Below are 51,676 nucleotides of genomic sequence, written 5' to 3' on the forward strand. Positions count from 1 at the left end.
TTCAGGGGAATACATTTCCCTATGGCCATGCGGAGATGAAAATCTCACGAAGACATAAGTACAGATGTATCCCGAAAGTGATCCACTATCCCATGCGGAGGTGGAAACCTCACGAAGGCATAGTTTCTCACTCCCACTTAAGAGGGTGTGACCAACAGTCATGCAAATGCAATGTGTAAAAATGTAAAATATCAGACATGATAAAAGCTGAAACTCAACAACAGATGAAATATAATGAAAGGATCATATATTAAAAATCAAAATTTCAATTTTTGACAAAAAAGATAAAAATTAATCAATTTAAGGCTTGACTCTTTTATGCGTCCCCAACGGAGTCGCCAAGCTGTTGACACCATTTTTTGTTAAAACGGGGTCGACTTGGATTTTGAAAATAAAAACGAAAACGGGAGTTGCCACCAATCTTTTTTTTGACGAGGTGTGATCGGGTCACCTCATCATTTTAATAAAATTTAAATTTACTAAAACGATAATTTTTCGTCTACAAAATCCAGAAAATAAGTTCGGGAGTCGGTTACGCACGAGGAAGGATTAGCACCCTCGATATGCCCAAAATTGGTACCTAGTTGATTAATTAGTGTCTTAATGTCGAAGATTGAAAACTTTAAAGAGTTTTAAAAATACGATCCTTAAAAGAAACTCTGAAAACATGAATTGAAATATAAAATCCTCTTGTTCCAAAGGAATATCACATCCAGCACGTTAGGACACGATACTTTAAACCATCGAAACCAAGATCACCTTATAGCTTAACGAAACCATACTTTGAAGTTTTAAGAGAATATTTGGCTATTTAGTCGAACGAGAAATCGAAACCCAGCACGTTAGGGCACGTTTTCTCTAATTTCCAAACGCGAAATATTACCTCATTTAGAAAATCTTTTCTTTTGATGTATGGTAAAATATGTATAGCAAAACAATAATGAATATGATGGCGTAAAAATAATACGAGTAATAGCAATGAAAATAAGATAATAAAAGGGACCAATCAATAACATACAAAGTGACAAGTACATAGGCAAATAAAAGTTGAATTCTTCTTTCTAAATAATAATGAAAGTGTAAATAAATAAATAAATAACGAATAAATGTAAAAAAACGTATATACATGAATGTACACAAAATTATGAAAATATGAAAAATCTATGTACGTATACATATTGTGAGATTATTAAATATAAAAATATATGTAAGTATGTATATACATGTATAGGTATATGAATTAAAATATGTAAATATATAAGTATATATATGCGTGTAGAAAACATGAAATATAAAAAATATATATTTAAAATAAATAAAGAATATGTACATATATATAAAAATTATAAGATATAGTAAGAAATGTATATGAGTATGTATATATATAAATTATAGAAAAAATATGTACGTGTATGTGTATTTAAAAAAACATGTATGTATATATAATGACTTAAATCAAGTAATACAAATAATAAGAAAAATATTAGGTAAATAAAATATACATATATATATACATATATATAACTTAAAATAAATATTAAAGGAACTCCCCTTTTACTTTTTTTTAAAAAAAATAAATTAAATGAACTAAAGGATGAAAATAAAATCAAACCAAAATCTGGGGTCCCAAACTGTAAATAAATAAAAAGATCGCCAGGGACCAAAATAGGATGCGTTGGGAAGAAAGAAGGACTGACTGCGCAATATCCCCGTCCCTTATGCGCTTCGTTTTGACATGGGCCAGAACGAAATAAGAAACAAATTATGCAGATAAATTAAAAAGGAAAGAAAGTAAGAAAAACGGACTGGATTAAAAGAACAAAAAATGAAGAGGGACTATCTACACAAATAACCCCAAAGAACCAAACATGCAAATTCCCCCCCCCAAAAACGACGTCGTTTTGCGTCTAGGGAGGGTTCCAACACACTGCCGTTTCAGCTCTCCATTTAAACCCTCCTTTTATTTTTTTTGTTCATTTATTCCCCCCTATTAAGAAAAATCTACAGAAACCTCTCAAAGCCTCCCCATGCCTTCCGACGGTTGGGTTTCACACCGCCGTTTATCCGTCCATCGTACCGCCACTATACCGGCGGCCAACGAAGCGACAAATGGGCTTTTAGAGCCTAGCCTTCGAGCGATTTGAAAAGCCGGGTCTTTGAACACCCACGAGCGCCGAGACTGAGGCTCGTAGCTCCCCCCTTTCAGATCCGGGCCAACGACGGAGAACCACACACCGACGGCGCAGTCGTGAGGTATCTCCGGTAAGCCCCCTTTCTTTACTTTGTTTTCGTTAAAAACTATGTATATATAAAATAGAGTAAAACAAAATAAAATAACAGGTCTGGAGAAGAAAAAAAACTTAGTTTTCTTTTTATTTCTAAAGTTTGTTAAATTGCCAGAAGAAGACATTACAAGGCTTTTGTTCAGCCTATATAGCAAACTTTTACAACCCCTAAACTTCTATTTTTGTCGTTTTGTGCTTTGGATCCTTGTACTGTTGCGTGTGGCTTCGTTTTGCAGGTGTCAGACGCGTGGACACGCGAAGCCAGCGATTGGCCAGTAGCGGCGGTGGGCGTGCGTAGGAGGTGGCAGCAACAACATGCGGCTGGGGTTTCTTTTTGTGTTTGAAAGTTGGTGTAGTTTTGGGCCATTCGGGCCTCTAGGGTTTTTATTAATATTGGGCATTTGGGCTTGTAGTTTTTGGGTTTAAATTGGCTGAAAATGGGCTGCTTTTGTTTTTATTATTTGGGTCTATTTTGCTGGTATGGGCCCGGGCAAAAATGGCCTATTAAAAAATATTGTTTTCTAGCAATGAGGAAATTTAAGTGTTAGAGTGGAGTTTTATTTGGAAGAGGGGGGGAGAATAGCCATTATGTTGAATTTGAGGAAGAAAGGGTAAGAAAAATCTAACCTTTCTTTTTTTATTCACTGATTAAAAATTGGTCCTAAGTTAAAAAGTCAACTACTTAAAATGTGTAATCCACATTATATTTTCACCTAATTCCAGTCCAATATTTTGAAATTGATTCTAATAATATAATATCTCACTATTTAATATTCCTAGTATAATATTCATGAGAAGTGACAAAAATATCTTCTTCTTTTCTTTTTCTTTTCTTTTTTTTGCGGAAAAAATTACATTTTATCCCCTTCTCACTTATTATCTTTCTTTAATTTCATCCTCAACACTTAGTACTTCAAACAATTTTAACCAAACATGTCATACACAATTATTATTAGCTTGTGCAAAATTGTGCATTTATGACCTTTTTCGATAAACAAGAAATTTTACAATTTAGTCTTGGTACTTTTTACTTTCATTCAATTTAGCCCAATAGGAAACTGCTTATGTAACGACCTGCTTTACGTCAGTGTCGAAAATACCTGGTTCAAGATTGAATTCTTGAAAACCGAGGAAGTAAAAATGTTAAGCTGAAAACTTAGCAAGTTGTATGTGATATTAATAAATAGAACCAAATAGTAATTAAATGGATTAAATTTATTTATAAAATAGTTTAGGGACTAAATTATAAGATGAGTAAAAGAAGAAATTTTGATTGAAACATTGTGCATGTCCTTGATGAGTAAATTGACATGTCCTTGAAAACTATAGGGGATCGACCCATATAAACAACGAGATAGTAAAAGTAGAGAAAAACGAACACAAATATTTTACGTGGAAAACCCTCAAAGAGGGAAAAATCACAGGCAAAGGAGGTATCGGTTTTTCACTAAATAAGTAAACAAACGATAGTATAAGATGGAGAAAATAACCTAAAACCCTGAATACAAAGCTCAAAATCCTAAAGAGCAAATCGGTAAATAAAACCCTAAATCTTATAAGACACTCACAAAATAGGTATAAAATACTCTCCATAATTACCTTGAAACTCTCACCAAAACTCATATGCGACTACATCTTATCGCCCTCAAAGAAAAAGCCTACGACTATATCTTGATTGGCTAAAAAAACAGGGATACAATGGCACCTTTAAATAGACTAAGATTAGAGTTCTAAGCATACTAAAATATCCCTAGAATAATCAAAGTCTAACTAGGACAAGAAGTCCTACTTGAAGTACAAAATGTGGCTACCAAATAGAACATGCCATGACATCGTTTTTGCCTCGTCGCTACATCGCCATCTGTTTCTTCGAAAATATGAGGCACACCCTACAAATCTCCACCTTGACTCATATTTATCACGCCTCCTATTTCATGCCCCATCACGGGCCAAACTCAAATCTTGCAGAATGTCGACCAAGTCTAAATCGTGCTCGGACTTGGGAAATGAAAGACTCTCAATCTTCAAATCAAAATTGTATAATGTAACAATGGCCAGTAATACCCGAACAAGAGAGAAAACATCAACTCCCTCCACCTGACTGTAACCTTCTACGACCAACCTTGCATCAAACACTCTACGAATCATTCGAGTCCTAAAGACCAAAAAGAAGATGAGATTCTTCTCTAAATCAGGTACATGCCTGACATCTAACACAACTCCACCTTCAATCAGATTATGTGGATAGCAACGAATCATCAACCTCATTCTCGGCCACATTAACTACCTTTGTAATTATTTGAAACTGTCAGAAACTGAAATTTGTGATTTGTCGAACTTCTCGATATCCAAAAAGTAGTTGTGTCATCGAATGAGTCAATCTACGGAATCCGAATTGTAGCTCTAATACAAATTTATTGGGGATCGACCCGTATAAACAACGAGATAGTAAAAGTAGAGAAAAACGAACACAAATATTTTACGTAGAAAACCCTCAAAGACAAAAAAATCACAGGCAAAGGAGGTATCGGTTTTTCACTAAATAAGTAAACAAATGATAGTATAAGATGGAGAAAATAACCTAAATGTACAACTTCTACATTACCTAAAACCCTGAATACAAAGCTCAAAATCCTAAAGAGCAAATCGGTAAATAAAACCCTAAATCTCATAAGACACTCACAAAATGGGTATAAAATACTCTCCATAATTACCTCGAAACTCTCGCCAAAACTCATATGCGACTACATCTTATCGCCTTCAAAGAAAAAGCCTACGACTATACCTTGACTGGCTAAACAAAACAGGGATACAATGGCACCTTTAAATAGACTAAGATTAGAGTTCTAAGCATACTAAAATATCCCTAGAATAATCAAAGTCTAACTGGGACAAGAAGTCCTGCTTGAAGAATAAAACGTGGCTACCAAATAGAACATGTCATGACATCGTTTTTGCCTCGTCGCGATATCGCCATCTGTTTCTTCAAAAATATGAGGCACACCCCACAAATCTCCAGCTTGACTCATATTTATCATGCCTGATTTTTCATGCCCCATCGCTGGCCAAACTCGAATCTTGCAGAATGTCGACCAAGTCTAAATCGTGTTCGGACTTCGGAAATAAAAGACTCTCAATCTTTAAATCAAAATCGTATATTTTAACAAGGGCCAGTAACACCCAAACAAGAGTGAAAACATCAACTCTCTCCACCTGACTGTAACCTTCTACGACTAACATTGCCTCAAACACTCTGCGAATCATTCGAGTCCTAAAGAAAAAAAAGAGGATGAGATTCTTCTCCAAATCAGGTACATGCCTGACATCTAACACAACTCCACATTCAATCGGATTATGTGGATAGCAACGAATCATCACCCTCGTTCTCGGCCACATTAACTACCTTTGTAATTATCTGAAACTGTCAGAAACTAAAATTTGTGATTCGTTAAACTTCTCGATATCCAAAAAATTAGTTGTGTAATCGAATGAGTCAATCAACAGAAGCTGATTTGTAGCTCTGATACCAATTTGTTGGGGATCGACCCGTATAAACAACGAGATAGTAAACATAGAGAAAAACGAACACAAATATTTTACGCGAAAACCCTCAAAGAGGGAAAAACCATGGGCAAAGAAGGTATCAGCTTGTCACTAAATAAGTAAACAAAAAAGAATACAATATGGAGAAAATAACCTAAATGTACAACTTCTACATTACCTAAAACCCTGAATACAAAGCTCAAAATCCTAAAGAGAAAATCGGTAAATAAAACCCTAAATCTCATAAGACACTCACAAAATGGGCATAAAATACTCTCGATAATTACCTCGAAACTCTCACCAAAACTCATATGCGACTACATCTTATCACCCTCAAAGAAAATCCTACGACTATATCTTGATTGCCTTAACAAATCAGGGATACAATGGCACCTTTAAATAGACTAAGATTAGAGTTCTAAACATACTAAAATATCCCTAGAATAATTAAAGTCTAACTGGGACAACAAGTCCAGCTTGAAGTATAAAACGTGGCTACCAAATAGAACATGTCATGACATCGTTTTCCCCTCGTCGTGACATCACCATCTCTTTTTTCAAAAATATAAGGCACACCCCACAAATCTCCACCTTGACTCATATTTATCAAGCCACCTTTTTCATTCCCCATCACGGGCCAAACTCTAATCTTGCTGAATGTCGACCAAGTCTAAATCGTGCTCGAACTTGGGAAATGAATGACTCTCAATCTTCAAATCAAAATTGCATAATGTAACAAAGGCCAGTATTACCTGAACAAGAGAGAAAACATCAACTCTCTCCACCTGACTGTAACCTTCTATGACTAACCTTGCCTCAAACACTCTACATATCATTCGAGTCCTAAAGACCAAAAAGAGGATGAGATTCTGCTCTAAATCAGGTACATGCCTGACATCTAACACAACTCCACCTTCAATTGGATTATGTGGATAGCAACGAATCATCACCCTCGTTCTCAACCACATTAACTACCTTTGTAATTATCTGAAATTGTCAGGAACTAAAATTTGTGATTCATCGAACTTCTTGATATCCAAAAAAGTAGTTGTGTCATCGAATGAGTCAATCTACGGAAGCTGAATTGTAGCTCTGATACAAATTTGTTGGGGATCAACCCATATAAACAACGAGATAGTTAACGTAGAGAAAAACGAACACAAATATTTTATGTGGAAAACCCTCAAAGAGGGAAAAACCATGGGCAAAGAAGGTATCAGCTTTTCACTAAATAAGTCAACAAGCAAGAGTACAATATGGAGAAAATAGCCTAAATGTACAACTTCTACATTACCTAAAACCATGAATACAGAGCTCAAAATCCTAAAGAGCAAATCGGTAAATAAAACCCTAAATCTCATAAGACACTCACAAAGGGGTATAAAATACACTCCATAATTACCTCGAAACTCTCACCAAAACTCATACGCGACTACATCTTATCGCCCTCAAAGAAAAATCCTACGACTATATCTTGATTGGCTTAACAAAACAGGGATATAATGGAACTTTTAAATAGACTAAGATTAGAGTTCGAAGCATACTAAAATATCCCTAGAATAATCAAAGTCTAACTGGGACAAGAAGTTCTGCTTGAAGTATAAAACGTCACTACCAAATAGAACATGTCATGACATCGTTTTCGCCTCGTCGCGACATCGCCATCTGTTTCTTCAAAAATATGAGGCACACCCTACAAATCTCCACCTTGACTCATATTTATCACGCCTCTTTTTTCATGCCCCATCACGGGCCAAACTCAAATCTTGCAGAATGTCAACCAAGTCTAAATTGTGCTCGAACTTGGGAAATGAAAGACTCTCAATCTTCAAATCAAAATTGTATAATGTAACAAGGGCCAGTAATACCCGAACAAGAGAGAAAACATCAACTCTCTCCACCTGACTTTTACCTTCTACGACCAACCATGCCTCAAACACTCTGCGAATCATTCGAGTCCTAAAGACCAAAAACAGGATGAGATTCTTCTCTACATCAGGTACATGCCTGACATCTAACACAACTCCACCTTCAATTGGATTATGTGGATAGCAACGAATCATCACCCTCGTTCTCGGCCACATTAACTACCTTTGTAATTATCTGAAACTGTCAGAAACTGAAATTTGTGATTCGTCGAACTTCTCGATATCCAAAAAAGTAATTGTGTCATCGAATGAGTCAATCTATGGAAACTGAATTGTAGCTCTAATACCAATTTATTGGGGATCGACCCGTATAAACAATGAGATAGTTAACGTAGAGAAAAACGACCACAAATATTTTATGTAGAAAACCCTCAAAGAGGAAAAAAACTATGGGCAAAGAAGGTATCAGCTTTTCACTAAATAAGTAAAAAAACGAGAGTATAAGATGGAGAAAATAACCTAAATGTACAACTTCTACATTACCTAAAACTCTAAATACAAAGCTCAAAATCCTAAAGAGCAAATCGGTAAATAAAACCCTAAATCTCATAAGACACTCACAAAAAGGGTATAAAATACTCTCCATAATTACCTCGAAACTCTCACCAAAACTCATATGTGACTACAGATTATCGCCCTCGAAGAAAAAGCCTACGACTATATCTTGATTGGCTTAACAAAACAGGGATACAATGGCACCTTTAAATAGACTAAGATTAGAGTTCTAAGCATACTAAAATATCCCTAGAATAATCAAAGTCTAACTGAGACAAGAAGTTCTGCTCGAAGTATAAAACGTGGCTACCAAATAGAACATGTCATGACATCGTTTTCGCCTCGTCGCGACATCGCCATCTATTTCTTCGTAAATATGAGGCACACCCCAAAAATCTCCACCTTGACTCATATTTATCACGCCACCATTTTCATTCCCCATCACGGGCCAAACTCAAATCTTGCTGAATGTCGACCAAGTCTAAATCGTGCTCGAACTTGGGAAATGAAAGACTCTCAATCTTCAAATCAAAATTGTATAATGTAACAAGGGCCAGTAAATACCCGAACAAGAGAGAAAACATCAACTCTCTCCACCTGACTGTAACCTTCTACGACCAACCTTGCATCAAACACTCTTCGAATTATTCGAGTCCTAAAGACCAAAAAGAGGATGAGATTCTTCTCTAAATCAGGTAAATGCCTGACATCTAACACAACTCCACCTTCAATCGGATTATATGGATAGCAAGGAATCATCACCCTTCGTTCTCGGCCACATTAACTACCATTGTTATTACTTGAAACTGTTAGAAACTGAAATTTGTGATTCGTCGAACTTCTCGATATCCAAAAAAGTAGTTGTGTCATCAAATTAGTCAATCTACAGAAGCTGAATTGTAGCTCTAATACCAATTTTTTAGGGATCGACCCGTATAAACAACGAGATAGTAAAAGTAGAGAAAAACGAACACAAATATTTTACATGAAAACCCTTAAAGTGGGAAAAACCATGGGTAAAGAAGGTATCAGCTTTTCACTAAGTAAGTAAACAAACAAAAGTACAATATGGAGAAAATAACCTAAATGTACAACTTCTACATTACCTAAAACCCTAAATACAAAGCTCAAAATCCTATTGAGCAAATCGGTAAATAAGACCCTAAATCTCATAAGACACTCACCAAAGGGGTATAAAATACTCTTCATAATTACCTCGAAACTCTCACCAAAATTCTTATGTGATTACATCTTATCGCCCTCCAAGAAAAAGCCTACGACTATATCTTGACTAGCTTAATAAAATAGGGATACATTGCAACCTTTAAATAAACTAAGATTAGAGTTCTAAGCATACTAAAATATCCCTAGAATAATCAAAGTCTAACTGGGACAAGAAGTCCTGCTTGAAGTACAAAACGTGGCTACCAAATAGAACATGTCATGACGTTGTTTTCACCTCGTCGCGACATCGCCATCTGTTTCTTTGAAAATATGAGGTACACCCCACAAATCTCCACCTTGACTCATATTTATCACGCCTCCTTTTTGATGCCCATCATGGGCCAAACTCAATTCTTGCATTATGTCGACCAAGTGTAAATCGTGCTCGAACTTGGGAAATAAAAGACTCTCAATCTTCAAATCAAAATTGTATAATGTAACAAGGGCCAGTAATACCTGTACAAGAGAGAAAATATCAACTCTCTCCACCTGACGGTAACCTTCTACGACCAACCTTGCCTCAAACACTCTGCGAATCATTCGAGTCCTAAAGACCAAAAAGAGGATGAGATTCTTCTCTAAATCAGGTACATGCCTGACATCTAACATAACTCCACCTTCAATCGGATTATGTGGATAGCAACGAATTATCACCCTCGTTCTCGGCCACATTAACTATCTTTGTAATTATCTGGAACTGTCAGGAATTGAAATTTGTGATTCGTTGAACTTCTCGATATCCAAAAAAGTAGTTGTGTCATCGAATGAGTCAATCTACGGAAGCTGAATTATAGCTCTGATACCAATTTGTTGGGGATCAACCCGAATAAATAACGAGATATTAAACGTAGAGAAAAACAAACACAAATATTTTACGTGAAAACCCTCAAAGAGGGAAAAACCATGGGCAAAGAAGGTATCAACTTTTCACTAAGTTTGTAAACAAACAAGAGTACAATATGGAGGAAATAACCTAAATGTACAACATGTACTTTACCTAAAACCCCGACTATGAAGCTTAAAATTCCAAAGAGAAAACCAGTAAACAAAATCATAAATCTCATAAGGCACTCACAGAACTGGTATAAAATACTATCCATAATTACCACGAAACTCTCACCAAAACTCATATATGACTACATCTTGTCGTCCTAAAAAAAGCCTATGACTACATCTTGTCGCCCTTAAAGAAAAAACCTACGACTATATCTTTATTGGCTTAACAAAACAGGGATACAATGGTTCCTTTAAATATGCTAAGATTAGAATTCTAATCATACTAAAATATCTATGGAATAATCAGAGTCTAATTGGGAGAAGAAGTCCTGCTTGAAGTCTAAAACGTTACTGCCAAATAGAACACGTCGTGACTCATTTTCACCTCGTCGCGACGTCGCAATCTATTTCTCCAAAAATACGAGGCACACCCTAACAAAACAAATATTCCTAAATTAAAATCAAGCTAGTGGCCTTGCTTGATCATGGACATAGAATTCCACTTATGTAATTATGTTATGATGAGAGCCATTAATTTTATGGTAACTTTTAATTAAAAATTTATATTAGCATGATAATATTAGTGGAAAGAAAGAGAAGAAAACTGAATACTTTTCTTCTCCATTCGTTAAAACAAAACAAAGGAAAGAAAAACATCTCCTTCAAGATCTCACCATTATCGTGACCCCATAGCTACTTAGTAAGTTTTTTTTTCAAATTTTAGTTAAAACTTTAATGAATAATGTTACATAATGAAAGCACATATAATAAATCTAAGAATTAATAAGTTTTTAAGTTGGATTTCATTGTTAAAAAGCTTTAAAACATTTTATTAAGGTAATTTGAAATTCATGCATGAATAGGTTAATTAAATTAGGAAAGATAATGTTTTAAGTATGATAGATGGTAGTGGAACAAGCTAAAATTAAGATCATTTGATCAATTATGAAATTTTAATAATCTAATTAAATAAATTAAAAGCTACTAAATTTTTTTAATAAATTGAAAGCTAGAGGTCCCTAAACTATATTTAATAAGGTGGATCTAAATTCGATTGAATAAATTGTGCAATATGGATATTTTGAATATTAGGGTTGTAAGGATTAAATTGAATTGAATGCATCATGTTTGATTTCATTGAATTTGTGTTGAATTGTGTGTCTAATGACATTTTTGTAATTGTGTTGTCGAGCGTAGTCAAAGACAATGCTGGAACATCAAAGGCAAAAGGAAAGGAAAAGACAAATGCCGTATAGCTTTTTTGGTTTGTTCTATAATTCAATTTTAATAACTTGTTCGTAGTCTAGTAAGTTGTTATAAGAGAACATAATATAAATGTCTAGGTAATCGTATCTTTCCCAAACTATAAAATGATGAATTTAATGTTGTGATTGTTGAAGTCAATCTTGAATGCTTGAATTGTGTTGTATATATGTTGTATTGAGACATTGATATTATGTCGATATGTGTTACAATTATGATTACGATGTTAATTTCCCGTTAAACGATGTTAGACGTAGTGTCGGGTATAGTTGGCATGCCATAGGGTCACCATTATCAGTGGTTTATTAGCTCCAATTCCCAAAGGATCATGGGCAGATACTAAAAGTCATCGTTGTTGGGCAACCCGAGGTGACAGAATAAAAAAATCCCAATTCACTTTATATAGATTCAAGTATTCGTCCTAATGTTTATCGTCAATTAATAAGGGTCGAAAAGAGTAAGTAACGAAAAAGACATTGAGTAATATGTTGAACCATTGAGTACGTGATGATATAGAATTATGAAATATTGAGATAACAAATGAATGACAAGTTTGGGAATGATTTGATCTAGATTTTGTGATATAGTAAAACAAAGTAGCTAATGTTATATTTATGTATTTCTTTTAATTTAGTTTTAATATATTGAATTTGAATTTGAATTATATTAGCACCACTGAGTATTCAATACTTCAATACTTAGTATACGATCATGTTTATTTCCATGCGTAGGACTCGGTCGAGGATTTTCGTAGATTAAAAGTGTTCAAGTATTTGTCTCAACAACTCAACTCAGGAATCATTTTTCTACCTATTTTGTATGTATATATGTGTTTGGGTTGAAATAGCATGTAACTAGGTTATTTTAAGCATGTTGCTTAAGTTAACATTTTGGTATATTTGATACTTAGGCTACAAGATTTATAAAGGTGAACTTCATCCCTAGAGTAGTAGATAAATATGCTTAGTTTATATGAGTTTGAATATGTAAATTAGTTGGTTAATTGATGATGAATTGATTGTTATGATTTGATGATGTTTGGTTGTGTTTACATGTGCTAAGTTGAGGGTCTTACATTAAGGTAAGGTTTAGGTGTGTTTAAGGTGCATTTTGGTATGGTTTGGATACTTGAAAATGTGCATTTAGGGTCCTTTTAGCATTGAGTCTCGAGACAACATGAACATGTCTCAAGACCATAAGAACAAAATTTATCTTATTGTTCAACCTATATGCTTAATGTCTCGAGACTTGTCAAGCTAGTCTCGAGACAATCCCATTTATGTCTTGAGACAAGTGATTTTTGTCTCGAGATAAGAAAACATCGAAGCTAAATTAGTTTTACCTTATTCCAGGTCTCAAGACAGGAATCCCTTATCTCGAGGCATTCAAACATTGAAGCTAAATTAAGAAAACAGGGGAGGTTGGTCTTGAGATATAAGGGACCTTGCCTCGAGACACAATTTTTAGTGTTTCGAGACATGTTAACATCGAAGCTAAAATTTATCAAAAATAAAATAAGTCTTATATTGAGACATGAAGTTCCCTATCTCAAGACACAACACTGAAATTGATAATCGAGTTTGGATTCAAGTCCTACCTCTAAATTTGACCATGCATAATTTCGTAAAATTATGAATTTGATTCTTAATATTATGACTATATAATTGTGATTATGATTGGTATTTAAATTGATTTGAATAATAATTATGAATTAAATTTTGTGATTATGTAATGAGATAGCTTGAGTTGTTTCAGCAACATAATATAACATCATATTCGAATCCAAAAATCGTGTCAGGTGTGGGGTGTTACAGCTTAACCCTAGTACATACTCCTTGTCATTCCCATGCCAAATAATCATTATCTCATTTTTCTTTGTTTGATCAAACTTCACTTTAGTCCCTACACTTTTTCAACTCATTCAATGTAGTCTCTTTTTTTTTTCAATATTTCAAGTTCTCACTCATACTCCATACAAAATTTGAATTAATTCAATAGGAATATTTACTTAATAACTCTTTTTTAATTTTCATTGTCTACTCTCCCAAAAAAGTACTATGAATCAAAATTTTGGGGGCATTGCATAAATGGCTTGAGGTTGTCCCACTTATTTCCTTTTGTACTCGAGACCTTCCCCCAATGGAAACGATGTGATGTGTCAGCGAGTATTAGCGTAATAATGAATGGGCCATTCAACAACTAGTATTCTGGTTGCATGAAGATGTTTTAAAACTCTTGGAGAAGTCATCCCGTCTTATACAGTCCTTATCTTGTTGAATATATTTGGGGCAAGTCATCTAATGGCGTATTCACGCTTAAATCGGGCTATGAGGTTCTTATTGACAATGATAGTACCCACTACCAACTTGCTAAGCTTATTTGGAAGCTTCCATGCCAACCTAAGATCCAATATTTTTCTTTGGTTGCCTTGAAGAGGATAGGCTCATGAAAAATGAAAACCACAAGCTTCAACAGTTAGCGAATGGTGAGAGGTGTTGCATTTGTTGTGCAACTGTGGAAAATGTTTTGCACGTCCTACGTGATTGTCATACGGCTAGGGAGGTTTGGAATATTTTGCTTGGAGATTCCTCGAATAGTGAATTTTTCTTGACCGATTGTACAGATTGGTTACTTTCTAATAATTTGCTTGTGCTTAGAAAGATGAAGCTCAGGGTATGAGATTGGTCGCCACTTTTCTCCTATGTCTACCGGCGTATTTGGAAATGGCGGAATAAGTGTCAGTTTTCTGCGAAGGTCGGACCTATTTGTGTGAAAACTGTTAGTATTTATCATGGTTTGCATGAATTGGACGAGGTTGTTAACATTCTCACATGAATAAAAAATATGAAATTCTCTTAGGGTGGGAGAAGCTGACTATTCAGGTTGTTAAACTGAACACTGATGGCATATTCAAGAGGGAATTGCCGGTGCAATAGGGGGTTCTTAAGCATACCTTCACTCATTGGCTTGGTGGTTTCCAAGTGGTGGCAAACGCTCCATTGATTTTGCTAAACTTTGGGGACTTTTTGAAGGGCTTCATATGACTTGGGTGATGGGTATAGGGATGTGATTGTTGAAACTGATTCTCTAACATCAGTTAGTATGATCAGGAATGGTGTTGGTGAGAAGCATTCCCTGTACTTGTCTCAGTTATAAGAGAATTAATGCGACGTGATTGGAGGTGTGAGATGTGTTTTGTCCCTCTGCAAAAGAACTTCGTGACTAACTAGATGGCGAGGGCGAGCTTACAAATCATGAAGAGAACACCTTTCTTTGATCATCACCCCCAAGGTGTTATGCAACTGATGAAGGCTGATACGGGAGGCATTGTTTTTCCAAGAATAGCTCACACTATCTAAATTCTAGTATTGTTGCCCTCTTTGTATTCATTTTTCCATTTCCTTCCTCTTTCTCTCACATTTCCTTGAAATAAAAAAAATCCCAAAAACACGACTTACATTCTCAAAGCTAAACTTCTACCGTGCTTTGTGTATCTTCCCTTTAATAGATATTAGAATATAGGGCAAACTGTATACAAGTTCACTAAAATATTAGTAAGTTTATGTTTTAATCACTCAACAGTTTTTTTATAAAACAGTTTTAAATATCATAAATTTGTGAACTAAAATCCAAAAATTTTCTTCTTCAATCTTCAACACTAGCCATCAGACTAATTTGGATTTAAGTTATGTTTTTCTACTCGTCGATGAGTACTAATCCACAGTTCCGATCATTGAATCGTCGCTCGAAATTCACTAGCCAAACTTAATAATAATAATAATAATAATAATAACCTTAATAGTCTAGTGACTCAAAAAATAACTTTCATATAACTCAATGACTTAAATGAAAATTTTCAAATAATTCAATGATCATTTTGTATTTTTTTGAAGTTGTGTGGCCAAAACATAAACTTATTAATAATTTAATGACCTTGAGTGTAAATTACCCTAAACTTTATGATGATTACAAATACATTTTCGTAAATTAAATCATTTTTATTTAATTATTTATACTTTTAAATATTATTATATAATTAGATTAATGTTTTTCGAATTATAAATTATAATTTTTCAGATTGTTGATCAAATTGGTATTCAACTAAAATTATATTAAATCATATTGATGTCGCACTCACGTAGTTACAAGTTTGAATTTTCTTGATCTGGAGTTTGATTGAAATAGGAAATTTTTGGAACTCAAATTTTCTTGAAATCATATTATTACTTAAATAAAGTACAACAAGATTTATAGGTGAAATCTATTTTGCCAACTATAATATGATTAATAAACTTCAAGCTGATAGTTTTGATTAATAAAATCATTGGTTATTTTCTTTTGTAACCCGTTGGGGTAATAATGTTGAAAACTGTCTTAGCCGTGTGTGGCTTAGAGTGGGAGAATAGTCTTACATTTGAGCTGAATCACTCACCTTTAATTATGGTCTTAATTAATGATACTTGAAGTTACGATTCATGACATTTTGCTCTAAAAATATACATATAATATGATTAGAAAGATTGCCAAGGATAACAAAAGAAAGACTAAAACTCAACTGCGGTAGAACTCCAACTACAGTAAACCGGCCATGATCAAAGAGAATGATCTACTATATAAACTAAACAAATAAACGATTCTGATCAATCCTCAGGCACCCCTTCTTCACCAAAGATCATTGCCAGTGCCAGAGATTCTGATTTTTCCCTTATTCTTTCTCCTTCAACACTCTTTGTCAAATATGGTCTCCTTTCCTCTATGTATTGATCCGGACTGAAAAACAAATGTGGGTAGGAAGCAGTAAGAAAAAAGATGGGACCAACCCAATCGGTGAAGATTTCTTCTTACATTTGCAAAAAAAAAAAAAAACAATTTTGATAGATATAAAAAGGCTTCTTCAAAGTGTTCTTTGTTTCAAGAAAGAACAAAATCTAATTTCAAGATATTATTACGATGAGTTTTGAACAAAAAAAATAAAAATAAATAGAAACAAATGATTGCGGTCAGTGTTTGGTCTTGCATTTTTTATCTCGAAGGACCCCAGTTGGGGGGCTGGACAGCATTATGCCACATTGACCGTGCAACCAATACGAATATTTCAAGAAACTTCCGAGATTGGATCGCGCTCGAAACATCCCCTTCACTGTAAAAATGACTCGGTTGTTCTGGATCTGCTTTTGGAGCAGCATGCTTTCTTTCATCGACAACTTAACCTGACTGCTCACCATGTGGATATTTGCAAATATGGACTGACCCCTTGTTGCCGAGAATGGTTCTATGTATTGGGTGGCAATCAGGGTATTCTCGAAGTAAAGATCCAGGTACAAGTAACTGAAATCCACGCTTACTTTCTTGTTTGGATTTGTGAAGTTAGCCAGCACTGTAAGATCAGCATTCAGCAGGTAACCCATGTCCAGGTAAGCTGCATTCCAGGTCACGCTAATCACATCAAAATGTGGGCTACGTGGTCGAAAGACGAGATAGACTATAAGCACGATTATGCCTCCTATTATAATGACTAGCCAAAATATTATACAGAAAACTGCCCCAAACCATGTTTGTGGTTTGGTTCGACGGTCTTGTGGAAGAAGACGAGAGTGGGGGCGTAGCTCTTGGGGTTGTCGATCATGGTGCAGTGGTGTCATTGTTACTGGACTAGGATGGTGTTCCGGCTGTGGTCTTACCAATGACGCTTCAGGATGTTGGTCTTGAAGCTGTGGTTGCATCCCAACTTCCTTACGTGGCCGACTTTTCTCTTTCTTTGGCGCTGGAACTTGAGTCTTTGAGGTTGGCGGAACCCACATTTCAAGCGGCTGCCGCTGTTGGCCTTGACGAGGTTGAGATTGAGGTTGAGATTGGTCCTCATGATGTACTGGTGGCACCCATACATGCAATGGCAAGTGAGGTTGGCCTTCATGAGGTGGTTGCAGCGGAGACGGACCAAGCGGCCGCGGATGTTCCTCCTGAGATTGTCTTGGCTGAGGCTGTCGGGCATGACGACCACGTGACGGCATACGGTGGGCATGATCTCGCCGCGGCAACAAAGTAGATGGTAGATACTGACGTTGCTCCTCTGTTAGTTCTTCAGGATCAACAAAATGTGGGTTAGTTTCAGGGTGATGATGAGCCATTGCAGTTGCGTATTATGAAAGATAAGACCAGGAAGTGGAAGTTGGGAGCAAAGGGAAAATACGAGTTGATGATGCGAAAGGGGATGACTTGAAGGGAAATTCATGTAGGAGAAGGATTCATGTAAAGGCAAAGAATCAAACATAAACCAAGTATCGGAGGCAAGTAATCATTCTTGATTCCTTTTTGTATTTTATTTTAACTTTTTTCTAAAATGAACTACTAAGGGTAGGGGCAGCTTAGGCTAAAACTATTCGTTTCTATTTTCACCCTTTTTGGCTTTCTTAAGTAAGGCATTTGTATTGTGGTGCAAAATGGTCCAGCAGGACCACTACTTGCCTAAATGTCAGATTGCTGTTCTTTTTACCAAGCCAAAAATTAGATTTTGGGCAATGGCAACACTTTTTATGTTGGCCATCTTTTTGATTCGTGGTTAGAAGCTCCAGTTAAACTCAACCTGCAATACCTTTTCAACTTCCAACTCGTCCCAAACAAGGGAAACAACACAGAAAAGCTTAAAAACGAGCTAACTTGCGTTTCCTTTATTTATAAGTTTTCAGTCCTTTGCTTCTGTTCTTTTCAAGGCACCTGCAGTTTTTCTTTCTTGATTTTCGATATGGAAAGCAGTATATTAATTCAAAAGTAAAGCCTTCATCTATTCATAAATTCTTAATAATTCTACATCGGACTCATTATTAAGGATGCAGAGTGTACAAATTTAGATGGTAGAAACAGATTTCTAGCAAAAAAAAAGGTTTTCCTAAGCTCACTCTTACATTGCTGTTTTTTATGATTTGGTGTCATTATCTGCAGTTGGTGCTAAAACTTGAAAGATTCTCTCAAGTGGCTGAAAACAATTGGTAAATGTTACAAGTTAACAACCTTTACGACATGTTTAGCACATTGAAGATGCAATTTTGATCTATGAATTTGACAAGATCAGAGCTTTCTTTAACTTGTCGACTGTCAAACATCACCTGACTCAAATATCTGAGTTCATTCCTTTTGGAGACCTGGACAAAGATGGTGTCAACTTTAGGTTCAACGGAAGATCCATTTTAAATTTCTCTGTTGAATTATAGTAATTCCATACTTCCACGCATTAGAAAACTATGAAAGAACAGAGAAGAATAATTAAAAAAAAGGAGAGGGGGGGGGCTTCCCATCAGTGCACTGAATGTAACAGATACCTTATCAGAATTGTCAGCTCATTTGTAGGCTCTCATTTCAATTGAAAACTGACAAATCCTTGATGTATCTGAAAACAGACCAAGGCCCAGTGGATATGCTGTAAAACAGAACTGTAAGCATCATTAATAAAAAAATTCTTCATAACTACATGTTACCAAAATAATACAGGAAAAGGAAACGTGAAAATTTACGTTCTAATAATACCTGGAACTGACAGGATGATAAAAACAATCAGGTTATATTGTCGTGTCTTGTAAAGTTTGACAATTTAGTTATCTCTTCAACTAGGGGGGAGAACATCTTAAATCCCGGACTCATTTGATCATGATCAACTCTTGATAACTCATTTTACTCAAGGTGCAGTTACAGATATAACATTTGATTTTTCCTGGATTATGACATACTGCTCTATTAGAGTTGTCAACAAGTAAAGAGAGGGAAAGAAGGCAAGATCCTTTTAATCTATATTTGACATTGAAAACATCTTTTATGTCAAACGTGAAATAGGATTATCGTATGCATTCATACGCTAAGGATATAACTACCTAATTTACAAGATATAAGATGTAATATATCATTCTTTTCAGAAAGGATGATGATTGAATAAAATTAAAGAACTTACCATAAAACATGAAGCCTACTCCACTTATCCATATCCTCGAAAGAAAACAGCAAATGGTTAATATGTAGAACCACCAGAGCAAGACATGGATTCCAACTGAAGCCAAGAGGAAAAAAAAGGCCAGGAGGAACATAGATATGTGATATAGTTATTTGACTCATGTAGAGAAAGTATTTATCAACTTCAGAGAGATGTAACATATAATTTTGAGCTAAAAGGTTTTGGAAGCATTCAGTCCAATTTCAAGGCTAGCATAACACACTTTTCAATGGCAATACACGCGCACACAGAAAGATATTGGCTGGTTAAATAAGCCCATAGAAGAGAGTATCAAACAGAAATTTGTACCAAGGCCAAAGCCTACACTCATATTGATGCTACAACATGCTCTTACACTATAAATTACTGATGATCTTTCAAATATTGGGGCCTTCCCCATTGGTAGGCTGCATACCCTATTTCCTAACAGTTATCCTTTTACATGTAAAAAATTGCCTGCTAGTACACAATTCATCTGTGTATATTCAAGAAAGCAAACAGCTCAAACCTGAGATTTATATTTGCTGAGTCTGTGGGAAGGGAAAATAGAGGCAAGAATAGGCAAACAGCAGCCTTGACCAAAAAAATCCATCCATATGGCTATTCAACACCAATACCTACTAATTCCCCTGAAAAGACAATTTTATTGTTAAATGAGGCATTATCGGTTGCTTAAGAGAAAACAAAAGAGCAATTAAAATTGCAAAATAATCAACCTTGTATTTAATACTCCGCCAACCAGATAAATAATAATTCATTATACAGATGCAAAAACCGTGAAATAACAATATACAAGCACTGGATTAGTTGGATGAACATTACATGCAACATAACAAAATGTAGCAACATGGTGGCTAATAACAATAATGCCACAATGTAACTTCCATTGTATGTGTCATACCAATGCAACAGATTTAACTTATACGTCAACTGTAAACACTACCTGCAATGCAATATCAAAAGTCCTCTTGCTACTTGATATCATGTCAATTTTTGAAGTGCCAGTAAGCTAGTTTCTAAGTTTATGGAAGTGTGGCAAACAAAACTATAGTAGAATTGGAATCAGCTTTCAGCAGAATGACATGAACGAAAGCATTGCCCAGTGCTAGTATTGTCCAAAGGATCATTCACACCATGCATTGCTCTTAGAAAAAACAACCAAGTACTGTCAAAGCAATTGAAGAAAAAATCACCCAAAAGATAAACATAGAACGAAATGATGGAATTTGAAATGCAAATTACTACCCTGTTCATGCATAGTCTATTGAATGGATAGCATTGATCAGTGCTTCAGAAACAGCTCTATCAAGAGTAAAACCCTTCTCCATCATCTGACCCCATACTTGGCAAGCCTCAGAGAGCTTCTTTTCACATATGAGCCCGCCAATTATCAATTTGAAAGTCAGTCTCATCTGGAGAGAATCCTTTACTCCGCATTTCTTCATATAGATGTATGGCTTCAGTTACTCTCTTAGACTTGCAAAATCCGTTTACGAGGGCATTGTATGAAATCACATCAGGGCCAACTCCCTGTATTATCATATCATTAAAAATACTACAAGCCGTTTCAACTTTCCCTCTTTTGCATAGGTGGTCAATAATTGTAGTATAGAAAATACAATCCGGCAACAGACCCATCCCTGACATCTGATCAAGAAGTGTTTTTGCTATACCAGAACTACCTTTGTTAAGAAAATTTTTTATAAGAGTTGTGAGTGTCACCACATCTGGTGCAATCCCCTTCCTACCCATATCCTCAAACAGCTTGTAAGCCTTTCCAATATGACCATCCTTGCAAAATGCTTCGATGACGGTATTATAAGAAAAAGCATCAACCAACCCATCCGCCTCCATCTTGTTCACCATCAACAAATATGCTTTATCTGGCTTATTAATATTACAAAGCCCCTTAATCTTCTGGTTATAACTATAGACATCAGGTCTGATTCCACTCCTCTCCATCTTTTTAAACAACTTGTCAGCCTCCTGCAACATAAGCTCATTACAAAAATAATTCAACAACACATTATATGTAACCAAATCTGGCTCACACCCATTTTTCGTCATAAACAACTTTATGGCCTGTGCCTTATCAATTCTACTAATTCTACAAAACCCACTAATCAACGCATTATAGATCAACGTACTAAACTCAACATTTCCACCCTTAATGACCTCAACAACAAGCTCATACGCCAAATCAACCTTCCCAACTTCACACAAGCCAACAACAAGCGCACAACACGCTTTATTATCGGGACTTAAACCTTTCCCTACCATTTCCTTCCAAAGCCCAACAGCACTATTAAACCTTCCGACTTTACACACCCCATCAATCATTATAGCATACGTTAGGACATCTGGGTCTCTCCCTTTCTTAACAATGCTATGGAAATCCTCTAAAGCTAAATCTATCATTTTTTTCTCTACACAAAAGATTCAAATAAATGTTAAAAGCCCAAATATCAGGAACATAATTCAATTTATCCATGTCGTCTAAAAGAAGCTGGATAAGATTAAAGTTTTTGACAGCATAAAACGGAGATAAAGCGAGAGTAAGTGAAGGGAGTGAGAGAGAAACCCTGAGGGAACATCTGGAAGTAGTAGCGTTCGGCTAAGTCGAAACGAGAACTGCGAAGAAGTACGCCAATAAAGCGGTTATAGTCGACGCCAAAAACGCGGCAGTCTGATTGCGTCATTTTGTCGAACAGTTTGATGGCTTGGTTGATGAGGCCGGCTTTAACGAGTCTAAGAGATTTGAGCACGGTATTGTAGGCGTGGCGTGCCTAGAGCGTGATACATATCACAGACAAATGCATATCAAATGATTTTTAAGGGATTGGGACCCGACCAGAATAGATGTGGGAGAAGAATTTGGAAAAAAAAAAAAAAGGAAAGGAGAGAGTGAAGGTTGGGAGGAAATGGTGGTGTTTATGGTTATTTCGGCTACGGCGGAGATTCGTAGGAGGAATGGACGTCCATCACCGGTGGCCCAAACCGTATAAGGTCACTATTAGTAGGAAGAATGGACGTCCATCACCGGTGGCCCAAACGGTATAAGGTCACTATTAGTAAATTATCAGAACTCATAAGTTAATAACATATTTGCTCCTTAATATTTGCACATTCTATCAATTTAGTACTAATTTTAACAAATTCAACAAAGTTAACCTTTTATGTTTACAAATTCTATCAATTTGATCCTCAAATACATCTTCATCATAAAATCAAAATAATAAATTAGGAGAGAAAAAGATGATGAGATTAGAACCGAGTCTTATTAATAACCTACGGATCATGGGATTGACACAATTTAAATAATTAAAGATGGATAAAAGTTAGCGAGTTATCAAAATATTTGGATTAATTTACAATTGAAATACACAAAAGAAAAAATCACAAAGTATTAGACATTAACAAAATTCTAAAAAACCAAAAAAAAAACCTCATTTATAAAACATGAAAATAAACATAAGTATCCAAAAAGGAACATAAATCCAACCTTAAAAACACAAACAAAAACTAAAATTTTACAGATTTTAATAATACAACTTTTCCAGAAAGAAACAGTGTTTTTCAGCAAAATCTTTGAGTTAAAAATAATAGATAAACTAAAATGAAAAGTCATTCTTGCAAATGTTAAAAGTACAAAAACTTCAAGCTTGCAACTTCTCTAAATAAAGACATGGACTTTAAGTAGAATTTTACTTTGCGTTGGTTGTATTGAAAATATTTTTCAAAAAATAATTTAAAAGATAAATTGATTTTTTTTAAAAATAATATTTCTTAATATTTGAATAATTTTGTATATAATATTTTATGTTGTTTGGTATTTTTTTAAAAAATCATTTTTAGTAAAACAAACATAATATAAATTATATTTATTACAGAATATTATAAAAATATTTCGTTTTGATAACCGAAATTTATTTTATATTAAGATAATATTTTATAACATTAACATCTTATATAAATTTAATAATATACAATGCCTAATTAAAATTTAATTTGAAGTTACATATATTACATATACGAGGCTGGATGGCGACATGTATGAGTAGAAAGGAATAAATAAAGCTACACATGATTTAAACAAATACTCATATTTATATTATTTAAATATCCATATTTTGTACTATAAACCATTTATTATTAAATATTAATTTATTATTTAAAATTTAAAATTATTGATATTAAAAAATTATTATTAAAATAAAATTGAAACATTTAATCATTTTATTAAAATAATAAATTATATTAATTATTTATTATATTATTAAAATATAAATATGTATGTTTAATCATATTTAAATTATAATAGTTATATCAAATTAATTTAACATTTATTACTTTTAACATTCCTTTTTATTGAAAATTATAAAATATATATTAATTAAATTTAAATAAAAATAATTTTTTTAAAGGTTATTATTTGATACATTCCTTATGGAAATTTTTAACTCCACAAATGACATTGAGAATTTATTACATATTTGTTAAGTATGACTCCTATTTTCAGTCAAATTTGAAAAATAATCTTTTAGTTAAACTCTGTTTATTAATTTCAGTCAAACACTGATTAGTTTAGATTATTTTTTATTATTTGACATATGAATTTAGCCTATAAATAGGCTCTTTTACAACCTTAGTAAATACACCCATTAGATATTAGAAATCATAACACATTTAGAGAATTTTGTGTTTACGTTTTGAGGGTTCTTTGTTTTCGGGTTTTTGGGGTTTAGTTTTATCTCCATCTTTTGTACTCTTCGTTCTTTTGCCATTATAGCAAAATTATCTTTGCCCGTGGTTTTTTATCCTCTTTGGAGGGGTTTTTCCACGTTAAATTTGTGTGTTTAATTTCTCAATTTATTCCGCTATTTTTGTTACTTGTTGCTTAATCGAGTCGATTCCTAACAAGTGGTATCAGAGCTAGTTCAATTTTCATAGATCAGCCCATTCAGATATGGCAACAACGAGGTTTGAAATTGACAAGTTCGATGGTGAGACAAATTTCAATCTGTGGCAAGTTCAGATGATGGCAATTCTAGTTCAATCTAGTTTGAAAAAGGTTGTTACCGAGAAAAAGCCTGAGAATCTAAATAAAACAGAATGGGAAGAGCTTGATGAAAACGCCTTGTCTGCAATCTAGTTGTGCCTCGTGAATACGATATTGCAAGAGGTATTGATGGAGAAGACCTCATCCGCCTTATGGAAAAGGTTAGAAACACTTTATGCGACTAAGTCTTTGGCTAACCGTTTAGTGTTGAAACAACATCTACTTACGTTTCGCATGAACGAAGGTGAGCTTCTTAGAGATCACATCAGTCAATTCATTACTCTTTTAATTGATTTAAAGAATGTTGAGGTTCATATTGATGATGAAGATCAAGCTATGCTATTATTGTGCTCTTTACCCCCTTCATACAAGTCTTTTAGGGAGACCCTGATTTATGGTAGAGACAAAATCTCGTTCGAAGATGTGAAGGGTCATTTGTTAAGTAGAGACAAACTCGACAATGAGCTTCATTTGGATAGCAAGGCAGATCGGCAAGCTTCCATTTTAGTAGCATCAAAGAAACGAGGCAAAAGGAATCGCTATTGTAAAAAGTTAGGTCACGTCAAAGCAGATTGTTATAAACTACAAAATAAAAGAGCTGCTGAGAGTAATAAGGAAGATGTAGCTAGTGCTAATTTGTCCGATGAAAGCGGTGATGATTTCTTGTTAGTGTCAACGAGCGATAACTCCAAGCTCACGTCCAAGTGGGTCCTAGATTCGGGATGTTCTTTCCACATGTGTCCCAATAGAAAATGGTTCTCTACATACAGTTCGGTTGAAGGTGGAGTTGTGCGCATGAGAAACGATTCATCTAGTAAGGTAGTTGGTATTGGAACTGTTAAAATCAGGACACACGATGGGACAATTAGGACACTCTCAGATCTCAGGTATGTACCTGATTTACGAAAGAATCTCATCTCCTTGAGTATTTTAGACTTGAAAGGATACAGAATCAACATCGAGTCGAGCGGTATTAAAGTATCTTGTGGAGCTCTCGTTTTGTTAAAAGGTAAAAGAACTGGCAGTCTTTATATTTTGGAAGGTTCTATAGTGACTGGTGAAATCGGACGTCCCTCATCCGTTACAGAGTCGAAGTCAACTCGTTTGGAGCGGAGGCAACTTGGTCATAGGAGGGAAAAATGTATGATCGTTTCGTTGAAGAGAGGTTCTCTTTTGGATGCAGGTTTTGAAAAGTTAGGGCACTGTGTTCGTGAAAATCAGACCCGAGTTAGTTTTGATTTAGCAGTGTACAAGTCGAAGGCTAGAAGTCTTCCAGTTTCTAAGCACAGATTCGACTCAGTTAATTCCCTGCATAGTTCAAGATAGGCTCGTGGCGGGCTTTGGCAAAGATGGCGTTGTGAAAATATGAGTCAAGGTGGAGATTTGTTAAGTATGACTCCTATTTTTAGTCAAATTTGAAAAATAATCTTTTAGTTAAACTCTGTTTATTAATTTCAGTCAAACACTGATTAGTTTAGATTATTTTATTATTATTTGACATATGAATTTAGCCTATAAATAGGCTCTTTTACAACTTTAGTAAATACACCTATTAGATATTAGAAATCATAACATATTTAGAGAATTTTGTGTTTACCTTTTGAGGGTTCTTTGTTTTCGAGTTTTTGGGGTTTAGTTTTATCTCCATCTTTTATACTATTCGTTCTTTTGCCATTATAGTAAAATTATCTTTGCCCGTGGTTTTTTATCCTCTTTGGAGGGGTTTTTCCACGTTAAATTTGTGTGTTCAATTTCTCAATTTGTTCCGCTATTTTTGTTACTTGTTGCTTAATCGGGTCGATCCCTAACAATATTTTATTTAGTTATTTTTAATTTTTTAAATATAATTTAAAAATTACTTGTAAAATTAATAATTTTTATTAGTGAGTGATATATCTACCTGCGGTTAATATAAAAATAGCAATGATGATAAAACAAAATACTGTAACGATAATATAATATGAGATAAAAAAATTAAACATAGTACAGTGAAGATAAACATGTCCCAAAGAACCTTTAGCACACAAGTGAAAATAGTAAAATGTTATTTTCGAATGTTTCTAGGATTGGTTGTGTTTCGATTTTTTAAAGATACTTAAGATTTGGTATGGTAATCGTAACGGTGGAAAGTACTGGTGTGAGATGGAACACACCAATTTTGAGAGCTACTTTTTCCTACCATCAAATGTTATGGTTTTTCGCTACATATGACTTGATTTCGGTCTAACATTCCTACTATTTCTTTGATATATTTTGTCTAAAATGCATGACCAACTCCTTAATACAATGTTTTTATTCTTTTTCTTGAGTTAATATTTTACGCTTTATTCTCGCCCAACCTTTTTGACCATTATTTTAATATTTTAAATATAAATGTGAATAAATTCTTTGAATTATAATTAAATTTCCACTCAGACAGACATTAAAATAAAACAAATTATTCCATCAAAATGGTATAAGTTTTGGGCTGACAAACAATTATTTTCCCTATCCCTACTAAAATAATTGAAAAACACTCTCTATCCAGGTAAGCCATTGCGAAATTCAGGGTGTTTCCTTCCTTTGACTGCTCAATACCCAAAAAAGAACACGTGCCAAAACTGTTATTTATTTTATCTGTTGACCAGCTACTAGACCTTCTCGAATTTCTTTTTTACAAACTAAATAAAGTCCTTTTGAATATATAGATGTATTTACCAACTCACCATATCTATAATCTATAAATATAGAGAGAGAGAGAGAGAGAGAGAAGTTACCCCCAAGCTCAATTAAAGTTTAAGGAAGGCTATTAGAATTTCACATAAGGGCAATTTTGGTAATCTGAGATTGATTTGTTCGGATGAAATGAAGTGGTGTATTAATTTCTTTTTTATATTCAAAGTATCATATTTTTTTTATATAAGTTTTAGATACTAATAATTTGATTTTGTTATGTTATTCTTGGTATATAATTATATGTAAACCAAAATATATATTATTCAGAATATTATAAATTTGCATTTCTTTTACATATCAATAATTCTTTTTCTTTTTCTTTTTTGTAAATTTTAACCTTTTTATATGTGTCCTTTTATGTTGTTTTTTTTATCTTAATAGTTCAATTTATACAATAGAATATATTAATGTCATGCTTTTGTTACGTCTTAATTTGTCTTATCAGGAGTGTAGTTAAATGAGCTAGCAGGGCCAGTCCCTCTTAAAATACAAAATTTTTCATTTAAACCATTTAAAATTTTAAATTAGTAAAGATAAAATTACACTTTAACCCCCTAAAAATAATAAAAATTTGATTTAATCATTTAAAAATTATAAAGATATAGACTAGTAAAATAGTAAAATTGTATTTTTACCATCATAAAAATTAAAATTTAATTTTGATCCCTAAAAGAATCTTCGAGCTTCATCCCTGCATCTCATATTTTGCACATTTTATAATAGTGCTTGAATTAAAGAAAAATAAATATGTTTGTAGTGTGTTCAAAGTTTTATATAAAGTTCGACACAATTGTAATTTTGATTATTTTTTTTTGTATAATTTTGAGTTAAATAATTTTAAGTCGGAGTCCAAAATTTTTCAAGTTTGGGTTCCTTTACATAGATGGTGACATATTTATACATTTTGTTATGTTCTCATTTTATTCTTTATGACGTGATATATCTTAATTATTATTAATTTTTTTATCATATTTCAATTAAATTCATAATTTATATAATTTTATCATAGTAATTTAATTTTAAATCTAAATTTATTTATTAAAAACAGAATCATTATACTAATTATATAGTAATATAAATAATATTTTTAATTAAAAAATTATTCTGATTTGATGAAGCAATGTGAGTAAGTATATTATAGTATAAGTGCAGGGGCTCTAGACATTTACAAGAGTATATATAATACATGAACATCATTAATGCATGAATTTACCTAATTCATAAACGTACATTATAACATTAATGTATATACACAGTTGATGAATGTGCATCATTAATGCATAGTACATGTATTGAGACTATTAATTTGAATGGGATCAGTCTGCAGCAATATTTTATTTAATCAAACCCAAGTTCACGAGTTATAGCTCATATCACAAGACAAGCTTGTAATTTGTATTTGAAAATTTTGCAATCAAAAGGTTCTTTTTAAGAGCCGTAAACATGTTAATATTTAATGTTAAATAAGACAAAATTCTTCAACAAAAATTTAATTAAAGTAGTTAATATTGTACTGGTGATAAACATGTTATTTTTCTATTGATCGATATCAGTCTATATCAATCATTTTGAACTTTTTGTTATTTTTGAGAAATATTTAATATATATATATTTATAAATATCAAATAATGAAATTGAATAGATCTCAATATAAAATACTTAACATTTATATAGAATACTTCTTAATAAACTTCATAAATACAAGTCATTGTTAAATAAACTCAAAATAAGCAAATAAAAAAATTTATTTCTTAAATTAAATAATAAGATCATCTCATATCTCATATATATATATATACTATAGCAATTTAAAGTTAAAATTAAGGAAAACATTTTAATGCAACACAGTTAAAAGTTGTCATTTGGCATGCTAATAATTTGCCATGTGTCTTTATTGACTAAAGTTTAAATTGAATATTATTTCAATCTAATTTTTTTATAAAAATATATCAACATTGAATTATTATTAATATAACAATGATTATATATGTCAATAATCTTTACTATAATTGATTTTACTAAAAAAATATAAATATGTAAACTCTTACTCTGATTTAAATTTTTTTCTTAATATTAAGTCCGTATATACGATTTTTAATATTCAATATTAAAAAATATAAATATGTACTTCAAGTCTGTAACACATTCATTCATGCACTCATTTTTTTAGTTATTGAAAATTAAATTTCATATATAATATATATCAAATATTTCTTTCTTTAATAGATAAATGAAAAAAGGTATTAAAATCATATAGATTAATTTATTAATTTAGTTACTAATGGTATATATTTTCTTTGGATGAGCATATTTTTTAGACAACTTTTCTTTATGTAATCTTTTGTTTAATAACTTAATTTACATAGAATATAATTTGAAGATTTAAAAAAAAAACTTACTTTTTTTTAAGAGCAAGGCCAAAATTATAATTTAGATTAATTTATTATTTTAAATATAAACTTTTTGGTATTATTTTATATTGATTATAATTTAAATTATATAAAGATTAAAATTTTCTATTATTTTTAATTTTTCAATAATATTATTTATGAAATGTTACAAATTTTGTATTGTTTTTTAATAATTTCTTATAATATATGTTAATTAATACACACAATTGACCTACGCATCGCACGGAAAAAAAACTAGTTATGCATATAGCAATCCATAATTCAATAAATTTAAAATAAATAATAAAAGATTTAACTGTAAATTTTAAATTTTATTTTTTTTGTATTGGATGGTACAACATATTTCAACTGGTATAAGCGAAATCAACCAGTATGTATTGATACAGGTGAAATTTACATCGGAAAAAAAACCTAAAGTTTATTGTTCCTATTTATTATTGGAATGGAGCATCTAACCCATATGAGTGGTACTAGAACAAATTGACTACCTTGGATTTAACAACAAATGCAACTATTTAACACATTTATGCTATGTTTGCTAGAAATGGTTTTTTTAAGACATCTTAGTACATGAGTTAGCAATAAATTAATTTCAATTGACAATTTTTAACCACTTATCTAAATTGTTTTAAGCAAGGAATGGAAGAGTTTTTACTTATTTTGAAAATGTATTATTTTTTTACTTCGATTTTACTCATTTTTAATTTTAATTTTAATTTTATACTATTTTTTATAGGGTGCATTACACTAGTAGTGACCCAACTATTAGTAATTTTTTTGGTCACCCAACTATGAAAAGCTATAAAATAGTCACCAAACTATTCAATTTTGTCTTTTTTTTGTCACTAGCTGGCTAATGGTGGAAGCTTTTAGAATTGGCATGATCGCAATTTTAACCCTCAACATGTATACATTTTGTCAATTTAGTTTTAATTCTAAAAACATTTTAACCCTCAACATTTACACATTGTATAATTTGGTCCTTTTTTGCAGTTTTGTTTTTCTTTGTGACATTAAGGGTTAATTTTAAAAGGAGAAAAGATGAAATATATTGTATTTTTGGGTGTTTCTATTTTTTATATTTTCAATCAAATTTAGTTGATAATTTTATTTTTTAGGTCAAAGTGTCACAAAGAAAAGCAAAAAAAAAAAGAGATCAAATTACACAATGTGCAAATGTTGAGGGTTAGATTCTTTTTTTGAATTAAAACTAAATTGACACAATATATAAATGTTGATGGTTAAAGTTGCTATTATGCTAATTCTAAAAACTATTACCATTAGCCAACTGGTAACCAAAAATACAATTTAAATAGTAGGGTAATCATTTTATAACTATTCATAATTGGGTGACCAAAAAAGGAATTTACTAATAGTTAGGTGACAATTTTATAACCTTTTATAATTGAATGACCAAAAAAAATTTACTAATAACTAGATGACTGTAACACCCCAAACCTGGCCTAGAAGTTTAACCCAAACTTGAACGAGTTACATCAACGCATTGAAAATCGATTTCTTTTTGAAATTTTAACCTTGAAAACCTGTAACACTCCCAACCCGTATACCTCGCCAAAACTGGGTTATGAAGCATTACCGGAGTTTACAGATCAAACAGGCAGAAATTTCAAACATTTCATATCATCAAAACAAGTCATCAAAGCATCATTTTAATCCACATTATAAACATGCCAAATCTAAATCAATTTTGCCTAGTTCATGAGCACTTAAACATAGAATTAAATTCACATGCACCTATCTAGATCTAGTTCAATTTATCATGCCATAATATGGCTTCAAAGACAAACACATATTTATATGTATAAAACCAACCAAAATTAAACTTATAACCTCATTTACAACCAAACCATAAAATAACTATTATTTAGACACCTAGGTACATGCCGAAACAAAAGATAAACATCACCACATTTGAGTTCGGGATTGTTGCTGGATGCTGAATCGGCAGTCAAAAGTTAAGTACCTAACCTGTGCACGGGAAACAAAACCGTACGCCAAGTATAAACTCAGTGGTATTTCTATAATCCGAATATTTAAAGATAAGAAATTACAAATATACAATTGAAATATAAACACATATTAATATTTAATTATTACAATAACCATATCATATTTCATTTGTTTCACAAATATCTCAATTCTCATACTTGCTATATAAATAGCTTTTCACAATTTAACTTACATTTCATTTATACAATTGCTTTATTCATTCCATACTCAATTCACTATTTCATTTCCATTTCTCATACCATACCATTTCAATATCAATTATAGAACTTATTTATTCATTTACCCCTATTAACACGACTCGGACTCAGATGGATACACGGATCCAACCAACACACCAGTTTGACACTTAGTGCCTCATCGGATAATTCGAAGTAATAATTTGACACCCAGTGTCTCATCGGCTAAACCGAAGTAAATTGGCACCTAGTGCCTCATCAAATTAATTCGAAGTAGTAAATTGACACCCAATGTCTCATCGACTCAAAGTCGAAGAAATCCCTAAACTCTTCCAATCCTTTAGCATGCCATCTATATTCGACTCAGCCCGATACAATTAATAGGGTTTAATTTCACTTTCCAAATACAACCAATATTCAATTATCATATTTGCACATATATATTCATTTCAATTCAAATAATCAATTCAATCCATTCAATCAACTTTTAATTCAATTCAATGTCAAAGTGCCAAATACTCACCTCAACCACTTACCATAAGCATTATATCAAAATACAACAATTAATAACTAGATTCGAATTATAGAAATACAAACCAGGAATTCCGAGCTATTCGACGTCGACTTTATCTTTCCCTATTTTAGTCGAAGATTCTGGTATGATGTTAGCTACGGAATTAAAACAATTAAAATTCATCAATACAACACAATTCAATCTCATATTTAATATTTCAATTTTTACTCAATATTTGCCTAAATTTAAATTTAGTCCCTAAACCGAGACTATCTTTATTTCTTTACATTTAATTCTTTATTTTCATACAAACTACAATTTAAACTAAATTTAACTCCTTATTTTCACTTAAATCCCTAAATTTCAAAATTTTCACAATTTAGCCCCTATTACTCAAAATTTACAATTTATTCTACAATTCAATCCTTTTTTTTCATTTCTAGCTTAAAAATCTATCAATTTAATCCCTAATACTAAAATCATTCAACATTAACAACATCTAAAAACTCAATAATTTCTAAAATTTTGACATGGGTCGAGTAGCATTTAATATCAAGATTCCAAAAACATAAAAATTACAAGAAAAAAGAACTAAATTGACTAACCAATTGAACTTTGAACCCAAGAAGTCTCTAGCCTTGCGTTTTTCTTTCTCTTTCTCTTTTTTCTTTTTTTACTTTTTGTTTTCGTTTGGCTTTGGCTTTCTTTTCTTTCTTTTTTTTATTTCTTTTATTATTATAATATAATATATATACTTATTAATTTTTTTTGAATAATTGACTGGGGTATTATAATATATAATAGAAAACACAAGAAAACAGCCTCTAACATTGCTGGGCTGGTCAAAAAACAAAGCATAGTCTGCAAATAAAAACAACCCATAAACCAACCGACTAAAATGTTCAGACTTTAAAAAAAAAAACCTAATTAAATAACAAATAAAATAAAAGAATCATAAAAACCAACCGTCATTTCCCCAGTCACTTCAAACAGCCTGTATCCATTACTCTTCTAGACTTTTCATTTCAAAAGAACATCAGGTCTGTTTCAAAAAGATAGCAACAACTTCCAAGAAATCTCCTTCATTGCTTTCTTTTACCGTTTCATTTTGTCTTCCTCTTCTCTTTTCAAACTGGATTTTGTGCTTGTCTTTCTTTTGGAACTATCAGGTATACCTCTTCCCCTTTTGTAAGTGCATCTTTTGCGAGAGTATGAGCTTGGCCATTTTCTGTTCTTTGAATAAATCTGAAAGCAATTTTCTGGAAATGAGATCTATTACTCTGAATATCATGAATAATCATCCCGATAACAGATTTGTCCCTTGTTGTTGATTGACATTTGTGAATAACTGTTTTCGGATCCCCCATAATCGTGACTGAGTCTATCCCCATGCTGATACCTAACTTGGTTGCCTCCAAACATGCATATGCTTCGGCAACAAATGGAGATGAAATGTTGAAGTGCAAAGTTGACTTTAAGGCTCTAATCACACCATCTTGATCCCGAACAATAATTCCTGACGCTGATCTAAAGTTCCTGATATCAAAGGCTGCATCAAACTGTATTATCTCCCTTGATGTATCTCTGTCTTGTCCTGTAGCTTCAGTAGACGCGTAAGAAATCCTACTTCCCCTACTTCCTTCAAGTTCCCTTAGATAACTCTGTATTTTCTGTGAAAGATCTAATCCTAATATGGCTTTCTTCTCATGTATCATCTGATTCCGCGAGCCCCATAAAACCCATAGAGCACAACAAAACAATCGAGTCTGCTCCTTTGTTCCTTTATCAAAGACCCAGGTGAGCCAACTCCAGATATTCTGACTTGCATATTCTGTTACCCACGTCATATTGAGTCTAATCCATACTTCCATGCTTACAGGACATTTTCAAAACACATGATGGCTATCTTCCTCCTCAGATTCGCAACGAGGGCATCTGGAGTTTGCAGTTACTCTTTTATACTTCAGATTAGCCAGGGATGGGATATAGTTCCAGGAAATCCTCCATATGAGGATTAAAATCTTTTGTGGTAGTTGTAAATTCCATAGGTTCTTGTAAAATTCTTTAGTTTCGGTCTGTACTAAATAACTATTAGGCTCCAAACTAGCTTCTTGTAATAGTTTGTATGCGCTCCGAACTGAGGACTCACCTGATTGTTCACCTTTCCACACCTGCATGTCTTCACAGTCTGTTCTTGCTAGAGAAATCTGCAAAATTCTCTGGGCGACTTCCCTTTGGAAGGTAGTTGTAATTGTTTCTACTTTTCACGTCTTGGTTGTGCTGTCAATTAGGTCTGATACTAAGTTTAACCCTTCATTTCTTTCTCTATTCTGCCACATCTCAGGTTCAATCCCTGGTATCCATCGATCATTCCAAATGGATATTGCGGAACCTGCCCCCACTCTCCATCTTAGCCCTTTGAGAAGGGTTCCTTTCGCTGCCCAAATGCTCCTCCAGGTAAGAGATGGTAAGTTTCCCAACTGTGCATTTAGATAACTTGTCCGTGGATAATATTTAGCTTTAAGCACTCTTGCTGAAAGGGAATCTGGATAATTTATTAAACGCCATCCCTGCTTGGCTAATAAGGCGATATTAAACTGACTAAGCTTTTGGAAACCCATTCCTCCGTTTTCCTTTAAAAGACAAAGGTTTTTCCACGAACACCAATGTATACCCCTTTTTCCACGACCTTTCTGCCACCAATATTTTGCAACAATACTTTCCAGATCTTTGCATATTGATTTTGGTAATAAAAAACATGTCATTGAATATGTCGGTATGGCTTGAAGAACAGCTTTTATGAAAACCTCTTTTCCCCCTTGTGACAAAAACCGATTACTCCAATTCTCGATACGCTTCTTCAATCTCTCTTTTAAGACCCCAAAAGATTTTTTTTTCGTCCAACCATATTCGGCAAACCCAAATAATGTTCTGGCTCATCTGAACTTCGACCAGCCAGCAAATGTGCAACTGAACTTCTTTCTTCCTCTGAAGTGTTTTTACTAAAGAAAACGGTAGATTTAGCAAAATTCACACACTGACCCGAACATCGCTTATACTCCTTCAGGATCTCCTTAATCGCTGTAGCTCCTTTTCTTGACGCTTCCCCGAATAAAATGCAGTCATCTGCAAATAATAAGTGTGTCACATGTGGGCCACTTCTGCTTACCTTGACTCCTTTTATTGCCCCATTATTTAAAGCTATTCTCATGAGACTAGATAATCCCTCTCCACAAATTAGAAACAGAAATGGACTCAGTGGATCCCCTGTCTCAGTCCCCTTTTTGGATTGAAAATTTCACCCATACTACCATTGACCACAACTTGATAAGAGACGGTCGACATACAATTCATAAGAGAATCAATCCATTTTGTGGCAAAACCCATTTTCAGCATTATTTCCAGAACAAAATCCCATTCAATCCTATCATAGGCTTTACTCATGTCAATTTTAACTGCCATAAAACCCTTTTTCCCTGTTCTTTTTTGTTTCAGTGTATGTAATAATTCATAGGCCAGCAATACATTGTCTGAAATTAATCTTCCCGGTAGGAAAGCACTTTGGGCACTGTCAATGCATTTATCGATAATCCCTCTAAATCTATTTGCAATAGCCTTAGCCATGATTTTATAAATAACATTACATAAACTGATTGGCCTAAAATGTGTCATATTAACAGGGTCATTAATTTTTGTAATAAGAACAATATGCGTTAAATTGATTGAACTAACCTCCATTCCCCCATTTAAATGAAGTAAACAAAATGCCATAACCTCCTCTCCAATGAAGTGCCAACATTTTTTATAAAATAGAGCCGGGAAACCATCTTCACCGGGAGCCTTGGTGGGATGAATTTTAAATAATGCCTCTCTAACCTCTTCTTTCGTATATGGTTCTGTAAGCTTTCGGTTATCTTCTTCACAAACACATCTATCAATTCTCGTAAGTAAATTATCAAAATTCGCTTGGTTGGCTGTATTAAATAAGTTTTGAAAGTAGGACCGTGCTATGCTTCCCATTTCTTGAAGGTCGTCTGTTACCACTCCGCAATCGCTTTGTAATTGTGTATCGTATTTTTCCTCTTCCTTTGCGTTGCTTGACTGTGAAAGAAGGCTGTATTCCTGTCACCTAGTCTTAGCCAATTTTGTCTTGCCCTTTGTTCCCAGTATCTTTCATCCTTTTCAATTTCAAAATTTAAATGAATCTTTGTATCAATCAGCTCAGCCATATTACTATCGTCCTTTTTCCTCTTCCATCAGTTTTAATAGCTTTGTTGATAAAAGATCTTTTTTCCCCTGCTTCCTTTTCCTTACTCGTCTCGCCCAGTCTTCCAGTCCTGCTCTCAAGCTTTCCAATTTCTGTAAAAAACTCCTAGAAGTTGTTTCCCATATATGTTTGGCTTCATCCAGAAAAGAGTCTTCCAATATCCACCAGGCTTCAAATTTGAAATGACTTTTCGGTCTTCGTTTATCTTCTTTAGCTGTGTTAATTAATAAAGGACAGTGATCAGAGAAAGAGTGAACCAGATGTTGAACCTTCACCATAGGGAACATAGAGATCCAATTTTCGTTTGCTACACCCTTATCCAGTCGTTCTTGTATGCATGTTTTCGGTAGATTGCCTCTTTCCCATGTAAACCATCTACCAGAATATCCCACATCAGTCAACTGGCAAAATTCTAAAGTTTCACGGAACATCTCCATTCTTTTTTCATCTCTCAGCAAACCTCCTTTTTTTCAAAGCCATACATAATCTCATTAAAATCTCCACACACAAACCAGGGGATTTTTTCATTTTTCCAGAGACTTTTCAGCACTGCCCATGAATCTTCTCTATCGTGCGCATATGGTGACCCATAAAACCCAGTAAGTCGCCATGAAGTATCTCTTTCATCATCAGCCACCATCACATCAATATGTCTTTTAGAGAAATTCTGGAGCGTAATATTAATATCATTTTGCCATGCCAAACACAACCCTCCTCTAGTACCCTCTGAATCCACCTCTATACCATTCGCAAAACCACATCTATGACGAATTCTTTCCATCCGATTTCTATAAAGCTTGGTCTCCATAAAGAAGACAATTTGGGGATTATAATTCTTCAGTGAATGCTGAAGTCTTCGAATTGTCCGTGGATTCCCCAATCCATGGACATTCCAACTTAGTATTTTCATTGCGTCCGGTCGGCTTGCCATTTGGCAGCCGCCGATGTTAAATGATTGATTTCCACCACTTTCCTGCTTTTTACCATCAAACTGTCCTTCTCTTCTCTTCTTACACAATCTTCAATTTCCCTTCTAGATCTCTTTTTTCCTTCCTCCCCTATAATAGCAACTTCCTCCAAATCATGTTCCATCATAATACTCGTGCCATTTCCTTTTCCTTGGCCTACGCAGCATATACCTCATTCCAGATTAAGACCAAGGATTGGATCAACAATCTTCCCAAATCTTGATTTTCCCCCTATCTTCTGTTGCTCCATTCGGACCTCTGTATTTTCTTCACCAAGACCTCCACTATCATCATCTGTTTCCTCCCGTAACCAGATACTCTTCATTGATAGTGACCTTTGGGATTGTGCTCTGATAGAAAGATCCCATCCCAAATCTGCGATCTCTACTCCAGTCTTCCACAGAAAAAACAAAAGAGTGACAATCTTTCATACTTAAAAGTGACGTATGAACGTCTCTCCCCATATAAAATTTGTTTCCTCCTTTTCAAAGGATGCCTTACATCAATTTGGACCCTAATTCTCATAAAGTTCCTATTTTCTTTCCCCAAGTTTGCGACGTCATATTCCAAAAAATTCCCCAAAAAATTCCCCATCTGCGTAGCTAAATTTTCAGAATATAGGCCAATTGGCACTTCATGGATCTGAACCCAGAAAGGTGTGAAAACTAAAGGGACTTGTAGCGGATCCTCTCCAACTTTCAATTTGTAAAGAATCAGCAGATGGTTGTTAAAGGTCCAAGGTGAACCCTTTAACACCCTGTCTATATCCATAGCATGAAAAAATTGAAACAAAAACCTTCTTTTCCCCAGATCTCGAATTCGAACACCCCGAACCGGATGCCACAAGTTTGCCATTGTACTTTTCATAGCAGAAAAATGAATCATACTAGTTGTCAAAAAACATCCCACAAGTTGAAAAAACTCACCCTCTTTTTCCCGATTTGGATCTATTGGTATGAGAATAGCATCCTCTTCTTCCTCATTGATTGACAAGTGGGCTAATTCATTCTCCATCTTTTCCAGGTCACTACTATGGATCCACTTCCTGATGCGATAGAAAAAACAACTGGGAAACACAGAAATCAAAGAACAAAAGTTCCACACGAACAAGAAAAACAAAGACTTCTACTAGCGGCGGTAGACAAAGAAACGTGCTAGGGTAGCAGACTTAAAACAACCTTTATATATACTTATTAATTAAGTAAACATATTTTATTATAATATATATTAAATTTATAAATATCTTACCTTATGCCGCCTCATTAAAGAACAATGGCATAATTGCTTTTTTAGTCCCTTTAATTTTTCTTTAATCTATAATTTAACTTTCACCCTATATGCAATTTAGTTATTATACCTAATTACTTTTAATTCAAGCAAATTCACTTAACCGAAACCTAATTAACTACACAAATAGCTTCGTAAATATTTTTACGAGTCTGATTAATGGGAACGGAGTCTCGGGAATGCACTTTTTTTAATTTGGTCCTTTTTAATTATTTAACTATTGAAACGTTAAAATTTCTTAACGAAACTTTAATACCACCTTAATAACACTCCGTAAATATTTATAAAAATATTTACTGCCCAGTTTATAAAAATAAGGTCCCAATACCTCATCTTCTAAAAACACTTCAACTTAATAAATCACTTATATAATATAAATTATCAAATCAAAATTTAAAAAAAAATCACATTTGAATCATAAATATTAAATAATAATATTTACAAACTTACTCGTAGGATTTGGTTGTAACACCCCTTAACCCCAAACCGTAACTGGAACAGGGTTACGAGGCATTACCAGACATATCAAACAATTTACAAATAATTCTTAAATAAATAACGAACATATATAAAAGAATCATAAATTCATATAAATTTATGCTAATTGACTTCTTTTTTTATTTTAAAAATTTCGACAGTATTTTTGCTTAATTTTTACGTAAAACCCCCTGCAAACTTAAAACCAAAAACAATCCAATACCAATATTTCAATCAATAATTTTATACTTTAAAACGCTACTAATCATACTTAATAAATTAATTCACTATTTTATTCATCATTCAAAAGATTATAACCATTTACTCACAACCAAGATCATTTAGCATATATATATTTATATATATACAACTCGTGTTCAATCACCTAGTACATGCCACTTAAACAAAAAGGAAGAAATACATCACCAAAATTTTCTTGATGGAGTCGGGATCTTTCTGGATGCTGAACTGGACCTTGAACTCTAATGACTTGCGCACGGAAACAACCGTACGCTGAGTCTTTCATACTCCGTGGTATTACTATAATTTAAATTATTTAAGTAAAATAACAAATAAACATGTCAAATTATATAACAATTAATTCATAAATAAACTAATTTATTCTTAACTTTCATTTCTCAACAATAACAACTCAATTTGGCTATTCATCAATTTAATATCATATAACATTTCATTTGAACATAAATCTCTTCATGAATCTTTGATTCATTCTTTTCATTCTCATTTCTCAATTTCAATTCACTTTTCATTTCATGAATAAAGTCGATCATTTTCATTCGATTTTTGCTATTCCATTTATTTGCCCCTATTAACAAGACTCGGACTTTGGCGGATACACGGATCCAACCAAACACACCAGAATGACACTCAGTGCCTTATCGGATAGTTTGAAGTAAAGCTGACACCCAGTGTCTCATCGGAAAAGCCGAAGTAAGTTGGTACCCAGTACCTCATCGAATCTATCTGAAGAAATATAGTGACACCCAGTGTCTCATCGACTCAAGGTCAAAGTATCCCTGAACTCTTCCAATCCTATGGCATGCCAACTATATCCGACTCAGCCCGACTAGTTAATAGGGTATTCAAATCATTTTTCTATTTCAAATTCACTTTTGATTCAATCACAATTCAATTCAATTTCACTTTCCACTTTTTAATTAATACACAGTTCAAATAATTTCACTTCAATTCAATTCATTTCGATTCACTTTTCCAATCAATATGCAATTCATATATTCACACATATTCATAATTTCATTCACTTTTATTTAATGCAATATTTTAATACTCACCTCAATTTCACTTACTAAGTACTTTAATTGAAATTTAACAATTGAAAATAAATAAATTCAAATTATAGTAATACAAACCGTAAATCTCCCGTTTTAGTCCTCGATAGCTTTCTCCTTTCCTTTTGATGACGATGCCTCGGGTTATTTGTTAGCTACAAAAATAATAATTTTCGCTATTAATTATAGCATTAAATTAAAATAAATAATTGAATTTCTAATCAATTCTTACCTTATTCCCAATTTAATCTTAACTAAGTTTACTTACTTTCCTAATTCAATTCACACTCTATTTCTATTCAAATTTCATCCAAACTCAAATTTAACTATTAAAATTTTAGCATATTTTCCTAATTTCGAATTTCCCTCAATTTAGTCCCTAAAACATAAAACTTATAACTTACTTCACAATTTAATCCTTTGATCAATTCTAACTTAAAATTCATTCAATTAAATCCCTAATTTAACAATTTGTCCAACATGAACCATGCTTAAAAACCTATAAACTTCCAAAACCTCAACTTATTTTCAACAAAACTTTGTTTTAAAACTTCTAAAACATCAAAATTAAGTAAAAAGGGCTTAATTGACTTACCAATCAAAGCTTTAAGCTTCAAAATCCTAGTTTTCCCTTTTCTTTTTCTTTTCTTCTTTCCTTTCCCTTGTTTCGAATTGCTCTCTGTTTCTTTTCTTTTGTTTTATTTTTATTTCTTTACTTTATATTATAATAATATAATTTATTAATAATCATTTAATTAATAAATATCTTTTAATTATAACACAAGTGTATATACATACTTTACTACATTTGTACAACTTTATCACCCTACATTTGGCACCATTTAATTTATTTAATTTATATTTAATTAATTAATATTTATAAATATATTTATACTTAAATTTTAGGTAATCATACATTTATTTTACAAATGTAAAAATATATGCATGTCACATGTAAAATTTTTACACCCAAAATTTATCTTTTCTTAATTTATTACATAATATGATAATAATAAAAATAATTACAATAATAATTTAATAGAATATCTATTTAATAATTAATTATAAGTATTACAAATGTATGTATTTTTATTAATAAACTTGTATTAAATCATCACCATACATTTGTCTTTATTTAATTTATTTCTTAATATAATATCTTAACTTTAATTAATATAATTTATAATGTTTTTAATTAAATATTATTTTTATAATATTAATCAAGAAAAAAATCTAAGATTTTTCCATGTATTGCCGCCTATTCTTAAGCCATTGGCTTATTTACCTATCTAGTCCCTCTTATTTTTTTGACCTATAATTAGACTTTTACCCTTTATTCAATTTAATCCTTTTTTTCCTAATTTCTCTTAATTAAGCTAAATTCACCTATCTAAAACCTAATTAATCACACAATTAGTCTCGTAAATATTTCTAATAATTATTTTCGAACTCAATTTACTAAGACGGAGGCCCGATAATGTACTTTTCAAATGCTTGTGAATTTTGGGTCATTACATTTCTTCCCCCTTAATAAATTTCGTCCTCGAAATTTACCTGAGAAGAGATAAGGATATTGTGTTTTCATCGCCTCTTCCGATTCCCAAGTAGCTTCTTCCACACTATGACTTCTCCATAAGACTTTTACTAAGGGAACCCGTTTATTTCTTAATTCTTTCACTTTTCGTGCTAATATCTGAACCGACTCTTCTTCATAAGTTAAATCAGATTGAATTTCAATGTCTTCAGTGGGAATAACATGAGAAGGATCTGATCTATATCTCCGAAGCATCGAAACATGAAAAACATTGTGAATCTTTTGCAATTCTGGAGGTAAAGCCAATCGATAGGCAACCGGTCCGATTCTTTCCACTATTTCATACGGCCCAATAAAACGTGGACTCAATTTACCTTTTCGGCCAAATCTCAAAATTTTCATCCAAGGTGATACTTTAAGGAATCCTTTATCACCAACAGAATATTCAATGTCTCGTCGTTTCAAATCTACGTAAGATTTCTGTCTGTCAAAGGTGGCTTTCAGTCTATCTTTAATCTTTTTAACTGTTTCCTCTGTCTTTTGAATAAATTCAAGTCCAATCACTTTTCTTTCTTTTAATTCTGTCCAACATATTGGCAATCTACACCTTCTACTATATAAAGCTTCATACGGACCCATTTGAATACTAGATTGAAAACTATTATTATAAATAAATTCTGCTAGTGGTAAATATCGTTCCCAACCTGACTCAAAGTCGATGATACAAGCTCTCAACATATCTTCCAAAATATGAATTACCCACTCGGATTGTCCGTTAGTTTGTGGATGAAATGCAGTACTAAAATTAAGTCTAGTTCCCAATGAATCATGTAATTGCTTCCAAAATCTCAATGTAAACCGAGGGTCCCAATCTGAAATTATCGATGCCGGAATACCATGTAATCTAACAATTTCACAGATATAAACCTCGGCAAGCTTCTGTAGTGACCAGTCGGTTCTGACTGCTATAAAATGAGCTGACTTTGTGAGTCGATCGACAATCACCCTGATGGCATTCTTTTTTCTCATTGACAATGGCAATCCCGTAACAAAATCTATGGTAATGCAATCTCATTTCCACTCGGGAATAGTAATAGGCTGTAACAAACCTGTCGGTACATGATGTTCTACTTTTACTTGCTGACAAGTCAGACATTTACCGACATATTCAACTATATTTTTCTTCATTCTTGGCCACCAGTATAGTTCTCGTAGATCACGATACATCTTCATTCCACTAGGGTGCAAAGCAAAAGTACTATCATGTGCTTCTCGGAGAATCAACTCTTTAATCTCAAAAGTAGCTGGGATACATATCCGGTTCCGAAACCTCAAACAATCATGCTCGTCAATACTAAAATTTTCCACCGTACCATACTGTGCCATTTCTTTTTTCTTCATCAACTTTTCATCTTCTAGCTGTGCTGCTTTGATTTGATCAAACATTACCGGTTTAATTCTGAACTCAGCTAACAAACTTCCATCATCATTAATACTAAGCTGAGCAAACATTGCCCGTAATTCAACTGCTGCTTTTCTGCTTAATGCGTCTGCTACCACATTTGCCTTTCCTGGATGATAATCTATAACACAATCATAATCTTTTAAAAGTTCTATCCATCGTCTCTATCTCAGATTAAACTCCTTTTGTGACAGAAGATATTTGAGACTTTTATGATCAGTGTAAATATAACATTTCTCACCATACAAGTAATGGCTCCAAATCTTCAATGCGAAAATTACAGCAGCTAACTGCAAATCGTGTATCGGGTAGTTGCGTTCATCTAGCTTCAACTGTCGAGATGTATAAGCTATTACTTTTCCATCTTGCTTCAATACACAACCTAAACCATTCAGAGAAGCATCACTATACACAACAAAATCTTTCCCAGATTCTAGTAACGTTAAAATAAGTGCCTCGGTTAACATCTGCTTCAATGTCTCAAAACTCCTCTGGCACTGATCATCCCAAATAAAAGGAACATTCTTCTATAGTAACTTGGTCATCGGCAAAGCTATCTTCAAAAACCCATTTACAAATCTTCTGTAATACCCAGCCAAACCAAGAAAACTACGTACCTTAGATACACTCTTTGGTGCCTTCCATTGAACAATTGCCTCGATCTTCTTCGGATCAACTCTAATCCCATCAGCAGATACGAGATGTCCCAAGAATACTACCTCTAATAACCAGAATTCACATTTACTCAGTTTCCCGTATAATTTTTTTTCCCGTAGAATCTGTCACACGTTTCTGAAATGCTAATCATGCTCTGACTCTGACTTCGAATAAACCAGTATGTCATCAATAAAAACCACCACAAACTGATCTAAATACGGCTGAAAATACGATTCATCAAATCCATGAAAGTAGCTGGAGCATTAGTTAACCCCAAATGGCATCACCAAGAATTCATAATGACCATATCGAGTACGAAATGCAGTTTTCAAAATGTCATTTTCTTTTACTTTCAGCTGATAATACCCAGATCTCAAGTCAATCTTCGAAAATACCAAAGCTCCTTTTAGCTGATCAAATAAATAATCTATACGGGGTAACAGATACCGGTTCTTGATCGTTACTTTGTTCAACTGTCGGCAATCAATACAAAGCCGCATTGATCCATCTTTCTTCTTAACCAATAACACTGGAGCTCCCCAAGGTGAAATGTTCGGTCTAATGAATCCACGATCTAGTAAGTCCTGTAACTGCACATTCAACTGTTTTAATTTAGTGGGCAACATTCGGTACGGAGGTATAGAGATTGGTGTTGTACCCGGGTACACTTTTATAGCAAATTCAACCTCTGTCAAGTGGTACGCCCAGTAGTTCTTCAGGGAATACATCTGGAAACTCACATACAGTTCTGATCTTTCTGCACTGACTATCAACTGAATCAGAATTAATAATATAAGCTAAATATGTTGTAGAACCCTGTCGAAGCAATTTATTAGCCTTGATTGCTGAAATGATACGTGTTGATCGACTAGTACGAATGCCATTCACCTCAATTCTGTCCCCATCTTCTGTCTGAATACTAAACCTCTTTTTATAGTAATCCAATACCACTCTATGTTCAGACAACCAATCCATACCCAAGATTACATTAAAGTTACCGAAAGGTATGATCAATAAGTCAACGGAAAACATTTTATCATGCATCATCAACGAGCATCTCTGGCATACTCTATCTACAGATACAGTTTATCCCAAAGGGCTAGACACTTCTATTAAAACTCTAGACATTTCAGATTTTAACTTTTCCGGCTCAACAAGTTTTAAATTAATATATGAATGCGACGACCCTGGATCAATTGAAGCATAAACAGGCTCAAAATGTAATAAGAATATACCTGTCACAACATTGTGGGCATCACCTTCTTCCCGAGTCTGAACTACATAGGCCTTAGCTGGTGCTCTTGCCTCTGACTGTTGTGTAACTATGTCACCGCTCCTACGAACAAATCCACCTCTAGATATCGAACTACCTCTACCTGACCCTCTGCCTCTAGTAGTAGATACTGATCTTTGTGATGTCACGGGTGCATCACTATCAGCTTTTGGACAATCTCTGATGAAATGATCTATAGAACCACATCGAAAACAACCTCTAATTAATTTTCAGCATTCCCCTCTGTGTTTCTTTCTGCAGTGCTGACAATCTGGAATTTCTACACTATGAGGTAGACCTCTTACACTACTAGTAGATACTGTTGTCTGTTTCCCTCTGCTTCTACCACCTCTATCTGATCTAAAACTGGATCTCCAACCACATTGGGATTCCTTTGATCTTTTTGGCTGTGGATTTAAGCTAGTAGTTCCCACATGTTTTCCGATTAATCTGACTCTTTCAGTCTTTTTGTCAAGGCCTAACACTTGCTCTACCATTTTAGCTTGCTCAATCAAATCTACAAGCTTAGTAATTCGGTGAGATATTAACTTTACATTGATCTCGTCTCGTAAACCCCGTAAAAATCTTTTGCAACTATCAGCTTCTGTTGGGATAAACTCGGAGGCATATCTGCTAAGTCTCGAGAATTCTCTCTCATAATCTATTATCGACATATCACCATGTTGTAACATTAAAAACTCTTGTTTCTTATCTTCAATATACATTTCTCCGACATATTTCTTTTGAAATTCCTTCTGAAATAAATCTCATGTTATCTAATCCTCCAGTTAATTAAATTTGTAACTTCCAAGCAGATTCTAGCATTTGACAAAAAATATTCCTTTTCGTCCTCTCTAGAACTCTAACATGGGACCTTACAGAATACAAACACTTAACCATTGAACTAGCTGGCTCATTTTTGTCATTAGTTGATCGAAATAAAAACTTATGCCAGACGATCAAGAATAAGGGTTTGATGAAAATAACAAAATTTCAAGGAACATGGTTCAAACCCAAAACCTCACACACTTATCCAGAACACTTGACCACTGAACCATATCAATTTACTTGTCAAAAATTTCTAACATCTAAACTTATAATTGAAGGATGACCATACTTGGTTTCAAAACCCAATTTCTTCTAACCCAACTTTTGGGGTGTTACAATGACTACTAGTGTAGTTTATCTTTATATATATATTAGAACAAATTACTTTAATTCCTATATAATAATTGAAATTGCTTAGATAATCACTAATAAATAACTAAAAACAACATTCTTGAGATGAAATATGTCCCATTAAACATGTTTTGTAAAACCATTTTTCACCAACCTTGATGTCATGCTTGGTTGGGTGGAAAATGGAAGGATGGAAAAGAGTTGAAAAGTGGAAATAAAATAAATTTTAAGTGTGCTTAGTTAGAGAAAAAAAAGTGAATGGAAATAAAATAAGAGGATGACCATTTTCCACCCTAATACATAAAAAAAAAATCAATCATTCCAAATTGGGATGATGAGAGAAGAGAAAATGGAAGAGAAGTGTGTAATTCAAAATTATGAATTTTTTGAATGTTTTATTTTTTTCTTCTCATCTTTCAACTCTACCAAGCAAAGAAAATTATTTTTGTAACACCCCAAAACCCGTCTAGAAGTTTAGATCGAATTTCAAAAGTCACATTGACCACCAAAGTGATCGTGGGAAATTTTAGTTTAACAACCCGAAAAACATTACAGTATTAATAACAGAACTTACAGTCAAAAATCGTTTACATAAAATTCATATTTATAGAAAAAACTTTATTAACCAGTTTAATAAAATGTGATGCTTTCGAGACTTCCGTATACCGAGTCCAGCTTCAGAACACGTAAATGTACCTGAAAGGGGAAAACACTAAAGGGGGTGAGCTACACGAGCTCAGTATGATTTCGACACGTGACTAATAATAGAATTACAGAACTCAATTCAATAGCGAAACAGACTTATAGACATACATAGAGTCAGAAAGTAAACTTGAAACCAACGTCTCAACAAAACATAACAACTCAAGCACACCAAGTCACACACAAACACTCAGTCACAAGTGTTATTCAATCATATAGGATACAGTCTTACACCTAGAACACTCAAATAGTTGCAGATGAATGCAGTCAAGTAATAAAAACCCACCCATCCAGCCAAAACACCTATTGGTCCCCCGATCACACCCCAAAAAAGCTGTTTAAGATCATTCAACCAAACACACCACATAGGACCCCGAAAGGCCCATCCAACCCTACATACCATGTATGTGGACTAATCCACTCAGATATTAATACGCAGTAGGTCTGGCGTATATGCAATACAATACAATGTGCTAATCCGCTGTACAAACATGTTGCAATTTAACTACCAGAAAAGATAATGGTACACAACAAAGCTAACGTATGTGTGGTCCAGTGCGGTAAACCACTGTACGAATAGGTTGTAGTAAAACTACCACATCAGATCAGAATTTGTAACAGCCCGGTTTTAGCTAAACCAGAATAGTGGTTTTGAAACCACAAATTCGAGGTCATAAAATTATTTTAATATTATTTTTGGTATTTACAATATTTTTTTTGATATGTGTGAAAATTTCGTGATTTAATTTTACCAATTGGTTAGTTAATTTGATAAAAGGACTAAATCTCGTAAAATGCAAAAGTGGCATATTGATTGATTAAAAGTTTATTTGCTATGATTAATTAAATGTGAGGCCTTTATGATGTGATTAGACCATAAATGAGATAGTGGAAGATGTTGGCTTAGCAATTGTGTAATTAATAATGTTTATAAAGGTTAATTTTGTAATTTGGTTAATAATGTTATAATAAGTTAAAATAATTAAAAAGCTGTCATCTTTCTTTGTTTTCTCAGCCGAATGTGAAAAAGAAGAAAGCCATTGTTGTGCTTATTATTCAGCCAAGCTTTCATTGTCTAATTAGGTGCGATTTTTGTTCCGTTTTTAATGATTTTTACGTTTTTAAGATCGTTGCTTCGTATACTAGCTAGCCTGAGTCTTAATTTTCGAAATTTTTGGTGATTTTGTGAAATTTCATTGATGAATATTCAAGATTTTTGTTGTTTGATGATGAAAAATAAATATTTTTTGATAGATTATTATATTTTATTAAGTGATTTTTGATAAAAATGCTTATTATGGATTAAATTGAGAAATGTAGTGGTTAAAATATGAAATAAATGCAAGATTTGGGCTGCTAGGGACCTCTAATAAATTCACCTAAGCATGAGTGTGTTAAAATTTTGTGTAATTTGTGATTTTTTTTGAAATAGGGACTAAATTGAATAAATGTGAAACTTTAGGGGCTAAAGTGCAAAAATGTCCAAATAGGTATCTTGAATGAAATTGAATGAATAGGTGATTAAATGAGCTAAATTTGAATTCATATAGATCAAGAAAGAAAGAGATCAGATTTAGATCGAGGGAAATCGAGAGTTAACAAGTAGTAGATCAGATCTGTTCATCGTATATACGAGGTAAGTTCATATGCAAATAAATACCTTTAAATTTATTTATATATGTTTATTTGTTATTGAATTGCTTTGGATGCTGAATATTTGTATACGAGAAAGTATCAATAGAATTACGACGTCCAAAAGCCCCGTACGAACCATAGGAATAGTATAGGATACGTATGTCATGACATTAGGATTCCGAGGTGTGATTTTGTGTAAGACCATGTCTAGGACTTTGAAATCGTATATGATTTCATGTAAGACCCTGTCTGGGACAGTGGCATTGATATATTATAACATGTAAGACCATATTTGGGATATGGCATTATACGAGCTTTATGTATTATCCGGGTATCCTTATCAAATTTGAATGGTTCAACGGGCACTGTTGTGAAATGGATGAATATGAGAATGAGTAATCAATTCAGGTATGTATGATGTTATATGAAAATTGAAAGATTAAGGTAAGTGATGCTTATGAATCATTAACAAGTGAGTTAGATGAGGAATGTGATATGTATACATGTGATTAGCCATGATTTTTCATTGATGAGTTGGTTATATTTACTTTATGTATTATAAGTTTATTTGTATATGGCTTACTAAGCTTTTAAAGCTTATTGTGTTTATTCTTCACTATTTTATAGATTTTAAAAGCTAGCTCGAGTTCGGGGATCATCCAAGAACATCATCACACTATCGATCGCTATTTCGGTACTTTAAAAGTTTGTACTTTCGACATATGGCATGTATAGGCTAGTTTCGATATGGTTCATTTTTATCTCTATATATGTAGCCATGCGAAAATGGCTTGATAATAATGCTAATGTTTGTGAATAATAGGCCATGTATCTAGCTCAATTTGGAAGTATGTTATATGATATATCTTGTGTGTTGGATGGTGGCAATTCGGTTTATGTGATGACAAGATGCTATCCTAATGTTGGTTAAATGATGTCCATTTTTAAGCATAATAATGTTGTCCGAATGATGGTTAAATGCTGTCCGAATGTTGTTTAAATGTTTTCTATTTTTTTAGCATACTAATGCTGTCCGAATTTTGCTTAAATGCTGTCCATTTTTTAGCATACTAATGATGTCCGAATGTTGGTTAATGTTGTCCGAATGTTGTTTAAATGCTGTCCATTTTTTAGCATACTAATGCTGCCCAAATGTTGGTTAAATGCTATTCGAATGTTGTTTAAATGCTGTCCATTTTTTAGCATACTAATGCTGTCCGAATGTTGGTTAAATGCTGTCCAAATGTTGTTACTGTTGTCCGAATTATTGTGAATTAATGATGTTTGAATGTTGCAATTCAAAGCTGTCCAAAACAGGATATGTTTCCTATGATTATTTAGTGTAAAAGCTTATTTAATTGGAATATATTTGCTGTCCAAAACAGGGTAGGTTACCTATGTTTTGTCTTATTTTACATAATTAGTAATTGTTAATGAAATAAATGAATATAAATGGATGTTTTGGCATAGGCTCAGTATATGAAATGTGTTGTTATATATTTGAAAATATTTTAAGTATTTGAATGACATGAAATTTGATTAGGTTAATGGTAATGAAAGGGTTGAATTTCGAAGCATGATTTGAAAATGTAATTTAATTGTTAAAGCATGATTGACATATGGTGTGGCTTGTTAATGACCTATGTTTTGATGTATAAATTGCTTTGTAAGTTGTTTTGTAAATGATGAAAATTGTTTTGATCATTAGGTGAGATAAATTAGGATATAAATATATATGTATATATACGCATGATGCATATTTATATTCGGCTATGGTATTTGGTTCATTTTGTTAAGTATGAAATTTTGATATTTGATAATGCCTCGTAACCCTAATTCGGCGACGGATACGAGTTAGGGGTGTTATAGAATCAAATTTCCTTCTCTTTGCAACCAACCCCAAAATTCTTTATGCAAGTGCATGTATGCTTACAACCTCACAGAAATAATGAGCACATCGATAGACAGTCAGACCAAAACAGATATGCACACACACTTAACTAACCGGGTTCAAGACTAGACATCTAACAGAACAGTCACAAATAACACATAAGCCGAAGCCCAGATCAGAGTTTTAACTGCCCTCACTAAAGCCTAGCCAAGGGTCGAAACATACAGACACATTTTCAGATAAAAAAACATACACAGAACTAAAGTTGATGACTTAGGACCACAAGGTCGTGTGCTCTGGCCGTGTGGAAATGCCTAGACCATATGGGGGTCAACACGCCCGTGTGGGTGAGGCACACGCCCATGTGGGCTAGGGGCATGGCCGCGTGAATAGGCTGTGTAACTCTCTGTCTATTT

The 51,676-nt window shown here is 33.3% G+C and overlaps 3 protein-coding genes and 1 pseudogene across 4 annotated transcripts; all 4 read right to left on the minus strand.

The window, feature by feature from the left end:
- Positions 1 to 16,588: 16,588 nt before the first annotated feature.
- On the minus strand, positions 16,589 to 19,769 carry LOC107909723 (NDR1/HIN1-like protein 6). Of its 2 annotated transcripts, none has more exons than XM_016837354.2 (4): positions 19,674 to 19,769; positions 19,256 to 19,439; positions 19,051 to 19,148; positions 16,589 to 17,813 (listed from the first exon to the last, which is right to left on the minus strand). In XM_016837354.2, the coding sequence occupies exon 4, from the start codon at positions 17,743 to 17,745 to the stop codon at positions 16,735 to 16,737; it is 1,011 nt and encodes a 336-aa protein (XP_016692843.1). In that variant the 5' UTR covers positions 17,746 to 17,813; positions 19,051 to 19,148; positions 19,256 to 19,439; positions 19,674 to 19,769; the 3' UTR covers positions 16,589 to 16,734. The 2 variants fall into 2 exon arrangements, with proteins under 2 accessions (XP_016692843.1, XP_040944837.1); XM_041088903.1 differs by having other exon boundaries at positions 16,589 to 18,873.
- Positions 19,673 to 22,514, minus strand: LOC107907871 (pentatricopeptide repeat-containing protein At1g13040, mitochondrial-like; annotated as a pseudogene).
- Positions 22,515 to 33,745: 11,231 nt separating this feature from the next.
- LOC121214571 (uncharacterized) lies at positions 33,746 to 34,465 on the minus strand. Its single transcript, XM_041088346.1, has one exon. The coding sequence runs from the start codon at positions 34,463 to 34,465 to the stop codon at positions 33,746 to 33,748; it is 720 nt and encodes a 239-aa protein (XP_040944280.1).
- A 2,386-nt stretch (positions 34,466 to 36,851) lies between these two features.
- LOC121214572 (uncharacterized) lies at positions 36,852 to 37,322 on the minus strand. The gene has a single exon (XM_041088347.1). The coding sequence runs from the start codon at positions 37,320 to 37,322 to the stop codon at positions 36,852 to 36,854; it is 471 nt and encodes a 156-aa protein (XP_040944281.1).
- Positions 37,323 to 51,676: the final 14,354 nt, after the last annotated feature.

Source organism: Gossypium hirsutum, chromosome D02, assembly GCF_007990345.1.
Source record: "Gossypium hirsutum isolate 1008001.06 chromosome D02, Gossypium_hirsutum_v2.1, whole genome shotgun sequence".
In the NCBI taxonomy this organism is placed as follows: domain Eukaryota; kingdom Viridiplantae; phylum Streptophyta; class Magnoliopsida; order Malvales; family Malvaceae; genus Gossypium; species Gossypium hirsutum.

Excerpts from the sequence above, each read along its gene's own strand:
- LOC107909723 (XM_041088903.1), bottom strand. The coding sequence starts at position 17,862 with ATGGCTCATCATCACCCTGAAACTAACCCACATTTTGTTGATCCTGAA.
- LOC121214572 (XM_041088347.1), bottom strand. The coding sequence starts at position 37,322 with ATGGAGATGTTCCGTGAAACTTTAGAATTTTGCCAGTTGACTGATGTG.
- LOC121214571 (XM_041088346.1), bottom strand. The coding sequence starts at position 34,465 with ATGACGTGGGTAACAGAATATGCAAGTCAGAATATCTGGAGTTGGCTC.